This window comes from Neovison vison, chromosome X, assembly GCF_020171115.1.
Source record: "Neovison vison isolate M4711 chromosome X, ASM_NN_V1, whole genome shotgun sequence".
Taxonomy (NCBI): domain Eukaryota; kingdom Metazoa; phylum Chordata; class Mammalia; order Carnivora; family Mustelidae; genus Neogale; species Neogale vison.
In genome coordinates, this window is record NC_058105.1 from 20,415,537 (window position 1) to 20,485,129 (window position 69,593).

The following is a 69,593-nucleotide window of genomic DNA, read 5'->3' on the forward strand; positions in this document are numbered from 1 at the left end:
CACTATGTGAGGTGGATAATTACAAAAGAATACCATGGTGGGAGTTCTGCGGGAGGTTGCAAACATTCAGCTCCCCCAGGACATTCCCTCTGCGCCCCAGAAGACCGCGGAGTGGCCGGGTGGGGACAGAAAAACGGATGTCTCCGTGGGGACTCTCGCCGGCCACTTCTCTCCCAGCTGCCTCACTGAGTCCTCCCCGGGAGTCCTCCCGGAGCCGCCCCTACTCGCCTGATGGGACGGGAGGAAGGGGGGGCGGGAGCAGGAAAGAAGGGATTGAGGGGTAAGTTTCAAGGGGTGTGCCGGGGAGGGGGGAGGATTCTCATGAGTCAGCGGAGCGGGCTCAGTGTGACTTCATTGCTTCCCGAGAAGAGGCGCCCGGGGCAGGAGGCCGCTCAGAGTGCAGCAGCAGGAGTGGAAGGTCGGAGCCCTGGCCGTCGGCGCCGGGCAGGGCGCGGGGCAGAGCTCAGAGCTGGCCGGGTCGCTCGGGGCTGGGATGGCGAGGGGAGGCCGCGCGCGGGCCAGGAAAGCTCCGGGCAGAGGAGCCGACCTCTCCTCTCCTCCTCCTCCACCCTCACGGCCGCCAGTTCCCGCCTCGGCCCGAGACGCCGCGCCGCGCGCGTTCCGCCTGCAGGTGGCGCTGCAGAGGCGCCCTGGGAGCACTGCTGGGGGTCGGGGGTGGAGCCCAGGCCCAGAGCGGATCGGGGCTGGGAGGCGCGCGAGCCCAGAAAGGGGCCGGGCGGGGCGGTGGGGGAGGCGAGGGATGGGCGGGAGGGGCCGCCAGAACCTCCACTGGCCCTCAGACCTTGCGCTCCCACGGAAGTGGCAGGAGAGTCCGGAGATCCGACCTGCTGCGCTAGCGCCGCGGCATGGGGCTGGCTCCTGCGTGCTTCTTAATAGTCCCTTGGGCCACCTCCCCGGCCCCGCAGAGCTTGGGGCGGCTCACCTTCAGCAAAGGGATTGTGGTTTAGGGGCCGTCTTTCCTCTCCGGGGATGGCTCTCTTGACCCTCGGGCAGTAGAATGGAAACTTTGAGTCGCGTTGGGGGTGGGTTTCCCTGAACAGCCACTCTCTAGCCTGGCTCTCCTGAGACCCAGACTGCATCTCCTGCACCGGGATAGACTAGGGCTGGAGCTGGGGTGCAGTCTGGAACCAGGGCTCAGCCTAGATGAGGGGCAGGGGTTCAGCTTTGGGCTGGATGTAAGCCTGTAAACCGATGGTTAGGGATTCTGCGCGTCTCAGTTCAGTCTTTGGCAGCTATAGAAGAAAAAAAGCTAAGAGGCCCATTTGGGGCTCAAACTTACAACCCTGTTCTCAGTAGATAGAGCTTTGTGTTCTACCTCCTTGCAGGCCCTGAGCTCTAGAAGTCATGATGCTGCTGACCTTCCCGTGTTGGTTCATGGTTATGTGGTGGCTCTTTAGTTAACATATTAAAAGTATCAAGGCACAAAAATAACCTGTGGCCAGACACATTTAAGCTGGAAAAAAAATTGTTGGGGGCTGCAGCCTCAACCTTTCCAGAGGCTCCAGTGGCTATTCCCATGATACAACTTAACATAGAAATATATGGGTAGGGTGTATCTCCCATTTCTGTGCCAAGACATCAAAGCCATGCACTGTGCTAGTGTTCTGGATGCCTCTTCTCCTCTGTCAGTCAGTCCAGCTCCCCTGCTTTCAGGATGTCCAAAGCCATCTGAGAAAGTTATCCTTAGGATTTTCCATAAAGAAGAGGAAAGGGGTTTAAAAAAAAAAAAAAAAAAAACCAACCCGAAGGATCCTAAACGTTTCACTGTGTTTCACTGTGTGCCAGGAGAAATACCGTCTGTCTCCTGCCCAGACCTCAGAGCCCGGGCCTCCTTCCTACAGGGCGGTGCCCAGCTATTCCTGGAAACCCCCTCCTTTCAACTAACCCCCTCCCCAAGGTGTCTCCTTCCAGAGCACGACCTAGGAAAAGGATCATAGTGTCAAACTTGATGTCTCTATCCCCTTTCGGTCCCTAACCGGGCCTGCAGCAGTCCTCAGCCTGTCCACTCCCCTGATGCCCTCACGCTGGCTTCTCCTCCACGGAGCAGGGCCTGAGCTGTGGCCTCTCCCTCCAGCCTGGCCCTGTGCCCCACTAGGTGACTGGGAGAGGATCTGATATACTAATTTGTGTTAATGTGATAATGGGCGCTAATGGGGTCACGTGCTAACCACAGGCCAATTTCTAGCCCAGCCTTACAGCCTCAGCCCCCAAGTCCAGGCTGTAGGAATGGGAATTTCAGGCTGACTAATCTCCACAGCCCGCTGGAGGGGGCGGGGGAGTGGGAGGAACCGAAGCCCCAGGACATCCCAGAGTGCTGGTGCCTCGGTTTCAGTTTCATCCTTGGCTGACACTTTCCTCCGACGAGTGGAATTGCTTTGGTTTTCCTCCAGTCCCTCTTCCCTCCCCAGCTGCCCCCCTTTTGGATCACTAGCTTCCCTCGGCCAGCCCTTCACTTCGGAGGGGAGAGATGGGAAGATAATTTGGCAGTGATGAGGAAAAAAATGTACACGTAGACACCCTCAGACACACAGGCTCACATACCATGCTGCCTTGCAGACACACACACACACACACGCCCACAAACACACACACACACACACACACACACACACACGAGGGGACTTGCCACTCACACCCAAGAATCAAGCTCACACACATGCATGTGTGCACGCACGCGCGCGCGCGCACACACACACACACACACACACCACCTTCCTGCCATGATTGCGCCCTCACTCACATCTGAGAGACCCACATGGACACCCACATAGGCAGACAAGACCCTATGGAGACCCATCCCACACGAAGACCCACACACACACACACACTCTCTCACATACAAGCCAGCAGCAGCAGCCGAGTTGGATGGCTTCCTCAAAAGAGGGCTGGAAAGTTTGTTTGCTGCCAATGAAGGGGCCTAGACATTCCGTGAAATGACTCATACTGCACCTTTATAGACATTAAATGTATTTTTTTCTGGATGAGACAACAACAACAACCCTCGACCCCGACCCCCGTTGGGACGGCAGGGTGGGGAAGCTGCGTGGCTGCGGTCCTACTGGGTCTCTGTCTGGTGCCTGTCTCTCTGGCTTGTCCTCGCCTCCCTGTGGGATAGGGCAATCCCCAAAAAGCAGAATCCTCTACCCCCTGATACAAACCTCAGCCCAGAACCGCCCCTTGGCAGGATGTGAAGTAGGGGGAATTCAGGCCCTCCAGGCCCCCTCACACCCTCTCCCCACTCCTCTACTTCATCCCCAGACCCGAGGATCTGGAGTCCGGCCTGGTGTCCCCACTCTGGTGTCTCAGAGATCGGGAGCCCTTCCCGATCTCTCCTTCCATCCAAGCACCCCATCCCCACCTCTCCTGGGTCTGTCTGTACTGCCACCTCTGAGCACAACTCCAGGGGTCGCTATTCACCATGTATATAACATGTAGCACCACATGTGATGTGACTGGTGTCTCACCCACTCCCCTGAGCCTCCTCTCCATCTGAGAAGGGAACACCCAGCTTATAGCTGCCTGTTCCCTGTCGCCAGCACACTCAAGGGGCCACAGAAATCATGTGGTGCCCTCCTCCAGGAAAGCCTTTATTTGTTGGCATCCCTCCGCGCCTCCATCCCGGTCTCTGCCCCCCCAGCAGCAGTCCGCTGGGCCAAGGTCCCACGTTTTTCCTTGCAGGCCGTGAAGGGAGGCGCCTTTGAAGTGTCATTTGGAATCTCCACAAGGGCTACAGAGCGCAGGGAGGCTGCCAGCCACACGAGGTGGGGGTTACCCTAGCAGATGGCAGAGGTTGAGGAGATAACCCCGACTCCACTGGACAGTGCCCCCAAAACTTCGGATGCTGCACTGCCTCTGATAGATGCCCCAGAGTAAGTGCCTGTCCTTGGCCCTGGTCCTGGGGACTTTTCCAAGCTGATCCCTGGCTCCAGGATAGGGGCTAGAGACCAGTAGACTCCAGGGGACTTGCCCTCATTTGCTGAGCACTGCTTGAAGCCACTTCTTCCTCATTTTTGGCAAATGAATCAAATGACTGGGTCCTCCTCCCCCACCCCACCTCAAAAATCTCCCACCATCCCAAGAGGGCTGGCCTGAAGGGCAGTGAATCTGTTTCCTCAACACTTGGCCCACTCCCAGCAGTGCATGCGGTGGGAACAGCTCCTCCCAGCAGTCACCAAAGCCAGGATGGACATAGGGAGCACTGACTCAAGGACCGCAGCACCTGCTAGGTAACGTTGTCATCTCACTCCAGGCAGACTCCTGAACTGCCATCCAGGCTTCCAAAAAGTGAAACCCGGTGGACCTCTGAAGTTTTGCAGGGGATCTTATGGTGGTGGAGCCTGTCCCAGCCAAGGCCTGGAAGGGAAATGTGTAACTCTCCATTTTAATGAGAGCAGCGTTGTGGGGGTAGGGGGGTAGGGGGTGGAACTAAGTGACTTCCCAAGAGCCTCAGCCAAAGAAGGTGGCTGACCAGATCAAAGTCACGATCTGGGAAGTTGCTCCCAACTACACCTTCCCATCTGCATGCCTGTGCTTTGGCCTGGGCACACCGGCTCCCACCCTCGTCAGTTCCCAAGATGGACCTGAGCAAGAGAAGACCATCTAGGGAAGGAACACTTGGGTATGACCTATCTCACGGAATTCTTATCTTTCACAGTTATCCAACCATCTTTAAAAAAATTTCTTTTTATTTATTTGTCAGAGAGAGAGAGAGAGAGAGCGAGCATAAGCAGGGAGAGTGGCAGAGGGAGAAACAGGCTCCCCGCTGAGAGCCAGATGTGGGACTGGATCCCAGGAACACGGAATCATGACCTGAGCCAAAGGCAGAAGCTTAACCAACTGAGCCATCCAGGAGCCTGCGACGCAACAACCTTTTTAGAAGAAACACTTTTTATGATGCTCAGTCACCACCTGGGATGTAGAGATTTCTATTTGCCATTTGGAGCTTTCTAGGGCCTTGTCATGTAAGCCCAGTAGAGGCAAATCCAGAGTTACTGAACGTTTCAACAAAGGAAGGGTTGCTGTTTGGACGGAAAGGATTACAAGGGGCTTCTCAGCTTCACAGGTGGGAGGATTTCTTTTAAACTATAACTTCTCTCTGGGCTTTTGAATATGGTTCTCATTCTGAAAGTCTGATTGATGGGTGACTTTTCTAGCTTGTCTCTGTAGTGGAAAGTCAAGGCCATGGCTACAGAATCTCTGGCACTGTGGTGTTTTGTTCTAGCCACAGGTTCGAATAGAATTTGCTGAGGCCAAGGGGCTAAGGGAAGGGGGGAAGCCACCAGCTACCTTGTCTCTAAAGAACCTGGGGTGATTTGCAGAGGAACATAGGCACTGCTTGAAAGAGGGGACAAAGAAGGGCTGAGAAAGCTGCCAAGGTGGAAAGGCAGGTTGAACCCAGGAGTGGCGAGCGAGCTGGTCCTGCACAGGCTATGGGGCAGCCAGGAAGCCCTCTGCTCTTGGAAGGACCCAGGTTCTGAGGCTTGAGAGGACTGAATAGGAGTTGGGGCAGGGACAGGCTGGAAGGAGAGAGGCTGAGAGTGCACACTGGATGGGGCAGCGGAGCCTGGGCATTCATGGGCAACTCGAGAAGGGGAATTCCTGCCAAGTCAGGAACTGAGCCATTGGCAGAGACAGCGTGGCTGTCGTCAGGAGTAGTGATCTCAGTCGGCGGGCCCCACCTGGCTGGGGCTCACCCAATGGGCAAATGGAAGAGCGGGGAGCCTGGTGGAGAAGGGCTGGCAGGCTGGGGAGCAGCAAGGTCATCGGGAAGGGCAGCCTGGCTGACCTGGAGCCATGGAGCCGGGACGTCACTGCTGTGGCCCACGGCTCCCCAGCTCGAGGTCAGCACAAGACTTTCATCAAGGTGGGGTGGGGTTTGCTTTGGCCACAATTCCCAGACCCTGGGGCCGTGGTTAGTTTTCAGTGTCTGGGGAAGGTGGGAACTTACGGGATTCCCACAGGTGGACTCCAGGTCATTGGCAGGTACTTGGGCGGACACCGGTTACCTGTTAGCTCGTTGGCGTGGTGCCCTCTCCCCCTGCCCTTCCCAAGAAGAAGACCTTTCCTCTGGCTTTTCTGTGCCTTGAGGCTTCAGCTCTGGTTTAAGCCACACTCTTAGGAGGTATCCACCATTAACCCTCAGCAGCTTCTGGCCTGGCCTTCTCAGACATTCTTCTGAGAGCTGGGGTTGAGAAAAGTTGAAACATGGATGAAGATGCTGCTGAAGGTAGCTAACATTGATTGAGGGCTTATTAGGCACCAGGCACCACTGCTGTAGACACAGGTTATCTCATTAAATTGTCATCACAGCCTTTCTTTTCACTTTTTAAAAAAGATTTTATTTATTTATTTGACACACAGAGAAAGATCACAAGTAGGCAGAGAGGCAGGCAAAGAGAGAGGGGGAAGCAGGCTCCCTGCTGAGCAAAAAGCCCGATGTGGGACTCGATCCCAGGACCCTGAGATCATGACCTGAGTCAAAGACAGAGGCTTAACCACTGAGCCACCCAGGTGTCCTCTTTTCACTTTTTAAAAAAGCTTTATTTATTTATTTGAGTAAAAGAGAGTGAGAGAGAGAAAGCACGAGGGGGAGGGTCAGAGGAAGAAGCAGACTCCCCAATGATCAGGGTTCCCAATGTAGGACTCCATCCTGGGACTCCAAGATCATGACCTGAGCGGAAGGCAGATGCTCAATGGACTGAGCCACCCTGGTGCCCCAGCAGCCCTTCCTTCCTTCCTTCCTTCCTTCCTCCCTCTTTCTTTCTTTAGTTCTTTCTTTCTTTCTTTCTTTCTTTCTTTCTTTCTTTCTTCTGGAGAGGGATGGGGAGAAGGGGCAGAGAGAGAATCTTAAACAGGCTCCATGCTCAGTGCTGAGCGGAGCTGGACACAGGGCTCAATCTCACGACCCTGAGATCAGGGCCTGAACCAAAATCAAGAGTCGCATGCTTAACTAACTGAATCACCCAGGCACCCAATCATCATAGCTATTCGATGTAGGTTCTTATTATCCCCAACTTATAAATAAGGGAAGTGAAGCTCAGAGAGTTTAAGTGACTTGCCCAAAGACACACAGCTGGTAAATGGTGCAGCTGGAATAGGAAACCGGGTCTGTCTGATGTTAGGGACCACTGAACTCTTCGCAAAATGGAAAAATATGTGTGTTTGTATCTATTAGTGAGTCTCAAGGTCAAGATAAAGGGAGCTTAGGGATGGCTGGGACCTACCACGATTTCGAGAGGGGAGCCTCATGGACAAGAGACCAGCAGAGAATGGTGAGGCTCCAGGATCAGGAATCCCCTGGTGAAAGCATGGCCACTTAGAAAAGAAAAAAATAGAAATCTGCTCTTGGTGCTTATTTCAGGGACTTGCTATAGGTAGGCAAGATAATCTCAAGGGCCAGTGCCAGTCCAGCCCCTAGGTTTTTCCCCAGAAAACTATAATCTGCAGCTGCCTTCGCTGCCATCATCCACCACCTTTCCTGTCCCCTAGTCCTATGCCAGAGACCATCCTTTCCCAAGACTGGGGAAGCAGGCAGATGCTGGTGGTTGAGCAGGTCCTTGAACTTCAGACCCTTTGGCCATCCTGCCCTTCAGAGGGCTTTCCTCCTTTGGGGCCCCTTCAGCTTTCCCGCTTTCTGCTAAGGAGCTGCCAGGGCTGAGGCTTGGATGGGCCCTTCCTCCAGACTATGTAGAACCATAAGAAGTGACTATTTCCAGCCATCTCCGTCAGAGCCTCCTAGCTGTGGGACCAGGTGGAGTGTGGGGGCTTGTATAGATGCCCAGGCAGGTCAGAGGAGAGGGTAAGGGGGAGATAGCATGGGAGACTGGGGTTCAGGGCTTTAGAGTGAAGAGGTGCATGAACTTTTCCCCAGTACCCCAACTCTGGCTGCCTCTGCACTTTCTGTGGCAGTCGGGCTCCCCCCAAACCCAGCCCTTCCCTTGATTCATTTAGGTCTGGTCTCCCCCACCGGGAGCCCTAGGCTCTACTTCCCTCAGAAGTCCCCCAAACTCTCCAGTCACTCCCAAGTATACGATTTGGCCCAGGATTCCGCAGTGTTTGGCATCTAGCTCCTGAACTGCATCCTCTGGGCATCTCCTGGCCTCACGCCTCCTGCTCCTGCTCGGCCAGCCCTCGCCCTCCCGTCAGGTCCGAACACAGCAGGCGCTCAATAATCTGGAGTGCAATGGTGTGGGCCAAAGGCGTCAAGCCCCCCGGCTTGTGTGCAGGCCGAGGGGGCTGGACATAGCCATCCAGGGTCCCCGGGGAGTAGATTTCTCTCCCAGGCCTTGTGTGGGGGCTTCCCTCCGGGAAGGGCCCCGGACAGGGAGCCGAGAGCCCGGGACCCGCCGCGTGCTAGCAGACTGAGGGGCGCGGACCAAGAAAGGGGTGCGCGACGCGGGCTCTTCAGGGGCCCTGCTCTTGCCGTCCCCGGGGGCGAGCGAGCCGTGAGGGGAAGGAGAGGCCGCACGGGCCCCTGGCACGGCTCCCCCTGCCGTGCTGGCGACCGCGGCGGGCCAGGGGTGGAGGGGCGCTGTTTCCACCAAGACGCCTCGTCCCTCCCTCGCTCCCTCACCCACCCCGCCCGCCCGCGGTCCCTCCCGTCGGTCCCTCCCTCCGGCTCTTCCCTCCCTCCCGCCCAGCCTCCTTCGCGCCCGCCCCAGCCGCCGCCTGCGGGGACGTGTGTGTCTCTAGTGCAATTTCCCCTTTCGCTCGGGTGTCTCAGTGCAGGTCTCCGCCGGCTCGCGCCCCCTCCCCGGGCGCCCCCCGCCGCCCCTTCCCTCGGCGTGGCCCTCCCTGGCGGCCACCCAGCTCCCCCCGCACTCCACCCCGCCCCCCGGAGTCGTTTTATCAGGGGCGCCGCCGTCTCACCTGGTATTTGCATCTCGCCCTCCAACTTGCCATTGGCGGCGCGACGTGTGGGAGAGCCCTGCGCCTCGCCCGCCCGGACCAGCCTGCCCCGGCGCCGAGGTGAGTCACGGGCGCGGGGCCGCGGGGGCAGGCGGGCAGGGAGGAAAGAGGGAGGGAAGGAGGAAGGGGGACGGTGGCCCCGGCGGCCGCGGGGACCGACCGGGCGCCGCGCTCAACTTCCACTTCTCCTTTCGCCGGCGCCGAGTTCCCGGCGCCACTGGCCCAGCCCGGCTTCCGAGGGGAGAAGGCGGGCTGAGGGAGGGCGGGAGGCAGCTGGGACCCTCGCCTGGGCCCCCGGAGCGGGGAGGGGACCGCAGCGACCGACCCCAGCCCGGCGACCGAGCCCATTCGGCCTGAGGTACGTCGATGGCGCCGCTTCTTCGAGCCTTCGGGGACCTCGAAAAGTTTGCCTCAGGGCGGGATCGGGGACGCCCGGGCCCCGGCGTGTCGGGGTCGGGGGCCCAGGGAATGGTGGGAGAGCCGCGGCGTGTTGAGTCCCGCCCTTGCCTCGCCCCAGCGCGTGTGTGGGGGGGAACTCGGGCTTCTGAGCCGGGGTGAGAAACGGAATCGAATTCCCGAGCCGGGGTGGGAGGCCGGTTTTCCCGCGTCCCGGGCGCGAGGGTTCCGTGACAGGACACATCGTGACAGAAGGGCCCCCCGAAAGCTCGGCGCTCGAGGGCGGGAGGTCAGACCGTGCGGTGGCGGGGCTGCCAGATTGATTGGGCGGCCCCTAGCGCCTCTGGGGGGCCAGGCGCCTTAGTGTAAAGCACACACTCACTGGTGTAAAACACGCGCGCGCGCGCGCACACACACGCGCACACGCACACACGCGCGCGCGCACACACACAGACACACACACACACACCTATGACTTGGATAATCGGGTCGCCAAAATAGAGACTTCTTGGCAGGGGCCAGAGTTTCCGTGTGAGCAAGACGCCAGCCTTCCCGCTCCCGCGTTCCCGCTCTCCCGCTCTCCCGGTGTCTCCCGCCTCTCCGTTCCCTCCGCTGCTGCCGGCGAGGGGATTGAGCCGCCTCACAGCGCGGGGTGCCATGCCGGCAGCGCCTTGTTTTGGGGAACTGCTGAGGCGGTGTCCGCTGTATGAATGTCTGGTGCCTCCACCGCACCCTCTGTTGCCCTTCCCTCAGGACTGTGTGGAGGGACAAGGCCTTCCTGACCAGAGTCACCTCCTAACCCCTTGGTACCTCGGTTCAGCCAGGTTCTCCCTGGCGGCCCCCCCCCCCCGACCCCGCCATGGGATTTGATGGCAGTTTGATTCCTGCCCCTCATCCCTCTGCCCGGAGATAGAGGCCTGTCTGGTCCTGCAGCTTCTTCTGGTTAATGTTTGACAGTTCATTGTGGCTAATCATTTTAATTAGCTCTTAAAGTGGGGAGGAACAGTTAACCTTGGACTTCTCGATTTTGGCCTGGTGGGGCCTCAAATGGGAGGAGTGCTAGGGAGGTGGGGAGGTAGGAGCGGAAGTGAGGTCACCACCCCAGGGCCCCGAGCCACCACTGCTTGGCCCCAACAGCTGGTGGGCACGCCCATCAGGGACTCACCCCCTGCAAGCTGACCCCTGGCCCGAGTGCCAGGTTGGAGAGGGGTGAAGGGAAGAGATCTAGCTCTCCCCTTGGGGGAGACAGGACACTTGGGCACTGAAAGTGCCTAGGGAACGTGTATGCCTGGTAAGAATGCAAATCCCTCTTCGCAGTTACACAGGGCTTTACCGGTTAGAAAGCACTTTCTCAACAACCATTGGTTGGGTAGACCCAGAGCAGAAACAGCCTAGCGGGTGAGCTGTCCTGAGTTAAATGAAATACTTAACTATCTTGGAGGACTTGTTATCCTTGCCGGTGTGGGGAAGGGGCTGCCTTACGTGTGTGTGTGTGTGTATCTGGGGCTGTTCAAAGCCTGAGATGTTTGGGGGGGTTGAGCAGGCTCCACCTGGCCACCCTCGCCCAGCCTCTAGCTGTGAGCCGAAGGAGTGGCTTGTTTGCAACTATGTCTGGCATTCCTCCCACCGCTGCACTGTTTGCTCGATGGTTGCTCAGGAACTGGCGCCCACCCCTGGACGAGCTGGGGGCCTGAAATCCACTCTCCCCCTGCCTAGTGCTAAGTGGTGGCACAGTGGCTTCTGTCTTCTCTGTCCTGTGTTGGGATCTAAAAATGAGGGTGCTGTGGTCTTTCTTTCATAGGCCTGATTGATACATTATCCCAAATGCCCCTAGCCTGCAAAATTCAGCGCTTTCGTCCCTGAAGAGGCCCAGCCAGGTGCAGGCTGAGGGGATTGCTTTCCCAGGGAAATCCCTGCTCCTAAGCTTGGCCTTGGGCCTCCCCACCCCCCCCAACCCCACCCCCAACTTTCTCATTTTACCTTCCATCCCTAGAGCCAGACTGTCTTGAGTCTAAAACCCAGCTTTGCTATTTACTTAGCTATGTGATTCTAGTCAGTTGTATGCCTCAGTTGCCCCATTTGTCAAGTGAGCCCTGCCTCATAAGGTTGCTCTGAAGATGAAATCCTTCAGTACACATAAGCTGTTTATTAGAACAGTATATGGCACACAGTGAGCACCAACTAGCGTGATGGTATTATCTGATACAGTGCCTAAAGCTCATTCCACTCAACAAACATTTGCCAAGAGCCAGTCCCCATAGCAGGCATCCCTGAAGTGGCAGTGAGAAAACATGGAGGTGAAGAAGATGTCACATGCCTTCCAGGACTGTGTATAGCTTAGCTTCTGTTGTAGGCCAGAGTTGGGGTGAAGGGTGTGGGAGGGAGACAGGGAGAGCATCTAGGTCATATGTATAAATAACCATAATTCGAAGTCAGGCTGGAATACTTGAGCTAGTGTGGGGAGCTGGGCATCCTAGACGTGGTGGCTTCTCCTTGTCTGGGGACCCTGGCTGGGTTCCAGTCTGAATGCACCGTCTGAACGGCTTTGGGAATTGGATGAATGACCGGGAAAGGGAGACCTGCTTCCTTGGTGGGCTGTAGGTGTCGTGATTTGTTGGGTGCCGGGGCAGGATAGCATTACTTAGTGCCACCCCCAAATGCCCCTCTAGGCTTCTGGCACAGCCCCACCACCTCCTGGAGGTCCCCTGCGGAGCTGGGAAGGGCTTTGGGCAGCCTTCTCTTCTCAAGCTTGGGTCTGACCCCAACCTGGGCTTGGTTATCTCTCCAGGATTTCTAAGCTGCAAAGAGGTTTCTGGCTTCACTGCCAATTTATTCCCTTTGAGGTTCTCAGACTGAAAACTAGTTCTGCAGGGGAGAAAGGAAACTCATCCAAGGTACCCAGAATCCCATGGGCACTTTCCTAGAGGTCAAGGGCTTTTCTCATCAACACCAACCTGCCTGCAAATCTCTGGCCGCTGAGCCTCACATGGCCAGTAATAGTGGCCGCGTCAGTAATGCCCTCTAGCTCCGGCCCCAGTGCTGGTTGCCAAGGAACTGCTGGTCGGGGTGCTCGAGAGGGTTCTGACCTCACAGGGGCTGCTGAGTTTCAATTCAACAGCCATTTATTAACACCTACTGTGTGCCCAACCTGTGCTAGGCACTGTGGAGGAGACAAATGAAGGAGGTGGTGAGGGAAAGATGACTAAGACACTGAAACAATCAGAGGCGAGGACAGGCAGCCAGGTCAGTGGCTGGTCAGGTGCTAATTGTGCTCCTCGGAGTAGGGGCCAGAGGCAGCCAGAGCTCTGAGGTCGGCCGCTGGAGGAGGGAGGGAAGGCTTTGTGAGGCTCGAGCTAGACCTTGAAGGGGAGGGGGGGCGGCGCGGGGGAGATTTGGCTGGGCAGAAAAGGGAGAAAAGATGCCTTTCTCTGTCTTCCCTGTCCACAGACTGACCTTCGAAGCCTGGATAATTGTTTGGCAAATGCATGGCACATAAAAGAACAGGTCAGCCAGTGTGGGTGGCTCAGCGCAAACCCCCGATCTCCACTCCAGGAGATAGAAAGTGGCTGGCCCAGACCCGGAGCCCAGGGAGCCCTGCGTGTATGGATAAGACACAAAGGGTAGACAGGCTTCTTTGCCACCCAAGCTGAGGGGATTTCATTTTGAGTCCACCCCCCACCACCGCACAGGCCCTGGAGGAGGTGGGTGGAGAGAGGGGAAGAGAGGTAGAGGACATCAAAGGGACAGGAAAACTGATGCACCAGTGGTGTTCAGAGCAGGCATGGGCTGGTTGGGTCCCACCTTTCCCCAGGATTCTGAGATTTCTCTGAGAGCCGGGAGGGTCAGGTGGAGGACGGAGATTTTCCTTTCTTCAGCCAGTTGGGAACCCAAGAGTCTAGAGAGTCCCATATGTTTCTGCCCAGACCACCCGGGCAAGGGCAAGGACTAGCCATATATTTGCTCTGCTACTTCTGTGTCTCCCATGGCTGAGTGGAGAGGGGAACTTGGCTCTTGTTGCATTTCACTGGAGAAAAAGACCGGGACACACCATATCCTCCCCTCCCCCGCATCATTTTCCCTCTCTCACTGCCCTCTTTCCCTGCCCCCTCCCCAGCACGTTGCAACACTACAGGGACACACCAGGAGTGCCCTGACTTCTTGGCTGGGAAATCATGTCCTAAGGTGAGTTTTTTGGCAGAGACCCCAGCCTTCTATAGGAGGAGAAGGAGGCTCAGAGAAAGGTGTTTCATGCAGGAGGGTCTGCAAGGGAAAGTGCTGGAACATTTCTTAAACCAACAAGAAAAAGGTTAAGCAGCTTGCCCAGGCTGAGCAAGCTTTGCCTTAGGTTCCCACTTTCCTGATGGACCATTTTATTGTCCCAATGCCGGTAACTTCCTGCTTCCCAGTCCATCTGGCCTTCCTGAAGCTTCCTTTCCTCTTCCAATCTAACCCAGCATCCTTCCAGAGAAGTTGGGTTGTCTTGGGGCCGGGGGTGGGAGGCACGGGCTCTCTGTGTTCTCATTCCAGACCTACTGTTTACTGACTGTGTGAGTATGGGCTAGTCACTTAACCGTGTTGGGTTCTAGTACCCACCTCACAGGGTCGTGAGAGGGAGGACTCAGTGAGATACTGCACATGAAGTGCTTAGCATGGTGCCTGGCACATAGTTACTGCCCCACAGGCGTTAGCTGTTGTTATTCCCGTGGCTGTTGTTGTCACTTCCCTTCACACAGCCTTGACTTGGCCAGCTCCAGGGAGCAATCGCTTCTCTGGCAGCATTGGCAACGCCTGCCGTACCCATTCTGAAACTGAGGGAGTTTCCTTATCTTTCTGCTACCCCTTTGTTAAGTCTGTCATCACACAGGAGAAGGAGGGGACGTGTGTGCGGAGATGGATGTGTGGAGAAGATGTGTGTGCGGAATAGTCTTTCTGAGTGGCAGGCAGTGGTGCCGTGAAGAGCAAAAATCAAGTCCTTCATGTTTTTATTAACATTGCCATCTTTATCTCTTCACCACTCTCATCTTAAGTATCATTTGCTACAGGAATGAGAAGTTAGTTCCTTTGAGAGAAGGCCTCAAAGGCCTTGCATCCTGGACAAGAAATTAGCAACCATCGGTCTCTTGTTTTTTTTACCCTGCTGAGTGTAGAATTCTGGGAGCCAACTGACCAACCACTCCTCACTCCCTCCCTCCTTTCACTAGAATTTGAATGGATGCGTCCATTCTTGTCCAATGCCCAGAGGCTTTGGGTTGGTGCTGTGTTTGCCCAGAAGAGTTCCCAAGGAGCTGTGTGCCATCCCCATTCGAGGCCTCCCAGAAAGTACTTTGGAGGTTCCATCTGCTATCAGATGGATTGTGTTTGCCCAGGAAGGACTGGACCACCCATGGACCACCCCTGAGCCACTTCACTCTGTCCGTTGGTCTCCGCCCCTCAGGTTAGAACTGCTAGTCCTTGGAGGATGGGAGAGTGGGCAATTAGTCTTAACCTCCCCAAATTCCCGATGACCTGATAGCAAGGAGGTACTTAGACATAGATTTAGTAGATAATTTGTCTTTTTCCCATAATGCCCCAGAGGATAAAAGAGGCTAGTTCAGGTCTGCTGATTCTGTGAGAATCCGTGCACAGAAAACACCTGTCTCATTACATTAGGTGACCACTTTCTTGGTGCCCTACTGATCAAAAAAAAAAAAAAAAAAAACAACCAAACAAAAACCACCACAGCAGGACCAACCTCCTGCTCTGAAAGATCTTTTTTTTTTTAAAGATTATATTTATTTATTTGTCAGAGAGAGAGGGAGAGAGAGCGAGCACAGGCCGACAGAGAGGCAGGCAGAGGCAGAGGGAGAAGCAGGCTCCCTGCCGAGCTAGGAGCCCGATGCGGGACTCGATCCCAGGACGCTGGGATCATAACCTGATCCGAAGGCAGCTGCTTAACCAACTGAGCCACCCAGGCGTCCCTGAAGGATCTTTTTTTTTAAATTTTTTTAATTTATTTGGCAGACAGAGATCACAAGTAGGCAGAGAGGCAGGCAGAGAGAGAGGAGGAAGCAGGCTTCCCGCTGAGCAGAGAGCCCGATGTGGGGCTCAATCTCAGGACCCTGGGATCATGACCTGAGCTGAAGGCACAGGCTTTAACCCACTGAGCCACCCAGGTGCCCTGCTCTGAAGGATCTAAACCCAATTCTAGAGTTGTAGAGCATGTAGAGCATGTACACATGCACTTAGCCCCACAGTGAGCTATTTGCATATCATAATATGGTTGCCATTGTAGTGATAATTAGCCCCTCTGTCATGGTACATAATTATCCTTTCTTTTTAATGATTAAAGAGCAATTCAAGACTGTGTGGGATTAAGAGACTCTAGTCTCTTAGCAAGTTTGATGATTATAATACAATATCGTTAGCTATATTTACTATTCTGTTTATTAGAGCTCTAGGGCTTATTTACTAATTGTAATAGTTTGCATTTTCTAGAGTTTTGTATAATGGGATCATATACCATGTGTACTCTCTTTTTGTATGGTTTCTTTCATTCGGCATATTTAAGATCTGTCCATGCTGTTAAATCCATCCATATTTCATTCCTTTTGTATTGCTAGGTAGCATTCCATTGTATGGAGATAGCACACATTATTTATTCATCAGTTGACGGACATTTGGTGGCTTTCCCCCACCCCATGTTTGGCTATTACAGACAAAGCTGCTGTGCACATCTATGTACAAATCTTTCCATAGCTATATATGTCCTTTTCTTTTGGTTAAATACACCTAGGGGTGGAATGGCTGAATCATACAGTAGTTGTAGCTTCAACTTTTTAAGAAACTGTCAAACTGGGATCCTGGGTGGCTCAGTGGGTTAAGTCGCTGCCTTCGGCTCAGGTCATGATCTCAGGGTCCTGGGATCGAGTCCTGCATCGAGCTCCTTGCTCAGCAGGGAGCCTGCTTCTCTCTCCTCCTCTGCCTGCCTCTCTGCCTGCTTGTGTGCTCACTCTCTCTCTCTTCCTGACAAATAAATAAATAAATAAAATCTTTAAAAAATTTTTTTTAAAAAAGAAAGAGACTTCAAACTGTTTTCCAAAGTGATTGTACTATTTCACATTCCCACCAGTCGTGTGTGAGTTCTAGTTGCTCTGTGTCCTCACCAACACTTGGTGAGTCTTTTTAATGTTAGCCTTTGTAATAGGTGTGCAGTGGTATTTCATTGTGGTTTTAATTTGTACTTCCCTAATGATGTACTTACTTATAACCAATATATCTTCTTTGGTAAGGTATCTGTTTAAATCTTTTGCCCCTTTTTGGGGCGCCTGGGTGGCTCAGTTGGTTAAGCGTCTGCCTTCAGCTCAGGTCATGATCTCAGGGTCCTGGGATAGAGCCCAACATCGGGCTCCCTGCTCGGCGGGGAGTCTGCTTCTCCCTCTCCCGCTTCCCCTGCTTATGCACTCTTGCTCTCTCTCTGTCAAATAAATAAATAAAATATTTTTAAAAAATAAAATTTTTTGGCCTTTTTAAAATTGATTTGTTTTTCTTGTTGAGTCTTGAGAGTTCTTACATATTCTCGACACAAGACCTTTATTCTTGCTTTGTGAAGGTTTTCTCTGAGTCTCTGGCTTGCCTTTTCATTCTCTTTATAGTGTCTTTTGTGGAGCAGAAGATTTTGATATCAATGAAGTCCAACTAATCAATTTTTACTTTTGGTGAGGTCTCTAAGAAGTCTTCACCTAGCCTAAGGTCACAAATATTTTGTCTTATGTTTTCTTTTATAAGTTTTATAGTTTTAGACTTTACATTTTGGTCTTTGATCCATTTTGAGTTAATTCTTTCAGATAGCGAGAGGTGTAAATTCATATTCATTTTTTTTTCCTTTTACATACAGATACTGATTATTCTAGTACCATTTGTTGGAAAAGCTGTTGTTAGGCTACTGCAGTTGTCCTTATATATGTGGGCTTATTTCTATCCTTATATATGTGGGCTATAGTCTGGTTTTTTTTAAGATTTTATTTATTTATTTGAGAAAAAAAGTGAGTGAGAGAGAGAGCACAGGAGCAGGAGCAGAGGGAGAGGGAGAGAAATGGACTCCCTGCTGAGCAGGAAGGCCGGATTTCTGGCTGGATCCTAGGACTCTGGGATCATGACCTGAGCAGATGCTTAACTGACTGAGCCACCCAGGCACCCTCTGTATTCTGTTCTGCTGATTGATCTGTTTATCTTTCCACCAATGCCAGCTTTTTTGATTACTGTAACTTTATAATCATTTTTTGAAATCAGGTGGTGCTAGCCCTCCAACGCTGTTCCTTTTCAGAGTTATTTTTGCCTATTTTAATTCTGCAATTTCATATGAATTTTAGAATGAGATTGTCAATATCCTTTTCTTTTAATACTTGAATTTATCCTATTTATAGTAATTTTTAAAAATATTTTACTTATTTATTTATTTGACACACACACAGAGAGAGAGAGAGAGAGAGCACAAGCAGGGGGGACTGGCAGGCAGAAGAGGAGGGAGAAGAAGACTCGCCACTGATCAGGGAGCCCGATGGGATCACCACCTGAGCCAAAGGCAGAAGCTTAACTGACTGAGCCATCCAGGCCCCCTACAGTAATTGTTACAACAGATATTTTATAATCATGGGTGGCCCTGATGTAACTGTCACTTTAGAAGATTCTTAATCAGGGCACCTGGGTGGTTCAGTCATTGGGCATCTGCCTTTGGCTCAGGTTATGATCGCAGGGTCCTGGGATCGAGCCCCACATCAGGCTTCCTGCTTGGTGGGAAACCTGCTTCTCTCCCTCTCCCTCTCCCCCTGCTTGTGTTTCCTCTCTCACTGTGTCTCTCTCTCTGTCAAATACATAAATAAAATGTTTTTAAAAATAGGTAATGCTTAATCTTTTCATTGATATTCTTCAGCTAAAGAATTCCGTAAGTTTCCAAACGTATGTATTCACAAAATAGGACTTAGGTATTTTGCAAATACAAAATAGGACTATTTATTACTTGCCCTTCATTTATGAACCACGTTTGGTGACTGGGCCCATGATTATCTGCTCCATACATCATTTTATAGATGTCAGTCATATCCCTTTTCAACCTTTTTTGCCTAGACAATGTAATACCTCTTTTTTAAAAAGCTTGTCTTCGGGGTGCCTGGGTGGCTCATTCGGTTAAGCATCTGACTTCAGCTCTGATCATGATCTTGGGGTCCTAGGATCAAGCCCCACCTCAAGCTCTGTGCTCAATGGGGAGTCTGCTTATCTGCCCCTCCCCCCTGCTTTTGCTCTCTCTCTTTCTCTCAAATAAATAAATAAATAAATAAAATCTTTTAAAAAATGAAAATCTTTTCTTCATATAGTTATACTCACACCCCATTCTTTTTTCTTTAAAGATTTATTTTTTAAAGGTTGTTATTTATTTATTTGACACAGAGAGAGAGAGAGAGAGAGAGAGATCACAAGTAGGCAGAGAAGCAGGCAGAGAGAGGGGGGGAGCAGGTTCCCCGCTGAGCAGAGAGCCTGATGCGGGGCTCGATCCCAGGACCCCAGGATCATGACCTGAGCCAAAGGCAGAGGCTTTAACCCACTGAGCCACCCAGGTGTCCCAAGATTTATTTATTATTATTTTTTTCTAGAGAGAGTAAGTGAGCATGCAAGCCAGAGGTGGGGGATTGAGAATCCCAAGCAGACTCCCCACTGAGCATGGAGCCCGTCACGGGGCTTGATCGCAAGATTCTGAGATCATGACCCTAGCCAAAATCAAGAGTCAGACTCCTAGGGCGCCTGGGCAGCTCAGTAGATTAGTGTCTGCCTTCATCCCGGGTCATGATCTGGAGTCCCAGGATCCAGTCCCACGTCAGGCTCCCTGCTCACGCTTCTCCCTCTGCCCTTCACCCTGCTTGTGCTCTCTCTCAAATAAATAAAATCTTAAAAAAAGAGAGACTCCTAACCAACTGAGCCACCCAGACACCCCACACACCCTATTTTGCTGAATCATTTTCTGTCTTAGACCTGATCCAGAATCGTGAAATCTTTTCCAGAGAGTGCAATGATCAGATCAGCACCTAATATTCCCAGGGTGGAAACAGTGTGGTTTTGTACAAAGGGAGATGACCTGATTGATCATGAACCACCTTCTCGATGCAGCTTGGAATAAATGACTCTTGCCGGTATATGTTTCCCCAAACACAGACAGGGAGCCGGAGAGGATAAGTAATGTTGGAGGCTGAGGACATTTGTCCCCCAACTCCATCCCTAGCCCCACCCTTAGATAGTAGCTCTCACATCTGTCAGGACCTGGGATGTCTATTCTAGAGATCTCCCTTGGACAGAGACTTTATGTGAACTTAATTCATGAATGCCCAGACCTGTGGTAGAATCAGAAGAAGAGCTAGGCCTTGGTCCCATGGATTGGACGGCGCATGAAATAATTAAAGAGCAGTTCAAGCCTGTGTGGTGTGACGAGATCTCGTGGTCAAATCTGGGCTATCGGCATTTCGAAAAGGGGGCTCCACAGCTGTGCACTCTACTTCTCAGGGTGTAACCAGCTCCATGGGTCTGGGGACCTTGGTGGGGACCTTGCTGTATGGGCATTATTTGATTAACCAAAACAGAGCAGCAAGGGCATGGCTGGCCTGAGAAACTCCGTGAATGAGCCTGGAATGTTCCCTCAGGGGACCATGAGGAGACCACTGGGCTTCAAGCCCAGGCTTGAGTTGGGAAATCATGGGAAACAAGGCTGAGTAGGTAGGGTGGGGTCAGACTGTGAAGGACCTTTGGAAACCAAGCAGATGAGTTCGGACTGTAAAGCTCGGCCGAGTGCAGCTGGCATGGCCACAGCCAGATCTGAATGTGTGCCCTGGAGTAGGAGTTGGCGCCAGCTCAGAGGGAGGAGCTGGGCAGAGGCAGGGCTGTGACTGGAACTTCATCTCCCTTACATCCGGTCAGTGGGCTTTCTGCTGCACCCGGCCTAGTTGTTAGCTTTTCGAAGGCTTGCACGTCCACTCCATACAGCTTCCTAATGGGGCCCACAGGTGGGGGGAGTAGGTGGTAAGGGCCAGATCGCTCTGTGGCTGGTGGTGTGAGGTAAGGCAGACCACTGAGAATACCCACCTGCCTCACCAACCTGCTGGGCTGCCCCATGGTTGCCCCGGAGACACTCTCTAGACTAAGACAAGGGTAGCTCCAGATGGCCTTTGTCAGAGAAAATGTGTTAAGGAGAGAGGCGACACATTAACCTAATATCACTCACTAACACATTAACATTAAATGGTTTGTGATTTTTCAGAGTGGTGGGGAAGTCATTCCTGGGGAGGGGGGATGGTGGCCTGCTACTAGGGTCAGTCACAGGAGCTACGGGTAGCATGAGGTCTGTAGTGGAGAGGGGGGCAGGAGGCCCAAGACTGGGAGAACCATGTGACTTGGCATGCCTGTGGTTACATAGCCCATTAATGGCAAAATTGCCTTAGCAGAGGTTTTCCAAACTTTCCCACCAAAGTGCCCCAAACTATTGATTTATATCCTAGAGGCCTAGAAGGACACAATCTCATAAATTTCTTTGAAGTGTGGCATTTTATCCTAAGTGCGAATGTTGCAATCTGCCGCCGAAATATATTTTCATTGATTTATCAGCAAGCAACATGGAAGCTCCTGAAAGATGCCCTGGGTTGGGAGTGTGGCTTCGATTCCTGCTGTGTGGCTGGGTCGGCTTTAGCAAGCAGGCCCTGGCCCTGTGAGACCTGCTTCTGGACAGGTCAGAATTTACACTTTCGGGATCTTCGCCCAAAGTGCAGGAAGGTGTGTCCGTCACCTGCAGCGTGTTCGTTTGCCTGCTGTCCCCATCCCTGTCTCCCTCCTTGGTTCAAACTTATTTGATGGAAAAATCTAAGCCCTTGTGTCCCCGGGGAAAGTCGTTGGACTTGCGCAGTGGTTAGCTCTGGCCTTATCCCAACCTTTGGTGTGGGGATCATGAGACTCCGAAGTAGGCATGGATTGGCTGAGGCTGTGCCCACAGATTCCCTAGCCTTTCCCCCTCCACCACAGTCAGCCTGTGGCCCCTCATTCTGTCCCACCTTGAGCTCCGAGTGTTTACAGTACTTCCAGTTAGAAAAACAGAAAACCTGCTTGTGCTCTCAGAGCCTAGCCTTGCCGCTGCTCATCTCTTGGTGGTTGAGAACAGAAGAGCCGTCAAGGCCTCCAGGCCAAAGTTATCCTTCTCAGTGACCCAAGCACCTCATTCCTGTCCCCATAGCCTGCAGATAGAGATGATGACAATGTACAAAGAATGCATGCCCTCCCCCAGCTGGGGCAAGGCGGATAAAGCACTATGAATATTCAGGTTTCACTCTGGCAGGCAGCAAGCCTTCATCCACACCCCCTGCCGGCCAGGGGTGAAAGGGGGGTTCCAGATTATAGTGCCTATAGTGATGAAACCACAGCAGGTAGGGCCCTGGGGAGGCTGTCTGGGCTGGGCGGGGCAGGGCAGCCAGCTGGGTGAGGCCCAGATTCCCCATGCTGATAAGACAGCCTGTAAACACCCAGCAAGGGGAGGGGGCAGAGGGCAGGCGACCAGATGGCAGGAGAAGGGGGGAACCGGAGCCCCGGGCTAGCGGCAGGAAGTGGGGCTTGATGTGGAAACATCCTGTCCAGCGGGGGCTAGACCAGTGGCCATTAGCGATCACTCCCTCCACCAAGGAGGCAAGTTCAACACAAGGTGGGGCTGCCTGGGCACCAGGCCGAGAACCTGGTACTCCACATTGCCAAAGGACATGATAAATGGGTCTCTATTATGGGTTCTTCTGTCCCTGAACACTGCTGGTGGGGGGAAATCAGGACCGAGCTCCCCACACGCCAGACCTTGGGGAAACTTAGTAGTGGAATTGTCCAAGAGAATTTGACTCTTACAGGAAAGTCCTGGTCGTCACTATCAGTGAGGAGCAACGATTGGAACGCCTAATTATGTCTAGAACCTCCTGTAGCCCTCTGAGAAGCAGCACATATTTGACACGCCTTTCTGTTCCACCTTGTAGGACTTTCTAATTAAAACCTCAGGGGGTCTGGGGCACCTGGGTGGCTCAGTGGTTTAAGCCTCTGCCTTCAGCTCAGGTCATGATCTCAGGGTTCTGGGATCCAGCCCCACATCGGGCTCTCTGCTCGGCGGGGAGCCTGCTTCCCCCTCTCTCTCTGCCTGCCTCTCTGCCTACTTGTGATCTCTCTCTGTCTATCAAATAAATAAATAAAAGTCTTTAAAAAAAAAAAACCTCAGGGGGTCTTGCAGTGCCTGGGTGGCTCAGTGGGTTAAGCCTCTGCCTTTGGCTCAGGTCATGATCTTGGGGTCCTGGGATCGAGTCCCGCATAGGGCACTCTGCTCAGCAGGGAGCCTGCTTCCTCCTCTCTCTCTGCCTGCCTCTCTGCCTACTTGTGATCTCTCTCTCTGTCAAATAAATAAATAAAATCTTAAAAAAAAAAAGAACCTCAGAGGGTCGGAGCTCATGGGGCCTTTTGCAAGGGTACACCAGACTCAACTGCTTGACTTTTCAGACGGGGACACTGGGATCCAGAGAAGGGCGCTTGGCGATGCTCGTGGCAGACCTAAATTGAAGCCCCTGGTCTATAGCATTTTCCACTGCCTACCCTGTTGCTTTAGGCCCAACCACCAGCCCGCATGCATGCAGGTGGCCCTGCTTTGCACACTCGCTCAGCCTCAGCATTTATCCTTGATTAGGGCCATGGGGAGGCTGATAGAAGAGATCCTCAAAATCAGAAATTGGACATCTGGAGTGTGGCCTGAACTGCTCTGTCAACTTGCATGTGGCCTTGAGTGAGCTGCTGCCTCTCTCTGGCCTCATTTTTGTTTGTTTGTTTGTTTGTTTTAAATAACAGTTTAGTTAGGGGCGTCTGGGTGGCTCAGTTGGTCAAGGGTCCCGACTCTTGATTTCATCTGAGGTCATGATCTCAGGGTCGTTGAGATTGAGCCCTGTATCAGGCTCTGCGCTGGGTGTGGAGCCTGCTTAAGGATTCTCTTTCTCCCTCTGCCCCTGCCCCCACAAATAAAAAAATAAAAATAATAATGAATAACAGTTTAATTCAATTTAATTCACTGCCATACAATTAAGTTATATACTCAAAGTATACAGTTCATTGGCTTCAGTATATTCACAGAATTTTAATTCCGTCACTACAATGCATTATAGAATATTGTCATCACTCCATAAAGAGACTCTGTACCCATTAACATGTCACTCCCCATTTTCTGCCAACCTCTAGGCCAAATAAGAGATATTTGGTACAGGTATATTTTGGGGAGAAAAAAACCCAGCAATTGGTTAGGTAGATGGGATAACCCAGCTTACCAGGAACTTAGGAAGAGATTCTACCTCAGTCTACCTTGAGAAGAATAGGGTGGGCCTGGCGATAAGCCCCTGGCCATGGGCCTGCCATCTATGAGGTGCTCAGGGCTGACTTTCCATAAATATTTGAATAAACATGTGAATCAGTACCCCGAGAGATAAGAACCCAGACTAACATTATGTGTAAACTGAGAGCAAGTGTATATTTATGGGGCAGGGCCATGACATGGCCACCCCAGGTCTGGATCCAGGAACTCTCTGGAAATGGTAGGCCCCTTGAGGTGGAATAGAGTCAGCGTCCTTCATCAGTAGAGCTGGAAGCCTCCCATTCCACTTCCCCTTCCTTCATAGCTGGCTCAGCTTGTCACCATTTTGGTGCAGACTTGGCCCAGAACGTTAGGGATCACTTCTTCGATGGAGCTTTGATTGGGATTGAGGCCCTAGAGGAGGGGGTGGGTCACAGACCTGGGAAGCTTTTGTTGAAGGAACATCACAGAGGTTCTGAACCTTCAAAGTTGTGTGTTGTGAGCGAGCGCTGAGCTAGGGATCTGAGCAAATGGTCACCAGCGTGGGGCCGTGGGGAAGGCCTAGACTTTGATATCGAAGGCACACAGCCTGGGTTTGAGTTCTGCCTCTTTTATTTATTTATTTATTTATTAATTAACTAGGAAAACAAATTTTGTCCAGAGGTATGGGCAGATGTCTAGTCTTAGAACTTCTGGAGTTGCTTCTTGGTGCCGGCAGCCTTGCTGACCTTCAGCACGTTGAAGAGCACAGTCTTGTGCAAGGGCTGACACTCACCCACTGGAACAGTGTCACCAGTCTGGAGGTCCCTGAAGTGGGGCACTGGTGTCAGACACGTTCTTGTGGCATCTCTCACAGCAGCTGCACTTTGGGATGTAATGGGAGTAGTCTTGGTGGATGACAGTGGTCCTCTGCATCTCATCTTCATCTTGGTCAGGTGGAGACATTAACAGGAAAGGGTCATTTCTTACCAGTATAGTCGCCCTTAGTGGCCTCCTTGGGCATCTTGAAGCCCAGACCAATGTTTTCGTAATATCGCAGGACTTGAGTTTGTTCTTGCCAGTTTCTCCAAGCAGGACCCTCTTCTTGTTTTAAAAGACAGCCAGCCGCTTTTGGTAGGCACCCCTCTGTTCGAACATCCGCCATCTTCTCCGCCGCCTGAGAAAAGGTCTGCTTCCATTCTGGACGGGCGGTATGACCTTGGTCATGTTACCTAATCTTTTCTGAGCCTCACTTCTGCTGTTTTTAAAACGGAACTATTAAAACAGGATTATTACCAAAAGAGATTTCACTAAAAACAAAGTTCAGAGAGCGTAGTAGTTGGAAATAAACCTGGGTTCTGTCCCCAGCTCTCCCAGTGACTAGCTACTTTGTAAGGATGTTGTAAGAATTAAAGGAGATAGCCTAGATGAAGTGCTTGGCACACCGACCCCACAGCTTGTACCCAGCAGGTATAAATCCCAGCCACCTTCCCTGCACACCACCCTGTAATTTTTTTTAAAGATTTTATTTATTTATTTGACAGACAAAGTTCACAAGTAGGCAGAGAGGGGGAGGGGAAGCAGGCTCTCCACTGAGCAGAGAGCCCGATGCTGGGCTCCATCCCAGGACCCCGAGATCATGACCCAAGCCGAAGGCTGAGGCTTCAACCACTGAGCCACCCAGGCGCCCCCACCCTGTAATTTTTAGAGTTTGGCCCCTTTCTCCAGATGCAGAGGGAACAACTTGAAGTGCTATCAGAGGGCGCAAAAGAAAATCTTACCCACGTTTACACAATACCCACACCCCTCTGCTCCTCCCCCAACGGGCCCATGGTGAGGCCACACTGGCCACACCCACCATCCCAGGCCCAGCACTAGCTCAGATCTGTGCCAGCCCCACAAGCACTTGCCCTGAGCTGGCACTGATCTCAAGTGCTTCCACCCCCTCCACCCAGGCTAGATGCTCTTTCCAAACACGTGCCACCAGCTTTGAGTTGGGCTTGTAACCAAACCCTGGGCCTGGGTTTGCACTCCAGATGTAGGGAGGGGCTGGCAGAATCCCAGGTGCATATCCAGATGTTGTCTCCAAGGCCTCCTTGGTGTCCCCCATGCCAGCTGTGAAGCAGTATTTACTCCAAATTGCAGGGCTGAAGAAGCAGGCCTGTGTGGGGCCCTATCACTGGGGCACTGGATCCTATTTGCCCTGGGAGGGGTGTGTGGAGGGCGAGGGGATGGGGAAAAGAGAGACTCTGTTCTCGAGACAGGAGGCGTGCCCGGGCAGGGCTCTCGGCCTAAGTCGCAAGAGGATGACCTCTAGAACTGAGAGGTATCAAGACCATCTTCCCATCCATTTTTTGTTGGCTCACCCAGTACCATCATGTCTAGAGGTCCTCTTAGCTTTTCCTACTGCTGCTTGGACCTCACGGAACAATATTACCATAGGGGGGACCAGAGAGATTGTGTCTTTCCACTCCTAGGACTCCATCCCAGGCATCAGGGCTTCTAGAACTATTACCTTGTAATTGTAACCTGTCCTCAGGAGGACCGGCAGCTAGGCAGAGGTCCAGGGCCTCAGGCTTCTACTGCTCCTCTGACCCTTTGCCTTGGGAAGGCCTGGCAGAGATGGTCACATGCCTACAGGATCCCTGTCGGGCACATAGCCCCAGTGCTAGGAGCTCCAACCTTGCAAGGGCAACTGGGAGGTATTTACAAGTACAAGTCACGACACCGAATCACTAGCAGCTCTGGAATGTGATAGCTTCCTGTTCCATCACCCAGAAAATGCCGCTACCCTTGACCCACATGTACTGTAATACTTTGCTCTCCATTGTTGTCTCTGTCCATTGGTGCTGAGGACAAAATTATGCAAAATTGTCAAGTTGCTTTCAGTGTCACCTGCCCCTCCCAGTTAACCCTTACAGTCGGCCTGCTTTCTCCCAGGCTCTTGCCACAGTCCATCCCTCCATCCTGAGCCACCTGGGACTCATCCTCAGCCCAGGTGGACATTGCCCTGAGCACACAGTCCAGTCTTTTCGTCCAGTCCTGGAAGGCCAGGCTCATTCTGCACCCGCCTCCTCAAGGCGATAGCTAAGTAAGGTGATAAACCCACTTCTCCTCATCCTCTAACAGGAGAGGGTTTGGCGGAGACAGCCCCAGCTCCCTCCCAGTCCCAAGTCCCCCAGCCCAGGCAAGCTGGCAGTGGAGCTGTTGGGGCGTCCCCTTGTGTGGACAGCTGTCTCCTCAGCCTTCCTGTGAGGGATCCTCCCCCCTCCCCCGCAGGGCCCCTCCCCTCTCTGCACTCTCTGACCTGTGTGGGGCAGGGGCGGGGCAGGAGGGCCTGCAGGCCCTGAAGGGGAAACTGCTGAAACCCCTGGGACAGGAAGTGGCAGAGAGGGGCTGTTTCCTCTGGCAGAGCAGGGGTGCGGTGAGAGCTGGCCCTATCCCCTACTTGACTGCTTGTCTGCGTGGGTCCTGGGAGGCTGGGGAGAGCTGAGCACCCTTCTTTCCCTTGGCTCCGCCCCCACAAAAATGGATGCTTCTGGCCTACCAGGTCAGAGGGGCTGGGGAGTGGGGGATGGCTCTCAGAGGAAGCCATCTCTATTTTGATGGGAGAGGACTTCAGAAAGAAGGGCAGACAGGTCAGCAAGAAGGGAAGGGTGGGGAGGGGCAGGTGAGTATGGGGTGAGGGGGGCCCACAATGGCAACGGAAAACCACAGTTGGGCAGGGGAGCCTTCTGTAAGCTCTTAACTCTGAGAGAAGATCATCAGGACTGTGTCTTCTCAGAACTGTGTGAGTTGGAAATGCAATAAATTGCTGACTGTGACTCATAGGTCTAGAAAGGGCCTTAGACCATCCAGTCCGACCCCCTCACTGGGCAGCCGAGGAAACTGAGGCCCACAAAGCTGAAATGACTTGCTCAAGGTCCCAGCATGGGCAGAGCCCGGCCAGGATTTTCTTTCTGATGAAAATCTGCCGAGTTTGTGTTTGGTGTTCCACGCGTCCTTCCTGGTGCTCCCGAGTGCTCCATGACGAGTGCTCCATGACGTTCTTCTCAGAAATGAGCTTAATCCATCCATTCACACTGGAGGGGAGTGAGCCAGTAAACTTTTCCTGCAAATGGACTGTAAATATTTTAGGCTTTGTGGCCCATAGGGACTCTGTCACAACTCAGCTTACAATGCAAAAGCAGTCAGAGATGATAGGAAAACGAATGAGCGTAGCTGCATTCCAATAAAACTTTATTTGTGGACACTGAAATTTGAACTTCGAATAATTCTCATGTGGCATGAAATATTATTCGTCTGTTTATTTTTTTGTCCTAATCATTAAAAAATGTAAAAGCCATTCTTAGCTCATGGGCCATCCAAAACAGACAGTGGGCTGGATTTGGCATGTAAGCCCTAGTTGGCCAACCTGTACTTCAGTAACTAAGAAGTAAATCGAAGGTGTCCGGAGGAGGGGGAGAGAATATACTTGTTGGGGAGGAAGCAGGTAAGGCTGTGAAAAGGAGGTGACATTTGCTTCAGATGTTGACCACTGTGTGGGAATTGGAGCTGCAGAAATTGGGGAAGGGCACAGCAGGCCTAGGGCATGGTGTGAACAAAGGCACGGAGGTGGGGAAGTTGCTGCAAAAGTTAAATGTGTTCTGCACATGTGTGGCTTCATTGTTATTTGCCAGCCCTGGGTCTTTGGCTGCTGTCTGTTCTCACCAGAGGAAAGGGTTGGCTGTATTGAGGACACCGAGAGACAATGAGGAGGGGAAGAAGAAAGGTCATCTGGGAGTCATAGCAACTGGCTGTGTGAACTTGGGCAAGTCATTTTTCCTCCCTTGGGAGCTTGGTGTTTGCAGTTGGATGATAGGACAGATAAATGCCATGATCTTTCAGGTCCCTTTTAACTTTGATATCCTGGGACTCTGAGTCAGGAAGAGGCTTTGAGTAGTGTGGGTGAGGGGGAAGGAGGAACCCCAGGAGTCCGTGGTGACATCAGAGCTGAAGCTGCCCACACCCTGATGGGCTGTCTTTCCACCTCTGTCCTGCACGCTCCCCTGTGTGCAGGCAACACTGGATGGTCCTTTGCTCTTGTTGGCCCGGGAAGTGGCCAGTAGTGGTGGGGCGGGTGTTGGGGGATGGACATTTGGAAGGGGCACCCAGGAAGGCAGTGAACCCAGCCCAGCCCCTGCTGTCTGGGGGATTCCCAGACCTGAGCAAAGAGCCTCCGCTTCAGTTTCTAGGACACGGGCTGGCAGGGGCCTTGACAAAGAACACTGTCCCTTCAATAAAAGTTATCTGACTTAATATCCTGTTGGTGCCAAGTCACAGATTAGCCCAGCTTCTAAAAAGCCCACTAATGAATTTAATTAGTCTCTGGTAAGTGTTTCCTTTTTTTTATTTTAAAGATTTTTATTTATTTATTTGACACAGAGAGAGAGATTACAAGTAGGCAGAGAGAGAGGGAAGCAGGCTCCCCGCTAAGCAGAGAGCGCAATGATGGACTCGATCCCAGGACCCTGAGATCATGACCTGACCAAAGGCAGAGTCTCAACCCACTGAGCCACCCAGGTGCCCCCTGATCAGTATTTCTGTTACCCCCTCCAATGGAAGCAAGCAGGCCTTCCTGGGGGCAAGGGTGGGGTGGGTACCATTTGAGGCCACCTTTCATTCATCACATGCCACTTTCTGCCACAGTCTTGTATCTGGGATGGCATCCTCACTGGCCAGTCCTGCTCCTTTGACCACTAAAGGCCTGTAGAGGTCCCTCCTGCTGATGGTGTGTCGGGGGGGGGGGCAAAATGACTCTCTAGGTCCTCTTTTTTCACCTGGGGTTTTCAAGATAATCCCAAATTCAGAGTGTCCAAGGTGAGCTCATCTTCTTGCTGTATTTCCTGTTTCCATCACTTCTTATCTTTTAGCAGTCTTTACAGTAAGAGCAGGCTCCACATCTTGGGGCCCCTACAACTACTGTATTACCCTATACTCTGCCATTTTATTCCCTTGGGTGGCTCTGGGCCTCACCTCCTGGGTTCCAGCTGCCCCACTGGGTCTCCTTCCACCTGCTCCACTCATAAACTCAGACCAAACGGATCTGCCTAAAGAACTGCTTGCCTTAGGCCCCTCCCTTGGTCTAGAATCTCCAGGAACTCCAAGTAGCTGTCTATGTTAAGTTCAAATTCCACCACCTGGTGGATCTTGGGCCTCTGCACTTACCCAGCTGATTTCCCTGACCTCCCAGCCAGTCTCTCTCCCCCATAGCCAAGCTGGTTTCCTCTCTGTCCCATGAGGTTTATGGTTGTTGGTCATGTCCTCCCTCGCCTTCGTCTCACCCCGTTATCTCCATGTCCGTGTCTTCCTGTCCATCCAGGTAAAGAGATGCTGAATATTTGACGAGTGAGTGTAGTCAAAAGGACGCAAATCAGACCAGGAAATTGAAAAACGTGTCTGAGACTAACAGAGAGTTTTCACGTACATTAACTCACTGGCCTTGCACGACAACCCTTTGAGCTAGGGAGGATGTCCCCGTTTCACAGAGGAAGAAGGTCACCTGGCCAAACCCCAAGGCAAAACTGGATCTTCTCACGGAGAGGATCATGCCCTTATGATCTGCATAACTTCTGGGGTTCAGTAGCGGCTCTGGACTAGGCTTTGCCTTCTTTTCTGTAGCGTGTTCTTGTATTGATCTGGCTTCCTCTTCCCAGAAGAGCTTTGTGACTCTGTGGGCAGGTCCCTGGAGCGGCAGAGATGAGGATGTGGTGGCCGCAAGCACCTCCAGGGGGTGCTCTTTGGGCTTTCTCAGGCAAGGCCCCTGGGAGTCGGCTGGGGAAATAGGTTCACTTTGTCAGTAACCCTTCCCCCCCCACCCCCACCCCGACCCTCTTCCCCTGCTGGGGCTTCTGTAGAGCTCTTGCCACATAACCACAACCTCAAGGGCTGGGGTGGGGTGAAGGTGACAAGGACTGGGGACTGGGAGCCCCTCTCCAACCAAAGAAGCCTGCCTCTCTCTGCGGGGGGGGGGGGCAACCCCTGCCAGGAGCCAGCCTCTACTACACCAGCAACTGGAAGCCTCCAGCCCCACCCCGTCTATGTTCTGGAGCCAATGGGGGACTTCCGGGGGCTTCACGGGGGCCCTAGGCCCCCTTTGCTCTCTGGGAGGTCACCTGAAACTCATCTTATGGATGAGTGATTTTTAATTTCCAGAGTGCTTTCCCACCACCGTCTTCATTCACCCGAGACTCCCCAGTGAGCATCTGCTAAAGCTGGCTTAACCCTCAGCCCTCCCCCACTGTAAGGATGACAGAAACCACAGCCCGGAAAGATGGCTGACTTTTCCAGGGTCTCACAGCTGGTTGGGATACAGCCAGGAGAGAGGGGGCTTCCTTCCTCTTCCCTGCAACCTGGACGGCGCCCACAGTGGGGCGAGCTTAGGGTCTCCTGGAGAAAGGGGAAGGGGGCTGCCCCCTCCTGCAGCCCTAATCGACCCCTCCGCTGGGACAGCTCAGGGCCTGGGAAGGTAGAGGGCTGCAAAAGGACAAGGGCAGTTTGAGATGGGCTCTGGACCTCCCTCACCATCAGAGCTGTGGCAAGCCCTACAATGGAGGCAGGCAGTGACCCAGGGCCAAGGAAGGAAACTGGGTTTCTTGTAAATAAGCAAAGAGAAACCCCAACCAATGGGCCTTGCAAAACCTTTATTTTTTTCCTCCCCCTTCCTGATTTCATCTCAAATGGAGGGGATGGTGAAAACAAAGGAATAGAGGAGAAGGAGCTGACAAAATAGTTGTGGCTGGGGCCCCTTCACTGGGCGTCTGCTCAAGGAGGAGGGCTCTGCTCGCTGGTCAGAGTCAAGGCTGTGGGGGAGTCCCACGGGTGGATTACTTCTGCTCAGTCCGTGGCTACAGCCTGGACCCCTGGCTCTGGCCCTCTGGCTCTTAAATACAGCCCCACTGGTCACGTGGGACAGCATGCAAATTTGCTTCTGGATGACTATTAGCCAGAGGAGGGGCTGTTTTTAAGTAGAGGGTACAGCTGTTCCTGGGGTAGTTTCCATTTTGTTTGTGGTTGTGGGGGAGGGGCGTTGAGAGAGTGGGAAATGGCATGGAGGAAATTGTCACTTCCTTTCCAGAGAATTCCAGAAAGGTTTCATGGAGGACTGGGTATTTCAGGAGTGAGGGCTGGCTCTGAGAGGATGAGGAACTGGAGAAGGAGAACTCTGCTTTGTGGCCTGGCTGACCATCGGCCCCCATGTTTCCTGGCGTGCGTGGAAATGCCCCGGGTGTTACTAGCAATTCTGTGAGAGCCACTGGCTCAGCTGACCGGGTGTAGATTTAAACTCGCTCCACAGAGACCGTGGATGTGGCTTTCACATAGGGGCTGCTTCCTCTATGCAGAGAAGGCCCAGATGGGTGGGTGCTGGACACCGCCTGACGTGCGCCAGTGACAGCCCCAGAAAGGGTCTGTACATCTGAAGGGGGCCCAGCTGTGATGACGCAGGAGCAGCCCAAACCACTTCTATTTGGCTATTTTGGTTTTGAAATGCAGTCAGAACCACAGGGAGCCCGAGGTGTGCATTTGCGTCGCTTGCTTGCTCCCTCCTGTGGCACGGAGTCGCTCACACACGGTGTCAGGGGCCATCTGCTCTCCAGACACTGTGCTTTCAGTGCAAGTAGGACAGGCCCTGGGAGCCAGGGATCCTGCTGTGGCCTCCAGGGGAGTGAAGGGAGTGGAGCTCTTGCCACCCTGGGAGCCGACTCTGACTGGAGCCAGCTGTGATCTGTACAGGGATGGGGCGGGTGGGGAACTTCCCAGGCACGTCTGTGACTTGAACTGAGTGTCTGTATGTACCCACCTAGCACCCTGCTCACCATCAAGGCGGTGTCCGGGGCTCTAGGCCACTGAAGCTGTGTCTCAGCATGTCTGTGAGGACACTAGGGAGGAGTGCCCCTCGTGTGGGCCTCTCTGGCCTCCAGCAGGGCGGGCCTTCTGTGGTGGTGGTTTTTTTGGTTTCAGGTTCCTGGGAGAGGGAGGTTATTTTGAGGGACTTAGTTGGGGGGTAGTTTACTCCTCTGCTGGGGAGAGTGAGTGAACATGCAAATGAGCCTCTCCCCACCTCTCACTTTCAAATCCTCAAACATCTGAGGGGGGAGGGACAAAACTTTCTGGACTGGAAGGTTCCATGGTGGGGCTTGGATGGGAGTTTTCTTAGCCTTGGCCAAAAACAGGACGGCTACTTCCTAACCCCTAGCTGGAGGCTGGAGGTTTGGACAGAACAGGACACCAGGCTCAGCCTTGGTTCCTGGGTGCAGCAGTCTCGCAATGCCCCCAACCCTGGGTCGGCAGAACCCGCACCAACCAGGTCCTGAATTTAGATGCTTAGATGTGTGGACACCTAAAGAATGCAGTCGGATTAGTCTCTTCTGCTCTTGCAAAGCTCTCCGCGCCTATGGCCAAGGCTTCCACCCAGTACGGTGCGGGGCTGCCTTCTCTCCTCCACCACCTCCATATTCTGTGGCTGGTGCATTTTTCTTCCCGGGAAGCATAGGATTTTGGCTTTTCGATGGCTCGGGTAGTGGGAAGCAACAGTGGCAGCCCGTCCCAGCCCCCCTCACCGCAGCTTGCTGGAGCCAGCACCAGCTCGGCTCTGTCCTCCTCCTTCTCACGAAGGCAGGCGTGGAGGAGGAGGAGCCCACGACGGAGTTTTGTGGCGCTGCTGGCCCGACCAGGGCAGCCCTTTGACACACGCAGGCCCTCGTGCACACATCCCCACGCTTGGGGCACGCGAGCACACCCTGCATGCAAGTAAATCTGTGGTGTGTTTGCACACCCACAGTGACAACTCCCATCGTAAATTACAGTGCAGAACTACACAGCTGTAACACACACACACACACACAGAGGGCACACAACACCCACCCCACAACCCATGTGTACATGGATATATGTTTTTTTAGAGAGGGAAGGAGGGGGAGAGGCAGAGGGAGAGGGAGAGAGGGAATGTTGAAGCAGATTCCCTGCTGAGCACGGAGCCTGCGGGCAGGACTCAACCTCACAGCCCTGAGATAGTGACCTGCGCTGAAATCAAGAGTCAGATGCCTAACTGACTGAGCCATGCAAGTGCCCCACGTGGATTATACTTCTTGCCCAGAAAATACACCTCACCGGTACTGACTGACCAGTAACATTCATTCATTCGTTCGTTCGTTCGTTTATTAGTTCATTCATGTGTTTGTTCTGCAAACATAAATCGAGTGTCTGCTACAGGCGAAGCACAGTGTGGGGTGCTAACGCTTTGCTGATGACCAGCATAGTCGTCCTTGCCTTCAAGGAAGCCACTGCCTCATGGGGGAGGTCAGGAAGGTGCACGGAAGGTCCGTAGGCAGAGAGCACAAGTGAACTCGGCAACGTGAAGTGCTGATCTGTGAAAACAAGCCGGAGATGAGCAAACCTGGAGGGAAGGGCCGCCGCGGAATGACGTCGTTGGGGGGAGAGGGGGCAGACACCAGAGTTTCGTGTTTAGACAAAGTGGGATTAGGTGAAAGTGATCCCTTTCATTTGATTAGTATGAGAATGCTTCCTGGGGGCAGACAGCCGGCCTGAGGGAGGGAGGGCCCGAGGGAGGGCGGGGAGCTGCGGAATGCGGGCCTAGGGGCGCTTTCGCTAGAGGAGACAGACCTTCCAAGCATAAATGGCCCTGGGAGGCTTCTCAGGCGGGCCACAGGAGACCGGGTCACAGGCAGGGCCTGGTGGGGGTAGGGTGGGGTGGGAGGGGTGGAACTCGGGCCAGACCGCGTTTTCCCCAGGGCCTCCTCTTCGCCCTAGCAGGGCTGTCTCATTCACCCAAAGGGAAACTCAGACCCGACAGGTTGAGTGGAGCGACTTCTTGAAGTTTTGTGTTGGGGGGCCGGTGGAAAGGTGCGGGGGTGAGGGTGGGGGTGGGGACCAGGCGGAGCCAGCCCTGTGGGCTAACGGAAAGGAAGTGGGAGAGGCCTGGGTGTCTCCTGTGGGGGAGAGCGGTCATCAGAGAGGTCACCCGTAGTCCTCCTCCCTTTCCTCCCCTTTTCCCCCTCTCTGAAGTTCCTCATTTCTTTCCGGGCCAGGAGAAGAAGGCTTTGCCATCCTGGCACTGCCAGACCTGGAGGGAAGGTGTGTCAAGGCGATAGGAGTCAAATGTGTCGCTCCTGCTGTGGTGCGTGGACTGAGTTCTTCAGGCATTCGTGGTTGAGCCGGGCTGTTCGTAGACCCACCCTATGTCCACACACACGAGGATACCATTAAAAACAACCCTAAGGGCCAAAGCTGTGGTACCTGGGGGTGGCAGGCCCTGTGATCGAGAGGAGGGGAGTAGAGCAGGCTGGCAGGAGGGCCGTGGGAGTGGGAGCTAGGCTTCGGGAGGTAGGCACTGGTCGGCCACAGCAAACAGCTGGAGGCCCCGGGCGCCCCGGCAGGTGTCTAGGGAGCGTGCTATCAGTGCCTCACGGGGGACAGGGGAGATGTGTGGGCTGCAGCAGACAGGTTTCCTGGAAAAGGTTGGGGGGTGCCTGAGCCAGCCCTGGAGGATGAGGAAGGCTCTGTGGGCCCCTCCCGGAGCTGAGGCTCCTCTCAAGTTCCCAGGGTGACAGTTCAGTCTTGAAACTGAAAGCAAAGCTCAGGCAAGAGCGTGAACCCACACAAGGCACAGAAGCCATCCTCTCCAGCGGGGCGGCGGGTGGGGGGGCAGTGGTGGCCGGGTGGCAATAAATGCCCAAGGCCTATGACCCACCCGTCCCTCTGTCTCAGGGCTCTCTGGGGGGCGTGGCCAATTCTGAGAGTCCCCACCCCTGGAGCAGGGTCAGACCTGCGCTGGCCCTGCTGGCATAACACCCCACAGTGAGATGCTTCTTCCTCTACAGACTCTGCCTTTCGGAGCTAAGTGGCCACCAGTTCCAAGGTAGACGGAGCCAGGCAGTGTCTGGAAGAGCACCTGGTACCCCCCTGTGTCCCTAACCCACAGCCTCCCCCACAAGATTCTTTCTGAGCCAAGGGAATTTTAAGAATTCTTCATGCTACTGTCCCATCTATAGGGACGGATGGAGTGCCCTGATTTCCCCTGTGGCCACACCCTGGGGATTAATCTTCAGGGTGGAGAGAGCCCAGAGTCCCTCTATCTGTCACCTCTGAGGAGGCAGGAGAAAACACAGAAGGAGGCTGTGTGTCTTCACAGCCAGCTCAGGTGCGGACGATATTGACAGACCCACACTGAGGCTCGGCCACTTCCCACCGGACGCAACTCAGTTAACTTCCTCCTTTTCCTGCCCTTTTTTTTTTTTTTTAACCTGCTTCCTTTCTTCTCCCATCATCCTCCCCTGTTGGCAGTCTGGCTGTTGGCTAGACGTCCAGGAAAGTGCCTTACTCATTGCCCCTGTCTCTCCCTTCTCCCTAGGTCACTCCCGTGGTTGGCCCAGCCTTAGCATGCAGCCTTGAACCTGGCATAGGCCACCGCCTACTCCAGCTCTCTACACCCCTTATTTTACTGTGGCTCGGGATAGAGGCTCTAAGTTCCAAGGTACCTGAATAGCATCTCCTGGTCAAGAACACCCCCGCAGCTCCAGAGGGCCCTGTGAGTCCTGCTGTCGGCTCTCTGAGAAGACAGTATGGCCATTACCTTGCAGCCCAGTGACCTGATCTTTGAGTTTGCAAGCAACGGGATGGATGATATCCACCAGGTATGGCCCCAGAGAACACAGCCCGGTTGGCCAGGCGGATGATCAGACAGACACAGACAGGCCGGCGGAGAGCAAGCTAGGCAGCACCCCCCTACGAGCCCTCCGGCAAGTACTGATCAAGCACCTACTAGGTCCAGGCCATTGGGTCTCCGTGCCAGCCAAACAGTGCACCTGCTCGTCCCTCGTGCGGCCAGTCAGTAGTCCCTGGGCGGTCATTCCATGTGCAGTCACGGGGTACCTGCTGTCACCCAGCCAGCCGTATGGCTGCAAAACACAGTGGCTAGGCTGTCAGCCGGTCAGCAATGCGGGCTGAATGCAGAGGTGCACACGGACCCTCATGCACATGTCTACCCCTTCCCGTCACCTGCAGTGTCACAGTGAGAAAGTTGTCGGGACAGCCACATAGCGAGCATCAGCTCTCCCAGGTGGCCCCACAGGGCAAAGACCAATCCCTGGCCCCTTCAGACTCATGTCTCTAGCCTGGTTGATGGGCCCTTCCAGAACCATCTTCTCAGCCTCAATCTGAGGATGCAGATCTGGAAATGCAGTTCTGTGGTGGGGGGAAGGTGAAAAGGAGGACAGATTTGCAGCACTTGGGGCCGCACCGCTCCATATCTTGCTCTGTACTGGGGCTGAGAGAGCATGTTTTCCATGCACTTGGCTGCACCCACTGGATGGTGTCTTGGCACACCCACTGCGACCCTCCACTCCTGTCCTTCCACAAACTGGAGAAGAGGCAGCCAACTACGGTAGAAGGAACAGAAGATTAAGAGTCAGGAGTCCTGATTTCTGATCCCAGTTGGGCTGCCACAGTATCACGTGGGCAAGTCCTGTCCCTACCCTATCTGGCTGCCGTCTTCCCACCTTCACCAAGAGATCCAGTTGGATTATTTGTAAGATAGCCAGCCTAATACTGATGCTCTCTGTGCTGAATCCTCATGGGGACAGAAAACTTTATCTGACCTCTAGTGGCCTACCCAAGGCTGCCCCCTAGTGGGCTCTGGGCACATTGTACTTTCTATGCCGCTGGGTCTTCACCTAAACTTGCTCTCTTACCCAACACCTGTGGTGTGCCAAGCCTGGTGGAAGGCACCATGGAAAGAGAAGGGGAGAAGAATTTAACCACTCTGGGGTTCTCGATACTACTAGTCATTTTTTTTTGCCTTTTCTGGTCTGTTCAGCAACTGTCACTGTTCTTCATGGAGGCTCTTCTTCCCTCCTGATCCCATGATTCCACACCTGCCTCTCCACCCTCAGCAGACAGCTTCTGCTCCAATTCACAGAGAAACACAGAGCCAGGGACACCCTCTGTGTACCTCCCTTCTCCCTTTTACTGATGACATCACTGTTCCTGTTTCCTTCTCGCTGCTGACCCGGGAACAAAGAAATGCCCCTCTTCCTTCCAGTGGTATCTCCTACCCGTACTTAATCTCGTCTCTCCTGCCTCCAAGACCTCAAACCGTTGGTCACCTCCAGTGTCTCTCCCTTAAATCCTTCAGACCTTCCAGACATTTCTCCTCAACCCAGAACATCTTCAGGCCTCCCCAACCCTAAAACACTCTCCCTTCTACCTACCTCCTTCAAAAGACCACCTTCTTAACTTCTTACTGTTCATCAGCACGGTCTCCACCCTCTGTGCTTACATTCTCACCTCCTTTCTCTCCCTTTTTTAGGAAACCATTTGTATTAAAAGATGTGTCTTTAATACAAAAAAGTGTATAAATCATATGTATTTATGTATATGTATACATATATATATATGAATAATTATAAAATGAACATCCATGAACTCACTATCCAGGTTAAGCAATAAAAGCATTACTAGTGTCCTCGAAGTCCCTGATACCTCAAACACTCAATGAGAGCTGACTCTACACTGGGCCCGTTCTATGCGCTTTATGTGCATTGATCTGTTTACTTGCCCCTCTCCCCCGTTTTATAAATGAGGAAACCGATGCCCAGCAAGATTAGGTAGCTTGCCCAAGGTCCCACTGCTAAAGTAGCAGAGCTTGGTTTCAAATCCAGGTCGTCTGGCTCTAGATCAGGACAATCCAGTGGAATTTCCTGAGATATTAGAAGTGTTCTGTATTTGTCCTGTCCAGTATAGGACCACTAGTCACAAGAGGCTATGGAGCACTTGAACTATGGCCAACGCAACTGAAGAACTGGACTTTTAATCTTGAAAAAAATTTTAGATTCACATTTAAATAGTCACCCATGCCTAGTGGGCACCATATTGGACAGACAGCTCTCAACTCCATGGCCTCAGCCCTTCCTCTCTGAGATCCATTGTCCTGTGTCCCCTGAAAGGCCTCCAGCCAGGGTGACTGTCCAGTGGCTGAACCCAATGGCATTTAATCAATTTTTATTTTTCTGCATCCTTCAGGAGCATTAGGCAGAACTGAACATTCTCCTTCTTCTTCATGAAAAAAGAATTAAAAGCCCCATAAAAGAAAATTTGGAAAATACAGAAAATTTGAAAGAAAGGGAAAAAAGTCACCCAAAGTCCCGCAATCAAAATAGAATTCTTATAAACATTTGTTATAATTCTTCATATACATAATTTAAAAAAAAAGAGTTGCAGGGCGCCTGGGTGGTTCAGTCAGTTAAGCGTCTGCCTTAGGCTCAGGTCATGATCCTAAGGTTCCTGGGCCCAAGCCCTGCATTGGGCTGACTGCTGAGTAGGGAGTCTGCTTCTCTCTCCGTGCCTCACATGCACTCTTTGTCTCTCTGTCTCTCAAATAAATGAATAAATAAATCTTTTTTTTAAAAGACAGTTGCAACCACAGTCCTTTTTAAAAAAACGATTTTATTCATTTATTTGAGAGAGAGAGAGCACGAGCGAGAGAGCACAAGCAGGGGGAGCAGCAGAGGGAAAGAGAGAGGAGGAGGCTCGTCACTGAGCAGAGAGCCCGACATGGGGACATGGGGCCCAATCCCAGGATCCTGAAATCATGAATGGAGCTGAAGGCAGCCCTTTAACCAACTGAGCCACCCAGACACCCATAGTACTTTTTTGAAAGAAGCTTGCTTTAATTAATTAATTATTTATTTATTTACTTTAAAAAGTAGAGCAGGAGCAGGGGGAGGAGCAGAGGGAGAGGGAGATGGAGAGGGAGATAACCTCATGAGCACAGAGCCCTACACAGGAGCCCTGTCCCACAACCCTGAGGTTAGTACCCAAGCTGAAATCAAGAGTCGGACACCCAACCGACTGAGCCACCCAGCCGCCCCAATCACACTCCTTTTTCATTTAGCTTTGGTTGATTAGAGAACGACTATGCCCTCCAGGGGTCAAATTCTCTTCCTGCTCATTGTATCCACTTGAGTGGATTTTGTGTCCACCCTTTTGAGCTCTTGGACACATATTTTTGACTCACTGATAGGTATCTCCATGTTAAATATCTCAAAGGTACCTCAAACCCATCATTGCAGGCACTGTCCCCCTTCTCTTTCTCCACCACCCTGTCCCTCCTCCTCCTCCACATGAGCAGTGTCCCCGTGTACCCAGTGAATCAAGCTGGAAATTGGATCCCTCTTCCCCATCCAGACAGGGGATGGGTCCCAACCTCCCACCTCTGTAATGCCTCTGTTCTTCTGTCTTCATTGCCAGAGACTGAACCCTCAGAGGTACACAGTCAGAGCCCCTAATCTTGGATCCCGAGCTCTGACTGTAGTCTGAGCCCTTCACCCTCACCACTGACTAATCCTTTGCCACTGGCCTGCGAAGGAGCCTAACCATTCTCATAGACTGAGCACTAACCTTCGCCATGGATTAACCCAGAACTACGACCAGTTAAAACTGTCTGCCCCTGATTGAGTGCAGGTGGTGCAGAGCTACCCCATCTCTGTTCATCAGGAAGCTACTCAAAGCCTCACCTAGTGAGGTTGGACCCAGAGCAATGTCATCCCATACAAAGGACAGCCCTGGGGGCTCCAAGAATGAAGAATTGTAAGAAGGGCCGGAATTTTTTTTTTCCTGGCAGAGGCAGGTGAGCTTTAAACCTGATCCCTATCTTGTCCATAGCTGGAAGACCCCTCAGTGTTCCCAGCTGTGATCGTGGAGCAGGTGCCCTACCCCGAATTACTCCATCTGTACTCAGGACTGGAGCTGGACGACGTTCACAATGGCATCATAACAGACGGGACCTTGTGCATGGCGCAGGATCAGATCCTGGAGGGCAGTATTTTGCTGACAGGTTTGTTTCATTCCTGGGCAGGGGAGCGTGGAAGAGAAAGGGCTTCTGTCTTCAGGGACTGTAGTAGCCCACAGTGGCTTTCAGTGACCCCACGCAGCAAGGGCAGAGCCCCAGAGTGGGGAATTAGATAGGGTGGTTAGGACAAGCAAAAGGTCGTACCACCTCATAGAGGAGGAAACCATCCCAGTGGATCCGTGGTCTTCCGAGATGGAGCGGGACATGGAAGCGTGGAGGGGGGACTGGCTGGGGTGAGTGTAGAGAAAAGGTGGGGAGTTACAGTAGGCGGTGCGCTAGCCCTTCCAGGTCCCTCAGCTCGTTAGCACTGTTCTCTGGGCTGACCCTGATGAGCTCTCTGCCCCGGCCCTGAGCACTGAGGGAACTTGTTTTCTGCTCACCCCGCACCCCACACCATGGAACCTGGATCCAGATGACAATGAAGCAACCTCACAAAGCATGTCAGCCACTGAAGTCTTGCTCAATGTCGAGGCTCCCAACGACATCCTGGATGAGAAGCAGATCTGTAAGTGTGAACCCTGGTGCCTTAACTCAAGGCAACAAAAAATGCCCTTTGAAAATATCACCTCCGTGCACTGGATTCGCAAGCATGCGTGCCCACAGCCACTGATGGCTGCGTAAACAGGCTCTTGAGCTGGGGCAGGAATGGTGGGGGGGCAGGGGGCACTGGAGACAGGGAAACGGTAGACAGGGAGAGTTTCCTTTAACAATTTTTAAGTTGTGGTAAAATACACATAACACAAAATTGACTACCTTCACCATTCCTCAGTGTCCGTTTGTATTGTTGGGCAGCCATCACCATCATCCATCTCCAGAACCTTCCATCCTGCAAAACTGAAACTCTGTGCCCATTAAATACTCACTCCCTATTCTCCCCTCCCCTCATCCCCTGGCAGCTACCACTCCACTCTTTGTCGCTATGAATTGAACTACTTACTATAGGGACCTTAAAGGAGACAGGAGTGGAGTCACACGGTAGTGGTCTTTGGGGACTGGCTTATTTCATTTAGCATGGCATCAGGGTCTGTCCATGTTGTAGCATATGTCAGAAATTCCTTCCTTTTTAAGGCCGAGTACTATCTGCCAGGGTGACTTCGGTCCCCTCTGCTCTCTTGCCAGGGCCCCCAGGAAGACTATGCAGGGTGTGGCTGATTTAGAAATGTGCCAGGCTTGGAGCTCACCCCTCCACCTCCCGAGAAGTGCCCCAGGGCAGGCTCCTGGCCCAACTCCCCCTCAGGCCTTTGCCTGACTCACGGACAGGAGGACTTCCGGCCCCAACTTTCCCTTCCCGAGGAGGTGCTGGGATCCTGTCGGGGAAAGAAAGCCTGAAGCTGCCAGTTAAGAGTCCCAGCACTTCTGTTCCTTTCCCTGTCACTAACGTGCACTCAGGCTTCAACAAATACTTACTGCATGCCTCCACGTGCCAGGCGCCAGCTTGCTGTGTGACCTTGGACACGTGCCCTGGCATCTCTGGATCTCAGTTTCCTTATCGGGAAAGCCGAGGAATTGGGCTAAATGATACCTGAGGCGCCTTCCCATTGTAAAACAAGTGAATGATGAAATCAAGGTGGCCCTTTATCCTGGGTGTTGCCTGGAACTCCCCCACTCCCAGCAGTGGGCTGTAAATGTGGCGGCCGTGATTGGGGCCAGCTCGTGCCCACAGCCCCACAGAGGTTTCCTCTCCTTGCGGTGTGAGACACGTGAGGCGTTTTCAGGTGTATCCTGTATCTGGGGCCGTGGGGGCCAGCTCCTCCGTCCTCCCCGGGAGCTCCCCATCCTCTGACGTGCCGGGAGACCACACTCCTGCCCCGCACTGGGCCTCAGGCACCTCAGGCCTTTCTCCTTGCAGTCAGCACCTCCGAAATGCTTCCGGACGCGGACCCTGCTCCAGCTGCCCCTCTGCCCAACTATCTGTTTCCTGTCTCTGAGCCTGATGCCCTGAACGGGGCAGGTGACACTGATGACCAGGAGGGGCACTGTCTAGAGGAGAAGGTCCCCAGAGAGGAAAGTGCCAAGAAGACTGGAAAATCAAAGAAGAGAAGTAAGAGAGAGAGAGAGAGAGAGAGAATGTGTGTGTATGTGTGTGTGTCTGTCTGTCTGTCTGTCTTCAGGGGGGTGCAGTAGGAGGGGGCAGGTCGGTGAGACTGTCCGGGGTAAGTGGGTCAAGGCTCATAGACACATTCAGAGGACCGCTCTTTGGTGTGACAGGGATGGATGAAAAGTCCTCCCTTCTGTACAGCCTGGCCTCATTGGTTGCCCTGCCCAAACCATGACGTTTCCCACGCTGCTCCTATCAGCCGAGCTTATGTGTAAATTCGTGCAGAAATGCCGAAGATCCCAAATGGGTTGCATCCTAGTCTGGTGTTTGGATACCGGGCTTGGCCCCTTGGCCAGTCCCTGGCCGTCTGGGGCCCTCTGCCTGTAAAAGATGCCTCATGCAGTGTGCTTATCTTCCTCCTCAGACCTTGTGGAGCTTGTGCGAGAGGACTTTGGGCTTTCCCAAGCCCCCAATGTGATTGACTTACTCAGGCAAGGACTGCCCGATACTGCTTTGTCACTGTGGTGACCCAAACCCCAGTCTCACGCTTACCTGCACGACAGCTGCACCTTTAGGCTGCCTTCTCCTTTCCAAAATCAGGCCAGGCGGGTTGGGTTCATCGAAGGGTGCCTCATTCGTCAGCGCTACACTTACGGCCATCCGGGCAGTAGAGTTCTGGTGCATCTCTGGGGCCCCAGCAAGAGGGCGGGATATTGGGCAGGCGCGGGAACCCGCAGGCTGTGGTTGCAGACAGGGATCCTGGGCCTCTGGCCCCAGTGACCTGGTTCTTCATTATCCGCTGTGGCACCCCACTCGGGAGCCTGCACTGGAGCCCTCCGTATGGTCTCAGCCTCATCCTGCTCCCCCCCTTCCCCTCACAGTCCGGAAGACAAAGGGCAACCGCAGTACCTCGCCGGTCACTGACCCCAGCATCCCCATACGGAAGAAGTCGAAGGATGGCAAAGGTAGCGCTGGGAGTCAGGCGGGTGGGAAGGGGGTCGGCTTGCCCGGCGGCTCCTCACCACCTGGCCCTCTGCAGGCAGCACCATCTACCTGTGGGAGTTCCTCCTCGCGCTTCTGCAGGACAGGAACACCTGCCCGAAGTACATCAAGTGGACCCAGCGAGAGAAGGGCATCTTTAAGCTGGTGGACTCCAAAGCTGTGTCCAAGCTGTGGGGGAAGCAGAAGAACAAGCCTGACATGAACTACGAGACGATGGGGCGGGCACTGAGGTAGGAGCTGCTGGGGCGCTAAGTCCCTGCCCTGGGGCTTTACCGACCTTTTCTCCTCCAAGACGTCCTTCCTGCGTTAGGGTCTGCTGATGCTCAGTTCTGCTTGCCCGTAAGCCCGTCTCCAGACACCTTCTGGGAGGCACAGTCCTCTCCCTCTTACGGCTCCATCCTAGCTTTTTCTCTTTTTATAGAGAAGAGCCTTTTGGGGCCTCCCATCCCCACGAAGGGCATTCTGCCGGCCAGAGGCCTAGGGAGACAGACCTGAGTTAGCCGTCATTGGTCTTGCAGGGCTGGGAGACAGCTGAGTTGCCCATCAGCCATCCCCTCCCATCCTTCACTCCCCCCTTATCCTTTGCCCCAAAGCAGGGTGGGGCTAGCATTTGAAACGGCTTTTCATGGCCCTTCGTATCCTCGGTGGTGGGGCGGGGGTCCTCAGAAATTTCATAAAAGCCTTCAAAGTCCAAGAGTTGGCCTTACCCCTTCCCTTGACCTGAGACTCGCATCTGGCTGTCAGGCCAGCCTCCACTGCCCGCTCGCCCTGCCCCGGAGGGCGGTGTGTGCCTGCCTAACTCCCCACGCCCTGTCCTCTGCCCCCCAGATATTACTACCAAAGAGGCATCCTTGCCAAAGTGGAAGGGCAGAGGCTGGTGTACCAGTTTAAGGAGATGCCCAAGGACCTAGTGGTGATCGAAGATGATGAGGAGAGAACTGAAGTCACGGCGGCGCCCCCTCAGGCCTCCACTCCCTCAACCTCCTCCACCAGTACCACCCGACGAGCCAGCTCCAGGGTCTCGGCTAGAGCTGCTCCCCAGGGCAAGGGAGGCCCTTCCTGGGAGAAGCCAAAGGTTCAGAATGTTGGCTTACCGCCGTCTGCGAATCTGGAATTGGGACTGTCTGCAGATGAGGAGATCCCCACTACCTCTACTGTGCTGGCCTCTCTCCCAGAGAGCCAGGCCAGACTCACCAAAGCCGTGAGGTGAGGGCCCCAGAGTCGTTACATGTCTTCCCGGAGTACCTCTGGTCCGGTGGGGTTGAGATGTTCTCAACCTCTTGCCGAGTTCTGCTGTATCTCCAGTCTCACGGGAACCTCACAGAATCCCTGGGAAGCCAGTGGAGTCCTTGTTGGTCGAGAGGAAAAGTGACTTGCCCACGGTTGCACACCAAAATAATGGCAGAGCCAGCCCTTGATCTGTGTGGCGTCTGTCACAGCTGGGGGGTGTTCCAGTTATCTCAGAGTGCTCCCCCAACTGTCACCAGAGCCCTCCATGTCAGGGCCCATCTCCCCTACCCCCCTCCACTGCAGAAAAGTGGCAACGGAGAATGTGACAGAGATACCCGTTGCGCTTCCCTCAGGCCCTCCAGAGCCCCCTGGAAAGCTCTTGCTGCTGCTTGTCCAGGTGAAGGGTCTCCACATGTTCCCTGAGAAGGCTGGGTTTGAGCTCTGTGTGTGTGGCACTCAGTGGGCTGGCGCGGGCGAGGTGCCCTTCTGCGGGGTGGTGAGGAACAGGAGCTCCGGTGTCAGAAGGCCTAGATGTGGGTGCCTGTGACTAGCTGTGTGGTCTCGGGCACATTACCTAACCTCTCTGTGCTCCCATTTCCTCAAGCTGCAAAATCAGATTATTAATCTTACTCAGCGCGTGGCTGTTCAGAAGACGGAGGGAAGTACCACATGTCGGTCCTTTGGGCTGATTCCTGACCTCTACTAAGTGCTCAGTGGATGTTCGCTGATGCAGCAGTAAAGAGGACACCTCCAGCCAGCTCCGTCCCTCCTGCGCCCTCCTCCCTAGCCCGCTGGGAGCTGCCTCCCGCCTTGACCAAACCTGTTTTCTGTTTCTTGTCAGTGCTGCTTCGGTGCCCGGCAACATCCACCTGGGAGTGGCCCCAGTGGGGTCGGGCTCCGCCTTGACCCTCCAGACGATCCCACTGACCACAGTGCTGACCAGCGGGCCTCCTGCCAGTGCTGCTTCCACACAGCTCGTTCTTCAGAGCGTTCCGCCGGCTTCGACCTTCAAGGACACCTTCACTTTGCAGGCCTCTTTCCCCCTGAACACCAGTTTCCAAGAAAGTCAGGTGGCGGCACCAGGGGCTCCACTGATTCTCAGTGGTCTCCCCCAACTTCTGGCTGGGGCTAACCTTCCGACCAACCCGGTGCCATCCTCTGTTGCAGGGGCTGGACCGGCCGGGCCCAGCCCTCAGCCCCCCGGGACTGTCATCGCTGCCTTCATCAGGACTTCCGGTGCCACCGCAGCCTCTGGGGTCAAGGAGGGGCCGCTGAGGCCCTCCTCGTACGTACAGGGCATGGTGACTGGGGCCCCGATGGAGGGGCTGCTGGTTCCCGAAGAGACCCTGAGGGAGCTCCTGAGGGATCGGGCTCACCTTCAGCCACTTCCCACCCAGGTGGTTTCAAGGGGTTCCCACAATCCGAGCCTTCTGGGGAACCAGACTTTCTCTTCTCCCAGCCGCCCCACTGTTGGGCTGACTCCAGTGGCTGAACTTGAGCTCTCCTCAGGCTCAGGGTCCGTGTTTATGGCTGAGCCTAGTGTGACCACCTCTGGGAACCTGCTGACCAGATCCCCAACCCCTGCCCCCTTCTCCCCATTCAATCCCACTTCTCTTATCAAGATGGAGCCCCATGACATATAAATGAACGGGCTGGGGGAAGCGTGCCTCACCAGGCCGAGTTGAGCATCCTTTTCATACGGACTTCCTCTAGCAGAGACTGACTGAAGCAGGACATCTGCCCTTACTTTTTGGTGGGATCTCAGTATACCGGATCCCCTGTTCCCGGCCCCTGCCTGGTGTCACGGTGGCCACACCATGCCCAGTTTGAGCGTCCCTGGCATCAGACCATGGCCTTCAAGAGCACTAGGGGATATGCTCTTGTCAGGGTAATGGGCTGACCGGGTGATGGAGGGAGAAAGAACCTCCAGAGAAGTCTGTGGCTGGGGCCGATGCAGGGGCTCTGTGGGGAGAGTCCTTTCGTGGGGCTGTTTCGCCGTCTGTGTTCCCTCCACGGGGAATTTCCTATCCCATATGTGAATATCTCTGTATGTATTTGTGTGTACTCGTGGGTCTATATCTCTGTTTCTTTGGGGAGGATGGGGGTGTAGCTGTGAGGTCTTCAAGGGTCTGTGTTTCTGGGTCAGCTGCAGAGATGGTGGGTTTTTTTCTTAAGGGAAAGCATTCTCTAGTTCCCTTTGGACAAACCATTCAGCTGCCCTGAGGCTATGGGGTACAGGCTGGATCCCCCAGACTGGGAGAGATGTCACAGAGCTGGAGCAGATCCAGGGGAGGAGGGTTTCGACGGATGTGTGTGCTGGGGAAGACAGAGTTCCAAGGGACAGGGTCGGACCCAGATACGAAGTCCCCACGCGGGGCTGGCTTAATTGAATGTTTGCGTCAAGGGCCTGGGCTGTAATACCAGCCTTTGCTGGCACACTGGCCTACCCACCCCCCATGACCCGGGGATCCTCTTCATTAGTTTTGCCCCAGTGTCTCCCTGCTGTCCGGTGTGGCTGGGGTAGTCGTGGAGCAGCGGACACTGAGGCTGCCTCCCCTCCTGCCCTCGCGTGCCCGCTGCCCAGCCTGCGTTCTACTCACCTTGTAGGTTTGCCAACCCCGCTCCCCACGATGGCTACCGCAGACCTCGAGTGGACGGCTGGCCCTCATCGCCAACTCCCACACCTAGCCCTGACTCTATCCTGAGAAGACAGGAGCCAGCGGATGTGAGCCCGCATGACACTTCTATCTCTGCCCGGTCCCCTGCTTCCATCTTCCCTCTTTCTGAGGACGTTTCAACCCATCCTCTCCTAAGTGAACCCCTCGGCTTCACTCCTCCTTCCCCTTCTTTGCATTAGCTTGCCTCTCTCCAGCCAAACTGGGGGCAAGCCTAAGAGCTAAGACGCGTCAGCCTCAGAAACAATTCTATTATCTGGTGAATTTGGTTAATGTGAATCAGTGCCCAGGCCCTTGGCTATGTCCTCAGTAGAAAACCATCCACTTGAACTAACTACCTCCCCTGGTCGCTGCCAAGCCTCCTGTGTTCTCTCCCACTCTCTTCTTGTTCTTGTCCCCTTCTCTCTCTGGAAAGAACCATTTATGGGTGTGCAGGTGTGTTTATTACACATCTCCACCACTTGGTATTAAAATGCTTTTTTCTAATATAATCCGTTTATTATGATAAATTCCTGATGGTGGAAAGTGAAACATCCTGCAAAAGAGTCACCTTAAAAAAAAAATTTGCACAAAGGCGCTAGGCAGGTTAGGGAGTGGCCTTGCTCCCCCCCCCCCCCGCCCCTGATTTCACAGAACTCCTCATCTGAAGGTCACTGATACCCTTCCCTGACATCAAATGTCTTCTTCACAGTTCTCGGTCCCTGAGAGCCCTGGCAGCTCGTGACACTACTTCCCCCGCCCTGCTGCGGCCCCACACCTGCCGCTCTAAGTGTGGGTGTGCCCCCCCCAAGGCTTTCCTCCGTTCTTCCTCTTTGGGGACGGGTCTGAGGTCGAGGGCGGCAGCTCCTGCTTACATTTCGAGCGGCTGGCTGGACATTTCCATCCAGATGCCTGTCATGCCTCAAACACAGCCCCTCTAGCAAACAGGGATTTTTAAAACATGAATTTTAAAGTCTTTACACACACACACACACACACACACAACCTTTCCCCTCAAAAAACAAAAAGCTGTCATGACTTGCCTATTTCTGTTCATTATGCCACCATTTTCCTGACCTTCTAAGCTTGACATTTCAGAGCCATCTGATGGCTGCCTTCCTTTGACCCTGTCCCCTCCCCCATCTTCTGAAGTCCAGGCCGTTTGCCACGTCTCTGAAATCTAGCCTTTCTTCCACATTCCCGGGGCCTCCAGCCTAATTCAGACTTACCAGAGCTCTCTGCTCTCCTAGACACATCAACACACACCACAGTGTGACTTGTCTCATCCCCTCCGATCTGCCAGCATCCGTTTTGCTCTTTCTCTGCTAAAAACCCTTCAGGGACCCTCACTGCTTGTAGGTAGGGGTGATACTCAGAATACTGAGCTTCTGATCTGTTCGGGGCAGCTGAGCACCAGCCCTGTATTTGCTGAATCTCCAGGCCAGCCAGGAGTCCTAGAGGAGGGAGGAGGGAGCACTTGGGGGGCTCAGGGTTGTAATTCCCAAGAGTGAGGCCCCAAGGCCTTGACCTGGCAAGGCCCTTTCCCAGGAGGTCCCAGCTGACTTCCCAGTTGTCTCTCACTTTGTTTCCCTGTCCCCTAAAGGATGGCTCCCCAGTCACAGGGATTTGCTGGCCTTTTGAGCTTGCCTCTGTTCGGAAGTTTCCCACCTCTGTTGTTTTGCTTTACTTGGTTCTGCTCAGCCAGAGTGCTCCCCCACCCCCCGCTGCTAGTACTGATTAAATCGAACCCATCCATAAGTCTTGATGTGTGGAAGCTGCTTCCCCACACCAGCCTACCCTTAGATGAGTTCATTCTAAATTCGCCGCAATTGCCACTCTTTGGGCAACTGATCGCGAACAGCCTGTGACATCTTCTCTGTTATAATCACAAACTGTTACTTAAATCTTCAATGACTTGACCTGTTTCATCTCCCCAGTTAGTGTGTTCCCTTCTGAGGGGTGGGGGGCCATAGCACCCACAGAGCAGGGCACAATGTGAAGCGTCTAGTGAGCACCAGCGAACATTACTCATTGAGCTGGTGGAGAGATGGGGACTAAAGTCTGAGCCTGGTGACCTCTGACCTCCCCTCTGCACAGGCACTCACCCCAGGTGCTTCACTGCCCGGGGCCAGTCCTCCCTGGTTCAGTGCCCTCATGGTACCCCCCATCCCCACCCCCCACCCTTGCCCCTGAGACTTGTTACTACTTTGAACATTCCCTGCCCCTAAAGAAACTTCCCTGTCCAGTTTCTTTTCCTAATTCAAAGTGTTAAATTAGCTAATCTGGTCAACTCACCTGTGCTGATCTAGTTATGGGAGAGGGCTGGCGGAGACCCTCAGGAGACAGGTTCATTTTCACCAGAGTCACATGGCAGCAACATCCTTGCCTCTGCCATGGTGTAATGGAGTCAGGAGACACTCTCCTCACCCCCCCAGCAGCCGCTGTGTTACTCCTTCCTCTGGGCTCCCACAGCACTTGGCCTATACCTCTCATTGTAGCACTTGGCACATGGTAGCTCCTTAGCTATGTGTTTTTATGTATGTTGCCCCTCCAATAGACTGTGAGCTCCTCAAGGACAGGGACTGTGTGTTAGTCACTGATGTATCCCCAGCGCCTAGCACAGTGCCTGGCACACAGTAGGTGCTCAATAAATGTTCATGGAAAGAATAAATGAGTCTTGTCTCTAATGATGGGGATTTCAGCCCTAGACTGTGGCAGGCAAAAGGGGGAGGAGAAAAACAATCCATACTTGGGAGCTTTCGCAGCTTTTGGACCCCTCCTGTAACACTGCAGGCAGCTGCTGCTTCGCGCGCGTCTGCGTCCCCCCCCCCTCCCAAAAAGGATCCGCGAGGAGGAGCCCTCCCCTCCCCCAGGCGGCTTCCAGCGGTGCTGCGCTGTCACCGGGAGCCGCGGGCGACTCCTGAACTCCCGCCCTTTGCCCCGCCCCCTTCCCCCGACAGCTTCAGCACTGTCTCCTCACCCCTGGGTGGAACCGAGTGGCAGAAATGTTGGGCCCAATGGAAGGGGCGCGGCGAGAAGTTATTTTCACCAGTATGGGTCTTTCTGACCCCATAATATATTTTTAGAGGCGGTTCGGTTGTCGCTGGTTCCAAAGCTCCTGGACCCGAGGTGGGCACTCATTCCCCTCCCGCCGCTCTCCCGCCTGAGAGGCCCAGAAAGTCGCAGCCTCTGAGAGCCTCGGCCCCAGGAGCGCCGGACGTGGGGACCAACGTCCAGCAGGTGGCGCCGTCGAGCTAGCGATGAGGGGCCGACGGCCCGGGAGAGCCCGGGATGGGAGAGGCGGCTGGGGTGGGGCCGGCGTCTTGCAGTTCCTCCGTTCCGGACTCTGCGTCCCCGACAGTCCCTGGGCGGCTCCGGCCCCCACCAAGGCCTCGCACGGCTCCGAAGCTTTGAACTCCACCAGCCCCCCGGACCCCACCCTCCACTTTCCAGGGAGAATTTAGCGGGGGCTGAACGTCCTCTCCCAATTGGCCTGCCGCGCCCGGCCCCGCCTCCTCGCCGCCCCCTCCCCCGCCCTCCGCGAGCGGCAGGTGAGCACCCGGCCCACCCGGCCTGGCGCGCGGGCCGCCGCTCTCCCCAGGTGCCGGGAAGGAGCCTCCGCCGAAGCCCGCCGCCGCCCGCCGCAGGCCGCCCGACTCGGCCCGCCTCCCCACCGCGGCCTGCTTTTAGCTGCGAGGCGCCGCTTTCCACCTGGAAATCCGAGAGCGAGCGGGCGTTCGAAGGCCAGCGGAGGGCCCCGACCACCCGCAGCGTGAGCCCGGGCTCCCCGCGGGGCTGGTGCGGAGCCGGGGAGGCGTCGGCACCCGGCGGCCCGGCACTGCAGCGGGCCAGCTTCCTTCGCGGTGGAAACCCGGGGTCTAGGAGAACACGTGGAGTCTTGGCCCGCCCCGCTGCGGGGTCCAGAAGGCCGGAGCAGGGCACCTCCCCTGGGCAGCTAAGCAGGCCGCCCTTGGGGAGGACCCCATTCCCCCTAAAACACACACAAACACACCCGCACAAACACACGCGTCTTAGCAGGGGCAGGACGCAATAGAACGCTGAACAGCTTCACTTGTTAGATTGTGGAAGGGGCAGTTTACTGCCCAATCCGCCCCCCTCCAACCCAAATGGGGATGCGCAGATAGTGGCTGGTCCTTTAGCGGGAAACAAGAAGACTTGAACTGGGCCTCCCTGTAACCCTGCACCCCAAAAAGGAACATTCTGGTAAAAGCATCATTAACTGTAGGCCCACGACCTTGGCACGTAAGAGGAACTAACTTCAGCTAAACAGCTGTGTTTGCCCAGTACGATTCTCTTCCTTCGTGGGTCAGTCGAGACCTATTTGGCAGATGGAGCCATGAAGACCGAGAGCGACTGGGTTCCCACCTGAGGTGAGCCTGGGCGGTAAGTGAAGCTGGCTCCTTCCCCTCGGCCCGGCTGGAAGGATGAGAAGGCCCACTTCATGAGGGGGGAGGCCACCGCCCTCAGCCTAGTCTGGAGCAGGGATGCAGGTCCTATCACAGCCCACACCTCCTGCCTTCGTCTTCCCACCCCAGCAGAAGGGCAGTGAGGGGCCCCTAGGAAAGGTGTGGGGAAAGGAGCCCAAAGGCAAGAAAACAAGGAGCTGCTGATGGGCTTTGCTCGCAACTCGCCTCTTTTCTGCAGGGAAATAAAGGGCCATGTGTGTCCACACCCCCAAACCCAGATGCCCACGGCTGCCCACGGCCCCCAGAAGGCTCCTCTCCTGTTCTTTTGGGGTCACGCTGACTCTGCCCACAGCATCTTCCCTCCTGCCTTAAGTGGAAAGCCTTACAGTCCGTACTGGCACACTCTCCCTTGATCCTCTCTTCTGAATCTCAAGTGATTACCTCGCTTCCTCTCCATCCTCCAACACCTCCAACTCATCGTTGAGTTTATTTTTTTATTTAAAAAAATAAACGTATTTATTTAAACAAACAAAACCCCTCTGTCGTTACCCAGTTTTCCTGTGGTTCCCCATCACCTAAGGCAAAAAAGTCCAAGCTGTGCTCCTTGGCATGCCTGGCAGGGCTCTGTCCCCTCCAGCTGCAGTGACACGGAGGTGGCTTGTAGTTTCCTGCACAGACCACCCTCTTACTTGTCTCTAAGCCTTTGCTCCGATTGTCCCCTCAGTTCAGAGACGCTTCCCTGGCACCCCTCATTCCTGTTTTTCTACTGAAGTGTCAACGGGGTACCCTCTCCCAGAAGTCCTGCCAACCACCCCACAGCCCTCACCCATTTCTTTGAGCTGAATCCTTGCCCTCACCACAGAGCTTTCGTGACCTACTGACAGATCTGATTTCTTAACTGCAAGTTCCAAACGGAGGACTGAGCTAAAATCAGTGCTATTATGTGGTTGTTCGGGAATATGAGAAAGCAACTGTTCTGGAAGCATCAAGAGCAGAAAGTGGGTAAGCGAAGGCCAATGAGGAAGATTAACGCTATGGCTCAAAGGAATGGATGTTCCTCCATCGGGACAGAAAGACCTGGGTCGAAGTGTGCTCCTGGGGCTTGAGTGAAGAGCAGCTCACAATTCACTCCTAGGGTTGGCTAGGCTCCGGCTGGCCAGACCCACAGATCCCCTCACCTGTACACCGACAGGGTTCTCCAGAGACTTAAGCCACAGGCAGAGGTCCTAAGAGTATAGCTGAAGCGTCCCAGACCTGTCAGACATCCCCTTCCCCTCAACCAGGAACGGGCCCATTCTGGAGCCAGCAGTCAGAAGGAATTGGAACTTCTACCACTGTTTTTCAGAAGTGGGGAGGAAAGGTGTAAAATCGAGAATGGGCATCTTGGCTCCACAGTAGCTGGGTCTTAGGAAGCCAGAACCATGGAAGGCCTGTGCCGTGCGGGTGGGCAGGGGAAGCACGGGCACAACAGCGTGGGAGTGGTAAGACTGTGTGGTCAGAGGCAGATGTGGGTGGCCCAGGGCAAGGGAGCCAGCAAGCAGGTGATTTCCCTGAGTTAAAGAGGATCATTCCTTAGAGTCACCTAAAAGAGGGCTCCTCCTTCCAGTCTGGCTACTCCTATGGCAGACAAGGAACGCACGCGCACATGCATGCATGGCTAAAGGGATGCAGGGACTCCGTTCTCCCCACCACTCCCCGCCCCCTACCCCATGATGTGCCGCTGCTTTGCCTTTTCTTTCCAGATCTTGCCCCAGCGGCTCCAATGTTCACTAGCCCGGCCACCCTGTCCTCATTTGTGCTACCGAAACTGCAAGGCAGGATCAGGGGGCTCCCATTGACTTGATCAGGATGCCCATCTGTTTTAACCATGGAAGTGCCAATACAGGGAGAAGAGTAAAGACAGGAGACAGAAGCCCTGACGCAGGTTTTTCAGTATGCAAGTGTTTTTGACTCCACAGCCAGTTGCTTAAAATGAAACATAAAGGGCAGCCAGAATACACACCCAAATGCAAAAAGGTAAAGGCAAACATAAAATAAATCACACAATACCATGAACCCCCACAAAACCAAAAAATTAAAACCCAAACCCCTCAACTTTATATATACATATGTGTGTGTGTGTGTATGTGTGTGTATGTGTACACACACATATGTGTGTACACACACATACACACACACACACACGTATATATATTTTTTTTTAAAAAAGGGAGAACAACGGTTCAAAACCAACTGGGCAGTATGGTGGGGGTGGGGAGCAGTCCTACAGAAGGGGGCCTAGAACTTCCCCCTGGGAACAAAGAACAAACACAATACAAAGAAAATAACCACCAATGCTCCTGCATGGGTCAGGAGTCTCCAGAGAACAGATTGTCCCATCCTCAAACTGGCTTTTTTTTTTTTTTTTGCCTTTTTTTTGTCTTTTTTTTTTCCATTTTCTTCTTTTGTTGTTGTTGTTTTAGCACCTGTACAATAAAACTGTACCATCTCCAACCAGAGCCGGCCACAGTGAGGCCCTCCTGCCTTTGGATGGTACATACTCTCTACAAGGATTGTTTGGAAAAAATAGCAATTGGTAGAAAAATAAGAACAAGAGTAGGAAAGACAATGCCACAGAGCGGGGCAGGGACAAGGGACCACCCGAGCTCCTCCCTCTCTCTCCCAGAACCAACCCAGCACCGGAGGCCAGGAAGGAGACCTGGCAGAGCCCCGCAGTCAGCCCCAGGTCCCACGGAGGGAGCAGAGCCCAGCCTCCTGCCCTCCCCTAGGAAACAGTGCAGCCTGGATCTCACATCCGGCAGTCCATCCCAGAACCCTCTGCAGATTCCAAAGGAGAATGGAGGACAGAGGGAGAAGCAAGGAGGAGAGAGAGGAAGGGGGTGCTGAGTCTGGCAAGGGGGAGAGGTGAGGGTCAAGGGCTGGAAGCTGAGAGACTCAGCACCCAGACAGGGTGAAGGCGGGAAGGGGTGCGGTGGCTGGAGGAGGGGGGGTGGAGATGCGGGAACAAGCCCATATTGTGCACTCCGAGGGGAGTAGTGAACCAAGTGTGAGGAGGGGGCGATCTTAGCCTTCAGGCCCATTCCTGACTCTCTGCAAAGAGAGTGACCCATTAACCCCTTCCCCCTACAATCCACCCTTCCCCAGAAACACTAATCTCAAGAAAGTGGGGCTGCTGCAAAGGGTGGGTAGTGAAACAAAAAAAATGGGGGGGGGGAAGCACCAAGGCCTCAGGATTACCCTCAACCCCCCAACCCCCCACCAGCACCAGCCACCTTCATTAGTCACAGGTCCTCAGCACCCCCCAGCCCCTCCTGCCCCCTCCCCAGTGGGGGGAAAACAAACCTGGGAGTCACTTTGTTGGAGGGAGGGGGCAGCTCCAGAGCTGATCAAGAAAGACAAAGAAAGGTGAAGAAAGTCCCTCAATACAACAAGTTGTCTCAAATCGTCACAGTGATACAGACTTATCAGAAACCAATGAAACAATACAAATTAAATACTAATAAAATAAATACTATGGAAGACAGAAGAACACAGGGGAACGGAGGGGGCGCTTAGAGATTTGGGCTTTTCTCATTTCTCCTCCAGACAGGCTGAGGCCACCCAGGGCCCAGATGTGGTCTTGGTCACACACAAAGGAGGCCAGTCCAAGAGACCCTGGCGCCACCTCCCACCATCCCCGGGATCTCTTGTCCTCAGACGTGGAGTTCAACTTTCCACCCCCATCACCAACCACAACAACAAAGACGATGACAGGGAGATGAGAACTAATCATAACCGGAAAAAAAAATCCAGTCACTAATGCTGGCATTGATAAGGCGGCTTCTTGTTGGTCCGTATTATTGCCTCATTCTGCAGTCTGGTGCTCGGTGGGGGAAAGGCAGGGGAGGTGGGGACGGGCGAACTTGGGAGGAGAAAGAAGAAAAGGGAGGGGCTGCTTCCCAGGTCAACTGTTCCAGGGCTGGAACTCCACCTCAGACCCCAGGAGCCGAAGGAGCTCTGGCTCGTACCGCACCAGCTCCACAGTCTCAGAGGAGCCTGGGGCGGATCTGTCGTCCATGCCTCCGGGCCTCTCGGCTGGGGTCAGAAGCTGACTGGAGACCACTTGCCGGTAGAACTCAGCCTTGGGCAGGGTGGCAATTTCAAAGTGCGGGAACCGAGCCTGAAAGATCCTGGAGGAAAGCTTCAGCCTCTTCAGGACGTCGGTAAAGAGGAACCAGTTGCAGGGCCTGGAAGAAGCAAGAGTAGGAGTTAGGGAAGGGGGCTGGGGGGGGGGAGGCGGTGGAGTGCCGGGAACACTCCGGAAGGCCCAGGAAGGGTGACAGTCTGACCGTCCCCCACCCCCCACGCCAGACTAAACCAGGGGCTAAACTCTCCTGTTTCCTCCAGTGCCTGAACCAGCTTTCAGCTTCACCTCTAGCACTCAGCCCGTGACTGACCTCTTCCCAAAAAGCGGGAGCAGGAGGGAAAGGGAACTTCCAGAACCTAAAACTCACAGCAGCCATCCCCAGACCTTCCCCCACACCCCATGACCTGGAATTTACCATCTGCTGGGACCAGTTCTCCCCCCCCCCCAACCGACCCCTGCTACCCTGTCTGGTTTCCCTTTCCTGTTCTCACTCCCGCTTCCCCTGCCTCCTTGTTCTCTGAGACCTTCCCCAACAGACGGGGAGCCGTGGAGAAAGGCCTAAACTGCGGGTAATCTAAAAGGCATTTCTCTTTGGCTCTGGAATGCATTAGACAAGTTTTTTCTCCAGTGGCAGCACCGTCCTTTCTGCAGGGCCGGAGCTCACATTACAGCCCGTCTGACTTTGCTGAGCACACCCGACTGGGCGGCAGCCTGGGGACAGCTGGGAGGGGTGCTCGCGAGGCCGCTCAGGGGCCACGCGCTCCCCGCTTTGAGCAAACCAGGAAGACATGAGGCACCCCTGCGTTAACGGTCCCCATTCCAAGGCACTCCAGTCCCTCCTCCTGTGGCACTGTCCTGCCCCCAGCGGCCCCACCAGCCTCCCTAACCGGCTTCCCTCTGCCAAGAGTCACTCTGGTGCAGCGCCCCCCGCCCTCACTGGATCCTCCGTTACTGTTCATTTACTAAAAGGAAAATTCGACCTTCTCACTCCCTGAACTGCTTTCCATGGATCCCCGGTACCTCCAGCAAACAAACAAACAAACAAAAACAACCCAACCGTCCAAATTCTTTACAGCAATATTGCAAGACCTGCAATATTGACCCCCTGCAACCCAAGACCTGCAAAACATGACCCCCTCCAACCTCTTCAGCCCAGTGCCCCCCTGTAGTAACACACACACACACACACACACACACACACACAGACACAGACACACACAAACGCACGCACGCACGCACTGTATACCTCCACCCCACCAAGTGCCAGCCGTTGGATGAAGGACAAGCCCTCCTTTCGGAACCTGTGAGCCTTTGCTTGTACCGCACCCTCCATCCACCTCTCAAGCCCAGCTTCCCCTCCATGGCACAGGAATGGGCGACCCCTATTATTCACTGGACACCTTGCTCAACTGTGGGACATTTTAATTTTGTGTCTTATTAGAGCTGATTATATACTCGTCTACCTCCTGCACTAGCCTGGAGATGCTCTGAAGGCCGTATTTTGTCCTTTGGGGTTTGCCTGGTGTGCCCGCTGAAGACACGGTTACGGGATTGGGTGTTCCGCACAACACCTAGCACTCCTCCTCAGACCCGCACCCCTGCTCCCTAAAATGCAACGCTCTTCCCAGAGACAGTAAACGTTCTTCTCGCACCGTCAGGAAATGGAGTGCTCTGGCTTTCAGAGAAAGGGACTACAGATACCATACAGTTGGACCATCACTTTCAAAGAATGAAAAAGAGCCCTCAGAAAGTTGGTCCTCAGAATCCAGCTTTGCTTTGCTGATTCCAAAGGCAGTTCTGAACCCCGCAGGGCCTTAGGGTCATCATTCTACACCCTCCCTACTTCTTTTGTTAAAGATCTGATTTATTTGAGAGTCAGCTCCAGCGTGCAGCATGGAGCCAGTAGGGGAGGAGCAGAGGGAGGGAGAGGCAAAACCAAGAGTCAGGAGCTCAACCGACTGAGCCACCTAGACACCCCTACACTGTCCCTACTTCTTGGAGAATCTGTATTCCCCATTGTACTGCAGCTGTGGGGAAGGACAGATTCCAAAGAGGCAAGGGAGGAAGGGAGGCCAGAACGTCAGGAGACCCAGCTTTGCCCAGAGCAAGCTTTCATGTGAAAACTTGATTGCTGTGTGGCAAGTGGCCCTTGGTTGCCCCATGTTCCATCTACACCTGACGCACACTACCCTGGTCCTTTTGCTGCCTGGGGCCCCAGATCCCGTTTCAGAGAAGGTGGTGCTGAATACCGTGGAAGAATTAATTAACTGTGCAACACTATATCCCAGAGGCCCTGCCCCGCCCTCAGGGATCAGCTGATGCCCAGAAGAATAAGGACCCAAAGCCCCTGGAACTTGATCCCTACCAGTGTCATCATATAGGCTATTTTTATTCTTATCAGGCCCTGAGTGAAGGGATGCACAGAGCCTTGTGGCTCAATGGGTAGAGTCATCAACTCAAGGGACTCACTTGAAGGGCTCCCGATCCCCCCGTCCGCCCTTCTCTCTGCCGTGTGCACTTTGTGTGCTTTCACTCTTTAAACATAAACAGGGTTGGGTATCTTAAATATGGGTATCAAAGGAAAAGATCCCTAAGAGTGTTTGCAAAGGTATTTGAACTATGTGAAGACACCAAGAAGAAGAAAATACTGAGCGATGGAGGCTAAGAACCAAAGGACAGGTCATCCAGCATCCCCCTAAGCAGCACAGCCACACGCCGCCGTCGGTGAAAGCCGACCAGAACCCCAGCCCCGCGAACTCCCTCCTGGATCATCAGGTAAAGATGAAGCCGGGTTTGCTCTAATGATGTCAGGTATAGTCTAGTCTCTGGAAACGGGTGACACCCGCTAATCACATACACAGTCATCTGACATGACAGTGCCCGTGCCATCATCTTGCCAACGTGAAGGCTCCGAGAAAGCAGCCTACGGATTACTTAAGGACCCCAGCAGCCCCTTAGCTATGGCAACCATATGTCGCGGCTTTTCCAAGAATCTCAATTGCAAATATTCTGTCTGGCTGTTCCCAGAAACCACAAAAATGTTCCAGAGATTCTAATAGTTCATCAGCCCAAATATCTCCCAGATCATCTCTTAGACCCAGGAACAGCGGCAGAATCCTTCGGAGAGCAAATCTAGGTTTGGGGTTTGGGAAGAACATACAGTCCATCAACCTAGAGCTTCCAGCCTCTGTTCTGAAGATGACTGAGCAGGGCGGGAAAGTCAGGCTGGCCTCGGTCATGTGTCAGCTTTCCCGAGCTCTAGCGTTTGCTCGCCAGGTCTCTGCTTCCTTCTGGAGAGCTCCACCCTTCCCAGCGAGGCAGGCCAGGGGTTGCCAGGATCCTGGCACTCTGTCCCTGTAGATCTCTTAGACACTTACCCGCGGGACACTGACACTTGGAGGTTGTAGCAAGGGAGAAGAGGCTTGTCTGAGAGCTCGAACATGAAATCATCCTCTTCCACATCATCTCCTTCTTGATCAGAGTTCCCGGGAGGATTATGTAGGAGGTCACAGGCAAAGCCATCTTTTTCCTCTGTAAGGAGAGCACGTGGGATATTAGGACTAAGCTACATGCACAAAACTGAAGAAAAGAAATGCTCCAACAGGAAAAGGCACCTGAAGGTGGGCGATCAGGAGACAGACCCCGGGCTGGGGCCCAGTTTCACTGATCCCATGGTTCCCACCCTTGGGAGGGCCCATGGAAGTTCTATCCCTGGGGGACACAATCCTGTGGCCAGAAATTCACTATATTCCTCCACCTTTCGGTAGGAAAAAAGCCAGGTGATATGAAGGGTGAGCTGCTGGGCTGTTGGAGACGAAGCCCGCCGGTTCTACCGACAGTCGAGGGCAAGGGAGAAACACCTGCCTGGCCTGCTGATCCTCAGAAGCCCAAGGGGGTGGCTCAGCCAGTTCCCTTCCCAGCCCACATGTCTGGGTGTGGCTCACTTCATTCCATCCCAACCTCCTCCTGCTCCAGCTTCCCCAGGGCTTCGGGGTGGGCACCTCCCCCAATCTGCAGCCCTGACCCAGGGGAGGGGTGCTGACCGCATCACAGATAAAGACTCTTCTAAGAGAGGAAAGCCTGGGTCAGAGGCTAAGGGCTCGGGAGAGGATGGCCTGAGAAAGCATGTACGGTCGGGTAGGGGCAGGGAGGGAATGAGAGCGGCCCAGGGGAGGGCCTGGGTCTCTCCTGCGTGTGAGCAATGCCAGAGAGAGGACGATGCACAGTAGGGGCTTCTGATAGGGTTAAGACAAAGCAAGGGAGGAGGAAAACATTACCCAGGGCAGAAGTGGGAGAGGGCGAATGAGGGGTGGCTTTGTGTGAATCTGGGGGGAACTAGGGTTTGGGTTGAAAGGGTCCATAAGTTACTAACAGGAGGAAAAGGCTGCCTCTACGGGGTCACTCCTGTCTTTGAGAACAATTCATGAAACCCAAAGCAATCCCCCATCTCTGAGCCACGGACAGCATGGGAGGAATCCGACTCCAAGCTTACCCAACACAGAACTGCTGTAAAAGTCCCAGGACACGCCAGGGTCACCCTCTGCCCGGCCCTGAAGATCGGAGAGGTGATCTGATGAAAGAAGAGAAGGCAGTGTGACAAGGAGGTTAGGCTGGAGAAGGATCTAGAGACAAAGCACGTCCATAGCGGGCTAAGAGGACAGGAGAAGGGAAGGAAGGACCACAAGAGGGCCTGGGAGCTACCAGAGGGAGATATGTTTCCTGCTGTTAATCCAAGGTTGCCAACCAGCAGCCAGGAGCCAAATCTAGCCCACTGACCACCTGGAGTTTGGCTCAGTGTTTTTAAACCAAAAAAAAAAAAAAAGTTAATTAACATCAAAGGTTTTAAAATTGAGAGATTTCACCTAAAAATCTGGATTTCCATCTTTTCTTGAAAAAAAAAAATCAGAAAATCTGGCAACACTGCGTCCCGCATTCCTGCATGTCAACAGTTGGCTAGAGGGAGAGGCGACATGTGCGTTCTCCGGCTCAACAGTCCCCACCCAGCCTGCTCTGCTGCCTCACGATCAGCCCCGAAGGCATTTAGGTCCGGGATACAGGCTCGCTCTTCGTGGTGTAAGGAATGGACTCTGCCAGGAGAATCTTCAACCTATCCCAAGATTTCAATTCCCCTGCGGGTCACAATGCTCTTAGAGCCAATCAGGGTCTCTCCAATTCAAAGTAAGATAAGGACGCATAATTCCTTCTGTTTCATCTTTGGAAAACATGGGGGAGAGGAGCGAGTTTATCCTCATAAAAACCCTTTGCTTGTACTCCTAGGTATATACCCAAAAGAACTGAAAACAGGTGTTCAAACAGAAACTTATATACAAATGAATGTTCCTAGCGGGTCTACTCACAATAGCCAAAAAAGGAAAAAAAAAAGTGGAAACAACCCAAATGTTGTTAAGCTGATGAAGGGATAAACAAAACATGGTCTAGCCATATAATGGATTATTATTCAGTTATAAGAAAAAACAAAAAACAAACAAACCTGACGTACACTACAACATGCATGAACCCTAAAAACATTACACTACATGAAAGAAGCCAGACACTGTAAGTATATGAAAGGCCATATACTGTACAATTCCATGCATATAAAATGTTCAGAACAGGCCACTCGAGACAGACAGAAAGCAGACTGGTAGTCGGGAGGGAACAGGAAGCGACTGCCTAATGGGCACAAGGCTTCCTTTTGAGGTGATAAAGTTCTGAAATTCAGCGGGGATGGTTGCACAACGGTACGAATGTACTGAATGTCATTCAACTGTATACTTGAAAATGGTTCCAATAGTTCATGTTTTGCTCTAAGTATTTTTCCCTACCAAACCCATTTTAAAGCACTTTCCACATACTTGACCTGAGGACAGGCAGCAGGTTGCGGCTTTGCCTTCTTTCTGCCCGGCTACGCAGCATCTATGCAACTGTCTCACCTCGCAACCCCACGTGCACAAAAAGCAGGTTTTCACGACAAACCCAATGGTGTCATCTGTGGGCACGTGCCCCAGTGGTTGCCAATATGCCACCCGGCACCTCTGGCAAGCTGACTTCGCTCTGTATGCTTGCTACCTGCCCTCAAGCGACACTTGGGCAAAGGGACCGGGTGATAGAGTCCAAAGGGCACAGAGGACGAGAGGGTCCTAGGGAAGCCAAATCCCAGGAGGAAAGTGGCGGCGCCTCCTAAAGGCACGAAGCTGGTTTTCCCCGGGGAAAGGCACCAACTGCCCTCCAATATCCTCCCCTTTTGGGTCACACATCGTATCCACAGAAACGCCTATTAGCTCTTGTGAGCTCCTGAAAGAAATAACTTTTTAGCAGCCTTCTAGGAGATGACGGCTTTCTTCTGGCAGGAAAAAGCAGCCAGAGAGTGCTTTCAAAATAATGGCTGAGAAGCTACAGTGGAAAACCTTTAGTCATGTATGTTAGATCTTTTTCTGTGTACTCTGCAAAACAACGCTGAGGTCACGACTGGCCGTTTGGGCACTTTTCTGCACCCTGTACCCTTGAGACTTGGAAAGAGTTTCTTCCAGAAGCATCAGTCAGGGAGCTGCCCATGGTGCCTGGCCTAGTGCTAGGTGTCCTGGGAGATGAAGGTGTGAGATCGTTAAGTTTCCAAAAGGCGGGCACCACGTCTGTCTGGCTCATCACTGTCTCCCCATGGCCTAAGCCCAGGTTCCTGGCACATCATAAGAGCGCAATAAATATATGGGGAAGACAGGGAGGGAGGAATTACTCCAAGGCAAGACTGAACGTAGCGTGCCTGCTTTACCAGCAGGCTGAGACATCGGGTCCTGATCACTGCTGTAACCCCCCGCCCCCACCTGCCCTGAGAGGTCACATGGCGACTCCGTCAGAGCAGCCCTCACTTGCCACATTCCTTCCTCACTGACAGCAAGTCTTGGTCATCTGCAGGGGAATCTGCCTTTCTTTTTTTTTTTTTTTAAATATTTTATTTATTTATTTGACAGAGAGAGATTACAAGTAGGCAGAGAGGCAGGCAGAGAGAGAGGGAGAGGGAGCAGGCTCCCTGCTGAGCAGAGAGCCCGATGCGGGACTCGATCCCAGGACCCTGAGATCATGACCCGAGCCGAAGGCAGCGGCTTAACCCACTGAGCCACCCAGGCGCCCCGGAATCTGCCTTTCTGAGGCAGCCCAATGTGAATCAGCAGGAGCCTAGATGTGGACGTCGGAGCAGGCAACAGGGGGTGCACCAGAAGCGACTCCGCGGCCTGCCTGACGGGGCAGCTTCCCCTCCCGCTGCCTCAGAGGCTCCTCGCACAAGCAGGACGAAGAGAGCCTTTCCTTTGCCTTGACTGGCCCTTGCCCCTTCCCACCACTTTCTGTCCTTTGCTCTTTTCCTCTCCCCGCGAAAGTGCCCTCAGCCCGGCAATCCCGTTCCCGGCTAAAGCTCCCTGCGAACTGCAAACAGGGAGTCCCGCCAGTGGCCGCACGCACGCGTCCCCGGCGGCACCGGCCGCAGCAGGCAGACAGCACCCCGCGTCCCTCGGCTGCTGAGCGGCTAACGACAACGTGGTAGGGCCATGGGATGGCACACTGTCCAGCCTTCAGAAGGAAGGACGTACTGAAACATGCCACTACACAGGGGGACCTTGGAAACGGGACACGACCTGAGCACAGACGCAGACGCAAAAGGCCCCGTGTTGTACGGTTCCAGTACGCGTAACGTCCAGAATGGGCAAATACACAGAGTCAGGCAGTAGATGGGGGTTACTGGGGGCTGGGGGGGAGGGGGAATGGAGAGCAACTGCTTAGTGGGTGTGGGGTTTCATTTTGGGGCTGATGAACATGTTTTGGAACCAGACAGAGGCAGTGGTTGTATAAGGTTGTAAATGCACAAAACGCCACTGAATCGTTCCCTTCGAAGTGGTTGATTTTATCTTCTGTGAATTTCACCTCCACACACGAAAAATATGTTTTAACTACTCAGTGTGTGAGAGGTCAGCCTGACAATCAGAGTTTCTCTCTTTCTTGGGGTCCCAACATACTGCTCCCTGTGTCCTCCAACCAAGACACCAGCTGAGGGACACGAAGGGGGGAGAAAACCCAAGAACAAGCAGTCTTCGACATGGGGTCATATGGCAGAGGTCTCCAACAGGAAAAACAAAACCTGTGATTCCGTGACCTCAGGGGATACACTGCTGACCCTTTCATCAGCAGAAGGAAAAGCAGTCCCAATACTTCCTCAGATGCCCCGAACCAAACCGCAACAACTCCCCTCGGCCCCTACATTCTTTCTGACAGTGGAGGGACACGAATCTGTTTTCCCTCGACTAGCCTGGATATTATTCTTTTGTTCAAAGGGTCAAAGGCAAATTGGTCACATGCCTGCCTGTATTTTGGCCCAAGGAGGAGGTCTTCCCAAGGCCTCTGAGAGTCTGGATGGCTTGGTGCTCCAAGCCTGAGGATGAGAAAGAAAGGGCTCTGCTGCCTGACCTCCAGTGCCCGGTGCCCTGCCTGAAATCCACGGATGAACGGACGGATGGGGTTGCCGCCACACCCTTCCGGATCTCAGGAGAAACGGGCTTTACTTTAAGCCAACTCGATACAGAAAAATCCACTTACAACCCAGATGGACTGCCAGCAACTTTTACTTCGTGAAAGGATTCACTACTGGATATTGGTAAATAGTGACATGCCTTTGTGTATTTAAAAGAGGATTCAGGGGCGCCTGGGTGGCTCAGTGAGTTAAAGCCTCTGCCTTCAGCTCAGGTCATGATCCCAGGGTCCTGGGATTGAGCCCCACATCGGGCTCTCTGCTCAGCGGGGAGCCTGCTTTCTCCTCTCTCTCTGCCTGCCTCTCTGTCTACTTGTGATCTCTGTCTGTCAAATAAATAAATAAAATCTTTAAAAAAATTTTTAAAAAGTATCTCTCCACGAGATATTTAAAAAAAATAAAATGAAAGAGGATTCAATTCCCAGACTTTTCCAAAACAGGGGCCTCGCACAAAAAGAGGGAAGCTCGACACCACGAGCAACACCGAGGCTTGTGCTCATCTCCTCCACCTGCAGAAAACGGAGCCCTTCGCACCCTACAAGGATTCGCCTTCATCTTCTGTCCTGTGGGATCGCTACTGGGGAAGGAAGAAGACAATCAATCTATAGAGAGTCTGGTCAGGCAAATGCTTGGGGATGAAAAGCAAAAAGCTTTTAAAATACCTCAGCCAGACAGACATTAAAAAAAAAGAAGTCCAGAAATCCACCCAAATGCATCTAGGTTTAGGGGCTGGGGAGGTGGGGCAGTGAGGGAAACGCCTCCCAAACTTCCAAGCCCAGGGTCAGGATGTCTCCTGCAGCCACTAGGGAGCCTTGTCCAGTGGTTCCCTGAGAGTTGCTGGGGGTGGGGGGGGGGTGACGAGATTCAAAAAGAGGGAAAAATACTCAGTTCAAGGAATTAAGCTCATCATTATGCCACTGAACCATTCACTTCCAAATGGTTATATGTCGTTAATTTCACCTCAATTAAAAAAAAAAAAACCTGAGTATTACTTTCTCATCCCACAAAAACAAACTCTGGGCCCAAGTCCCCTCTCCAAGGAGCCGCTGACTACTACCAGTGCCTGCCTCCCCAGGGTGCTGGGCCAAGGTCCTAGCCTGGCTTGCTAGCACTGTCCCAAAAAGCCAGCCAGAGATCTGCCTTTGAGGGCACTTGATATCTGCATGGAAAAGAGGTGACCCTGTGCTAACACCCCTTTCAGCTCTGGGTCCCCATTACAATGCTGAAGCTCCAGGTCTACAAAGTTGAGACGAAATGTTAAGATTTGAATGAAGGTGTTTGGCCTGGACAGGCTACCAAATGCCAGAATTAAGAAAAGTCTTCTCTTGGGGCGCCTGGCTGGCTCCATTGGTACCGCATGTGACTCTTGATCTTGGGGTGGGGAGTTCAAGCCCCCACATTGGTTATGGAAATTACTTAAAAATAAAATCTTAAAAAATCTTGACTCTGCAATGTGGGCTGGCATCCAGGTGACTTTAAGGAGGCATCAAAAGGCTGGCTAGTAGTTGAGATTAGCTAACGGAAATGAGGAGAAGGGGAAATGTGTCGGTTTCTAAATTTTTAACTACTGAAAATGGTTTCAACATTTGGATTCCTTTGGGATCTTGGAGAAGGGGCCAGGGAAGAAAAGAGTTTGTCTGCTTACTTAGGTGGTCAGAGATAGCTTTATTTGGATCCAGAAGGCCCGGAGACCCTCAGGAGGCCAGTTTCTAGCCCCAAGAGAACCCCCTGGATTAAACCTGTTGATCAGAGACAGAGCTTCATGCAGTGTTCTTATCGTGTTGGGAAGTTCTGGGTGTTCATCTGTGCCAGCTTCCCCTGGGAATCAAGTCAAGTGCAGACAATGTGTGTGTCTCTGTGTGTGTGTGTGTGTGTGTGTGTGTAAGTGCATGTGGCACATGGTAAGGGAGAAAAGGTCACAAAGGGTGGCTTTCCCTGAGCCCCACACCCCCAAGACAGTGCAGCCAAAGTGAACAAGAGTCATCACTAGCCCAGGACAAATGACCAAATGAATATCCCCAAACTGCTCTGCCCTGCAGGGACAGAGGTCCGGGACCCCAAGGCTGGGAGGAGGGAAAAGGCAGTCCTGCCCCTAGACAGAAGGGCTGAGTCCCAAAGGGAGGCCTGAGGCCTGTACACGGTGACCCGGGACTGCAGGGTTTAGTCAGCTCGACTGAGGGCTGGATGGAGGCTGGCTGCGCAGGAATCAAGGTCTCCCACATGGCCTCCCACCACTTCCTCTCCGGCTTTTATTAGTATCAAGTCGTGCTTCCCACCTAGCTCTCCTGCCATGGGGACTTTTAGTTCATGTTCCTTTGTTTCTCCTTCCATCATCAGCTATCGAGTTAAGCTTTGTTCACTAACTAAATGATCCCCTGGTTGGGAATCCAGAACTGTATCTTCGGGGAGGTGGGGATTTAGGACTAATGATTCCAGAATCTGGAATCTTGAGCCAGATACCAGGTGAGAGTGAGCAGTCTTGAGCAAACCCTGGGTCTCATGGACTCCTGGTCTGAGAGTGGTCAACCACGAACATGGAAGCCTCCACAGAAGGTCAACAAGACGACTGCCAAGGGGCGCCTGGGAGGCTCAGTGGGTTAAGGCCTCTGCCTTAGGCTCAGGTCATGATCCCAGGATCCTGGGATCGAGCCCTGCATCAAGCTCTCCGCTCAGCAGGGAGCCTGCTTCCTCCTCTCTCTCTGCCTGCCTCTCTGCCTACTTGGGATCTCTGTCTGTCAAATAATTAAATAAAATCTTTAAAAAAAAAAAAGATGACTGCCAGCTGCCTCATCTGTCCAGCACTCTGGCAGTCTGAAGAAGAAACTGCTAGAGTGAGGGCCGAGCTGTTGATGTCATTAAGGAGGTGGGGTTCCTTCATTCAGTCAAGTCTGAGGAGCTTCCTGGTGAATATGTTCGTACTAGACTTCCCTCCTTCCCTCTGCCCTGCTGCCCAACTCAGCAGAGCTATCTAACTGCAGGCACAAAGTGGCCATCCACTAATGAAAAAATAAATGCATGGTGCCTTGTGGTCCTTGCCATGGGCCTGAACACCAGACACTTTTCCCAAGAAGTCAGGTGAGGGAGGAAGAAAAAGGAACAGGAAGGTGCAGAGGGAACATCAGTTACCAAAGGAAGAGGCTGTGAAAAACAGAGCATCAGGGGGCACCTGAGTAGCTCAGTCAGTTAAATGTCTGCTTTTGGTTCAGGTCATGATCTCGGGGTCCAGGGATTGAACCCTGCATCTAGCTCCCTACTCAGTGGAGAGCCTGTTTCTCCCTCTCCCTCTGCCCTTCCTCCCTGCTCATGTGCATGCGTGCTCTGTCCAAAATAAAAAATAATAATAAAATCTTTTTTTAAAAAGAGAGAGAAATACAGCCTCAGAAGGGGTCCCAAGGGTTCCACTCTGAGCACCAACAAGGAGAAAGTACAAAGACAAAAGCAAAATGCTTAGTGTCACTTCTTTGTAACTAACATCCCACTCAGAACAGGGGTCAACACATTTTGCCCCCAGCTCAATCCATCAGTGGGACGGCTGTCTCCCTACGCAGGCCCACCCCACATACCTCGCTGGGAAATGGGTCCCTGTGGGCTGCCATGGCCCTGAGGAGGATGCATGCGATGTGGACACTCATGGCATTGGAACAAGAGGAAGTGGACCTCTGGGCTTTTTAAAGTGCATAGAGATTTCTGAGACACTTCAAGGAAAGCCTATAAAGAGGGCTGACGCCCCTCATGGGAGCTGTTGGAGATGAAGGGAGATGAAGAATATCTCCTCAGGAGTTCAGAAATGAGAGGCCAACCCCAAGGATGATGGCTTCAAGCCTGGGACTGTGCTTACCGCTGAGAAAGCGCTTCATGGTGTCGCTGCTGGCCAGCTTCATGGCTGTCTGCCCCGAGTAGGTGGCCAGTGTGGGGTCAGCCCCATAGGACAGCAAGAGCCAGATGGTCTCCAGGTTGTCATTGACCACCGCGTCATGAACCGGCCTGCAGAGGTGATACAGGGTGAGGACAATGGGGCCCAAGCAGGAACCTGGGTGTCTAGCCTCAGGCTACTTCATCAGGGGAAAGTAGCTTAACATGAGCCCAGAATAATATGGGTAAGAGTTTGTCTCTGAACTGTACCCCCCCATCAGATCTCCCCACTTCCTTCTCTCTCTGCCTCTTTCCCCTCCCTCCCATCTGTCTCTTAGGTTCTCCCTACATTTGGGACAGTCCCTGAGGTACACTGTAGCTCCACTGGTTGCTCTGGAGTTCGGGAGAGAATGGGCCCCTGACTGAGGATAAACTTAAAGCGGCTGCCGGGGGTATGAACAGAAAGATCTGGATGACTGCCCTGGAGCAGGGACGAGTGGAGTGGCTCTGTACACCAGGTGGCAGCCAAGCAAAGCCTGCCTCCTCTGACCCAAGTCCCTTACTTGGTGAGCAGTTCCTGTCTCGATGTGACCCAGGAAGCAAGTCCTCTGATGGAGGTGAAGGGCTGTAATATCTTTAAGACACAGCAGGTGTCTTTTTTTTTTTTTTAATGTACAGACATCAAATCAAGAATCAAATCTGGGATGTTACCCTAAGGCGGGCCTCCCCGTTCCTATAAGGCCAAGACTCTGCCGGAGACAGATGAGCCACCAGGAGGACGTGAGGGATGCCTGAGTGGCCGTCCTGGTAAAGCTGCCCTTGTCAGGATGATCCCTAGATAACCCAACCTCTCCTTGGGAACCAACGTGGGCTGGCCGGCCGGAACTCGTCCATCCCTGCCCCAAACTGCCCCCCTACAGCGGTCGGTAGCCGTCTTCCCGAAGCACTTCCCGTCAAGGCCTGGTGTGCTGCGAAGGCCCAGGCTGCAGCAAGTTCTCCGGAGTGAGGGGCCGAGCTGCGGGGCTGGGGGTGGGGGAGAGGGGGATGGGAGCGGCCTTCTTGCCTCGTGCCATCTTGCGCACTGCAGTTGACGTTGGCCCCGTGCTCCAGCAGGATGTTCAGGATGTCGGTCCAGCCCCTGGAGCAGGCCTCATGCAGGGCCGTGTAGCCAGCAT

General features: G+C 53.5%; 2 protein-coding genes and 1 pseudogene across 6 annotated transcripts in view; 1 reads left to right on the forward strand and 2 right to left on the reverse strand.

Annotated features, from left to right (window-relative positions):
• Positions 1-8,730: 8,730 nt before the first annotated feature.
• Positions 8,731-48,010, forward strand: ELF4 (E74 like ETS transcription factor 4). 3 transcript variants are annotated; one of them, XM_044234301.1, is made up of 9 exons: positions 8,731-8,988; positions 36,078-36,360; positions 40,388-40,559; positions 40,987-41,079; positions 42,424-42,615; positions 43,494-43,577; positions 43,652-43,844; positions 44,443-44,820; positions 45,686-48,010. In XM_044234301.1, the coding sequence occupies exons 2-9, from the start codon at positions 36,289-36,291 to the stop codon at positions 46,485-46,487; spliced, it is 1,986 nt and encodes a 661-aa protein (XP_044090236.1). In that variant the 5' UTR covers positions 8,731-8,988; positions 36,078-36,288; the 3' UTR covers positions 46,488-48,010. The 3 variants fall into 3 exon arrangements, with proteins under 3 accessions (XP_044090236.1, XP_044090238.1, XP_044090237.1); XM_044234303.1 differs by lacking the exon at positions 8,731-8,988 and adding an exon at positions 9,228-9,286; XM_044234302.1 differs by lacking the exon at positions 8,731-8,988 and having other exon boundaries at positions 35,774-36,360.
• On the reverse strand, positions 24,373-24,833 carry LOC122896280 (annotated as a pseudogene).
• Positions 48,011-55,732: 7,722 nt separating the features above from the next.
• BCORL1 (BCL6 corepressor like 1) overlaps positions 55,733-69,593 on the reverse strand; it is a 59,588-nt gene continuing 45,727 nt past the window's right edge. For all 3 annotated transcript variants that reach the window (XM_044234556.1, XM_044234554.1, XM_044234555.1), the window contains 5 exons: positions 69,482-69,593; positions 68,405-68,550; positions 60,544-60,621; positions 59,429-59,582; positions 55,733-56,151 (listed from right to left, as the gene is read on the reverse strand). The exon at positions 69,482-69,593 is cut by the window's right edge and continues 55 nt beyond it. In XM_044234556.1, coding sequence (XP_044090491.1) covers positions 55,869-56,151; positions 59,429-59,582; positions 60,544-60,621; positions 68,405-68,550; positions 69,482-69,593 — 773 coding nt within the window. In that variant the 3' untranslated portion in view covers positions 55,733-55,868. The remainder of the gene's footprint in view (positions 56,152-59,428; positions 59,583-60,543; positions 60,622-68,404; positions 68,551-69,481) is intronic.

Coding starts and splice junctions, on each gene's coding strand:
- ELF4 (XM_044234301.1), top strand. CDS start 36,289: ATGGCCATTACCTTGCAGCCCAGTGACCTGATCTTTGAGTTTGCAAGC. Junction 40,560..40,986: donor GGGCAGTATTTTGCTGACAG/GTTTGTTTCATT, acceptor ACCTGGATCCAG/ATGACAATGAAGCAACCTCA. Junction 43,578..43,651: donor GAAGTCGAAGGATGGCAAAG/GTAGCGCTGGGA, acceptor GGCCCTCTGCAG/GCAGCACCATCTACCTGTGG.